Source organism: Haliotis cracherodii, unplaced genomic scaffold (genome assembly GCF_022045235.1).
Source record: "Haliotis cracherodii isolate W230 unplaced genomic scaffold, xgHalCrac1.p SCAF_11, whole genome shotgun sequence".
In the NCBI taxonomy this organism is placed as follows: domain Eukaryota; kingdom Metazoa; phylum Mollusca; class Gastropoda; order Lepetellida; family Haliotidae; genus Haliotis; species Haliotis cracherodii.
Genome location: NW_027266266.1, coordinates 26,682,425 through 26,754,513, shown reverse-complemented (window position 1 = coordinate 26,754,513; position 72,089 = coordinate 26,682,425). Strand labels below are relative to the sequence as shown.

Here is a 72,089-nt window from a genome sequence, read left to right as displayed (position 1 = left end):
CCAGCTATATGACGGCGGTCTGTAAATAAACGAGTCTGGATCAGACAGTCCAGTGATTAATATCATGAGCATCGACGCAGTTGGGATCGATGACATGCATCAACCAAGTTAGCGAGCCTGACCACCCGATCCCGTTAGTCGCCTCTTACGACAACCATAGTCGCCTTTTACGGCAAGCATGTGTTGCTGAAGACCTATTCTACCCCGGATACACAGGGTCCGCAGTATACAGTGTCTGAGTGGGGTATTCATGTTACACTGTCGCATGGTATCTCAGTGGGCTAGCACTATGAAATCGGCATTAGTCCGGACTAGTACAAGCAGCCACACACACACACACACACGTGCATGCACGTCGCTATATAAGTGCAATTATCTTGAACGCGACGTTAAACCCCACTTCACCTCACCTCCCAGCACGGGGACACTCTCCCAGACATGCGTGGAAGGTGCTAAATTTTGAGTTAAACAACATTCAACTGCTGCTCATTCGGTGCGTCATGGGGGTCAAAATGCAAATGCATCAAACGATAATCTGTTTTCAAAATATCACTGTTTCCATTTTTTACAAAACATAAACACAATAAATCTTCCTTAGTAATGTACGAAAATTTATGTTTCGAACAAAATGTTGTTTATTCCTACATTCATTTCTACATGGGCAACACTTTTTTACAAATCATATTGATAAAACCGTTACTCTGATACAAGGTGCCGCAAAACGTGTTGCGGAGATGCCTCACTCTGTCGTTCCAGGATCTGTTCAGCGTGGGTTCGAATCCCAGGTTCCCAGACTATGATCCTTGATATATCAGCACCATCATCTCGTGGGTTTCGTGAGTGTCGCAAACGTCTGCGACCTCCATCACTTCCGGTTGATCTCCCACGTCAAACCGACACGCTGGGATGCAGCAGACATACTGATCACAGCGCCATCAAACATATCTCCAGCACTGGAACACTGCCAATCTGTTTATTAATACTGCATTCCTCTTGCTATTATATTATAATAAATATGCAAAAATGAACATGATACATTTACATTTTGAACCCAAATACGTCAATGTGACAGTGAACAAACAGACTCGTGTTTGTGAACTTGTGATCTGTATCACTGTACGTAATAACCCCCAATAGTTGATAACACTGCCACGAGGGGAGTACTGTTCAACAACGTAACAACCGCAACCAACGAGGATGTCAGTACCTTGTCGTCACGGTCACCGTCATTATACACATTTGGGGCGAGGAGCCATGCGGTTAGTCCCTTATCCATGTTCCGGGCAGCCGACAGCGTTGACAATGCCATCACCCATATCTAGTGACCGTGATAACATTTAGTCATCCATTTTACGGGCGTGACTCTCTAATCTGTTCACGACTTCATACCCGTTTAGGGCTAGACGCAACCACAACAAAACATGGCGGGAGACTGGGTATGGGTCTAACGCTACACGACACAGTTGGTATGTGATTCACCCAAAACATCGCCATTGAATTGGATAAAGAAGGTAAAAACCAGATTTACCCATGTGCGCAGTGTCAAAAAGTGCGCTCATTGTACGTAATGAATGGTGATGACACTGCTTACTCGGTAACACCGCATCCCGTCGCGATGAGCATAATTAAGCCTAGATGCTTCATTGAGAGCTCCTGTGACGGAAGAAACGTTGACTTGATATGGGTGCGCGTCGCTCTTTGACTCCGTCAATATTTGTAGATGACGGTTTGTCGGTTGAGCGAACAGAGCAAAGGTTTAGGTCTGTACTTGATGAGACCTAAGTGACTGTTTGAAGTTTGTGCAAAATTGCGGAAAGTCAGTCCACGGAGGCACATAGTTGTTGGTTTTACGGCGTTTAGATTTCACCTTTTATGTTGGTTTTGGGATAGTGGCTGACGGCGTTTCTTAACACCCGGTTTAAGCAGTTTTTGTAATGAGTTTAAAATGGTCTCAAGATAATATTCTTCCATACCTGCCATAAAATTTAAGTAATTTTAAAATGTACTATTACTCATGAATATAATTTGCGTTGTTCTTTAAAGAAATGATTTTAAGTGCATTGCAAATAAAAGTTTTAGGAGGGAGAAAAATGGAATACTGAAAACTTGATTTCAATAAAATATGTTTATTTGTTGTTTAACGCCGCATTCAGAAATATTCCAGCTATATGACGGCGGTCTGTAAATAATCGAATCTGGACAATTCAGTGATTGAAATCATGAGCATCGATCTACGAAATTGGGATACGATAACATGCATCAACCAAGTCAGCAAGTCTGACCACCCGATCCAGTTAGACGCATTTTTCGACAAGCATGGGTTGCTGAAGACCGGATCTTCACGGGTACAATAAAATATGTGAATAATGTGAGCATGGAATAGTCGGTCAACATCGGATGTTACAAAGTCGGTTGTAACGAACAAGTGGGTTATAACGAGGAGGTGTTATCAGTTTGGCATTACTGGTGGTAGGTGTCAGAATGCTCTCCCGAGTAGATTCTGAGTAACGCCATGCTTGTCGTCAGAGAGAAAGACACTGAGGATCTGGTAGCTGTTTGTCATCTGGCTGCTGTCTCAATATCTCAATGTGGTGGAGCATTACTTGTACTGTCTACCACAACCAACCTGATTTGGGGGTTGAGTATATATGGATCACGTGATATTTGTGATATGCGAAGTTCCATAGTCGGGGAAAAGAGTTACTGCGTGTTACAGTTACTTACATGGGGAAATAGTTGGACGTCGGATACATAATAGTCGGATAGATAAACAAGACAAGCCGGATAGATAATATGGCAAATCGCATAGATAAAAGCACGACAAGTCTGAATGTTAGTTGAAAATATGGCACGTCGGATTGCCAGATGATAATATGGCAAGTCGGATAGATAATAATATGGCAAATCGCAAAGATAATAGCATGTCACGTCGGATGAATAATAATATCACAAGTCGTATTCTTAGATAATAATATCACAAGGTCGGATAGATAATAACATGACAAGTCGGGTAGATAATGTGGAAAGTTGGATAGATAATAATATAGCATTAATACCATGGCAAGTCGGATAGATAATATGGAAAGTTGGATAGACAATAATATAGCAATTTGGATATATAATACCATGGCAAGTCGGATAGATAATATGGAAAGTTGGATAGACAATAATATAGCAATTTGGATACATAATACCATGGCAAGTCGGATAGATAATATGGAAAGTTGGATAGACAATAATATAGCAATTTGGATACATAATACCATGGCAAGTCGGATAGTAGGGAATAATATGGCAAGTCGGATAGTAGAGAACAATATGGCAAGTCGGATAGTAGGGAATACCATGGCAAGTCGAAATGTATGATAATATGGCAAGTCGGACAGTTACATAACAATAAGACAATGGCCGGATAGATTCCTAAGCGTCAAGTTTATAGCTTTGATCAGGGCAACCGCATAACGTTGCACGGAGCAGCAGATCAACAACGCCCGGCCTGCAACACATGCACGTGCAGCACCACGCTAGGGCAGCGAGGTGTGCAGCAACGCCCGGTGAGTGCATGGGACCACTTTCAACTTCCGGGTCCATTTTCTCAGCGGACTGTACCGAGTACAAGTGTTTGTTCGTTACGGGGAGTACAGTTGGTTGATTAAAGAAGAGAGTTTCAGGTTAAAATAATTAATAAGTGGGCATATTCATTGTTTCGCGTGAGGATTCCGGGTAAGAATATAGACCACCAGCTACCTGTGCTTGTCGTGAGAGGCGACTAAATGGATCGGGTGGTCAGACTCGGTTCTGGTATAGCTTGGGACAACACTTCGAGCAATGGCATGTTTCTGGTTACTGGGGGAGGGGGAGGGGATTTTTTCTTCACATACAGCTTCAAAACCAGACATATGTTTTAAAACTATGAGCTTGATGTTTTAAGGAAAAAAACCTTGCAATAATGTAATTTTTGTGGCAGGCAATGACTTTTTTTTCAACAGAGGAATTTGGGGAAACAATTTTTTGTCGGTCCCTTAATATTGGTTCGAACCAACGACTAGCGAATCCTGGCACGGTTAAGGGACGCCACTCCCCCATATACACTTCAATGAAGTAATAACAGTGCACGACCGGCGTGACCGCGATGCCTAGAACAACATTGAATAAGGTTTGCAAAAACAAAGTCAGTGAAAAATGTCTTGACGATTTCCATCCTCCAGACAGATATGTCTACATGCTGCATCGTTAGACTCCTGGTCCGACACAGAGATGAGTTCCGACACCACAGGAACTGCTTTTTTGCACATGTAATTTAGGCCTGTAACTTTTAATCACATCTCATTCAGCCCGAGACGTGGGAGATAACAGATTGCTTACACTTAATAATGGAAAGTTACGCTCATACTGTTTGTTCAAAAACGTTTATTGTGCAGACCATTATGTGGAGGCCTCATGCCGGCAGTATCGCAGCGCACTGGCCACGTTTAGGAGTGGGTTGCCCCCACTGGGATAGAAACTGGGAGATATGAAAAAATACCGATCTAGTTAGTCCGATGTGTTTGAATGTCTTTAACGAATTGCTGATAAAAATAAATTGCCCCGGAAAATGGTTCATTTATTAAAAATGATATATGTCTTTAAGATATAAAAAATCAAATGGAGTCCAGAACAATGAACTTAATTCAGATCTGAAGCAATTAGACTTGTGTACTCATTCTAGACTTGAATTGGATTAATTTTTATAATTTATTTTCTAGAGTCTTGGAGGGAGACCATACTTTTAACTGTGTTTTATTGTTGTAGTCGAGGAGAGATGTAAATGTGCGTATTAATGTGAGTGTCATGTTAAAGTTACGACATTTAAAGCTCACCGTGCGATTTGCAGTAACGACTTGTAGTCGGAGAACCTTCAAGTTTGTTTGAAGCAAGTGTTCTCTGGTCGCATGCATCTACAAAATGACCGTCTCCTTCTCCAGTGACATCTACTTACGTCTTGTCCTCCACGGGAGGTAACTCTGGGTCTACCAGCGATATACGTTTTGACTGGTTGAAATTGATTGAAATTGGAAAAGTTCTGATCAATTTTAACAGTTGCAACATGCTAGACAAACATTTAAATACTTTGCTAAATTTTCCTTTTTAATAATATAAATGATCCCAGATAATTATTGCTTTTGCAACTGAAGAAATCAAGACGCGCCAAGCTATGGTAGACTTGCTTAGGATTTTCGGATATTTTTTGAGTCTGCATAAGAGACTGGAGTTTTGTCGAAACAGCTAAGTCTCATGCGACAAGTAGTTAGCACAACTCTCACGGAGGAACCCCCTTTGTAGCGTGGAATATTGTGTCAGCGTATCCCGACGGCGCGCGAGTCGCTGCTTGTCATCAAGTTTGTTGGTTTGTTGTTTCACGCCGCTCTCAGCAATAATCCAGCTATATGACGGCAGTCTGTAAATAATCCAGTGATTCATGTCATGAGCACCGATCTACGCAATTGGGATCGATGACATGCATCAACCAAGTCAGCGAGCCTGACCACCCGATCCCGTTGGTCGCCTCTTACGACAAGAATGGGTTTCTTTGTCATCAAGTACTATCGAGATTCGATGGTTCACAGGTGAAATGGAGTAAACTGTGGACGTGTTGGGGGCGCATAACGGAAGTGATCAATGGTGTTCACACTATCGACCCCTCGTCGCAAAGTTAGTAAGATAATGTTGTGTTACGCCGCTATTTGCAACTATAACTGTGACGGACATACAATTCACTCGTGACCATCCAATCTTCATTATATCTGCTTTGACGACATGAATGTGGTGCTAGAGACACACTTTTACCTTAGAGTCACTAAGAGACCGACCTTTTGATATTGTGGGGATGGTGCCTTGGATTTGGTTTTGAGATTAGATAGTTTCAGCTGCAACCACAAAACCAGATATTTATTTAATTAGAACCATGAGCCTGATATTTATTTTCAGAAAAAACAACATTTTTTTTAGCAGCCAATTTCTTTTTCAACGGTCTGAAGCATAATTACTTTTTTCAACAATAATACATTAACATACAGGAAACATCAAATGCTCGGTCTGTAAGAGGGGTCTGCACAAACACGCATTCCCAAGCCCCTTCACGTATTTGCAGCAGTATTACCGAGTCAGCCCCTGCGATGAAGTTTGGCAACCACGGCACAGGTTGGGCCTGATTCAGCTTGTCAACCCATAAACATCTTTATTGATTATCGTTAATCAGTAAGTCGTTATCAGTTTCAGTGGATGGAAGCAGGCATTTATATCTGTCGATCCTATGGGCGAAGACGAATAAACAAGATGGGTTTGGTTTGGGTTGTTGTTTTACGCCGCACTCAGCAATATTCCAGCTATATGACGGCGGTCTGTAAATAATCCAGTCTGGACCAGGTAATCCAGTGATTGATATCATGAGCATCGATCAACGCAATTGGGATCGATGACATGCATCAACCAAGTTATCGAGCCTGACCACCCGATCCCGTTAGTCGCCTCTTACGACAAGCATAGTCGCCTTTTACGGCAAGCATGGGTTGCTGAAGATCTTCAAAGGTCCGAATAAACAAGAGGGTGGGGCGTGGGGTGTAAATAAGTAGTTGTTAACCAATATGCTACCCCATCCTATGGTCATGCTATGTGTATGAAGAAGATGAGGACGATAAGGACACCAGTCATATCACGTTGGCCTGTACATAAACGAATATTGGCCACTCGAAGCAGTGGTTGACATTAGCAACACCCCACGACTTCGGAATGTGATGTCACGCTTTCAACCAAGACACCAACATGACCACCAGGTCAAATTTAGTAGTTTAACACAACACATACCACAACTCTACAACGTGCCAAATACCACATGTACCACCAATTTTTATACAAACATATTTCAAATAAAACTATATTCAACACAAATCATACACTAACGTGTTCAACAAAATTGCCAGCTAACAAAACCACCGCTACAACAGCTACTTGCATTGAGTTAGACGAAAGCTTGGTCTCATTAATATTGAAAAACAGACCTAGTGAGATGGGAGATTCAGAACTTGAGGAAAAACTAGACTTGCGTCTGCATTACAGACCTGGACGGAAGGGGAAATATCATGGTTCAGAGACAGTGAGACAGACTACCACAGCGTCTACGACAACAACTACCACGGCGTCTACAACCACTACCACAGCGACTGGTACAGTATCTACGACAACCATTACTGAAGCGACTAGTACAGTGTCTACGACAACCACTTCCACAGCGACTAGTACAGTGTCTACGGCAAACCACTACCACAGCGACTGGTACAGTGTCTACGACAAAAACTGCACAGCGAATAGTAGTGCCTACGACAACCACTATCACAGCGACTTGTACAGTGATTACGATCACTACCACAGAGACTAGAACACTGTCTACGACAACCACTGCCACAGCGATTAGTACAGTGTCTCCGACCACTACCACAGCGTCTACAACCACGACAACTACCAGCACACCATCTAAGACAGCTACTACCAAATACCAATGTCAGCACAACCGCCGCCCTCCCACCATCAAAACTGCCTCCTTAACATGTGCCCCCAGACACACCATCCAAGAACGCCAGAAGCCAACCCCCCTTCCCAATCCACTACCCCCTACACCAATAAAGATTAATATATATCAAGGTATCAAAATCTTTAATTCATCCAAGCTCTACAATCTACACCCCACCTTCAACCCAGCAACTCCCCGAGACCACACGGAATTTCATTACCCAATAGCATCATGGATCCACGTAACATTTCTCATTAATTTTATTCTCTCTCCTCGCATCTCGCCTCTAAAAATGCACAGCCTCTGCGCATAGTGTTGATCAAAGCCAAAGTCTACCATTAATACGATTTCATGAACCTCGGGTAAGATGGTTGCATGTCAGGAAGCCAAGAAGCTAGGAACGTGTTCCGTTTAAGAGCTTGTGGAACGTGTATGTTTGTAAAAGTTGAAAGATGTTTTATCTTTCTATAAAAGGTATGTTTAGAATAAAAGTAGAGGTTCAGTGCCGAGTCGAGGCGAATATCGTTACTTTATGATGTGGGTTGTTTGTTTAAGGTCTCTGCAGCTATAACTACTTTCCTGTGAAGAAAACCCGTTTTGATTATCTCCCTTTGATAGGCTGACACCTGGCGGACTGCAATGGAAACAAACAAGATGGCTTCCATGGAACGGATGTTTCATTTCAATGTCATTCCAACATGATGGAAATATGTGAAGTGTTTCAGATTGTAATCATTTCCATAAAGTCGCTCCGGCAAACATCACGCCCAGCTTGGTCAACAAAGCACCGCATCCTGGTCCAGTGAAATGACAAAAAAAACCACAAACGACATTTGCTCGATTTCTATCATTTGCCAAACAAATATTTATACTTATATAGACGCCCTTGTACCTGAATATCTAAGTGTAAAACTACTTCAGGCCCATCTGGTAATACACAATGTTTGAAGACGTTTGCAATTGCATTAACCGACTGTGTCCCTTGAGACGAGGATGCATTGTGACATACTGTTTTTCAGTATTGCCCCTTCACAATCGCTGATCGCCATGGTGAGTACTGTAAGGTGATTGTTTCACTAGGGACACCTGATACGTCATACTGCTGAAATACATCTATTTGGTTAGAGAAACGTTATCCATGACCTTGATATTGTGACATAGAGCTCTAGCCTGTGTTTTCATATCCCTTTCCGTGATTTGCGTCACTTAAAAGATTAATTTCATATAAGAATTCCCAATCCTTGCCACACATAAACAGCTAATGTAAAAAAACCACAAGACATTGGATCACTTGTCAAAAATGTTATCCGAACGAAAATCAAAACGCTCTAGCGGTTTACAACCTCGCGTCGCTAAAGTTATCCCCCCTTATCTCGTTTGAAATCACGGAGATGGAAGTCTCGCGTTGATTTACGTCTTGATTTAAGGAGCTCTGTTCCACCTCCTATCGATGACTTGACTCTGCAGTAGAGGGTCGTAACCTTTGAAACTAACAACCAATCAGATAATTACTGCGATCCCTAGAGGGCGCCCTCTTCAGGCCCAACTGCGCACGTCCGGACTAATTACGGAAGCCCGTTGGCGACATAACACACGATTCTTTTTGTTGGTCATCATTAGGGATGATGTCTGGCTAACGTAAATCATCAGACATACTCTGTGTTATTTATCACAGGCGGCTTCATGAAATAATCGTATTTGGTGTTACAAAATTATCCCTGCCTGTCGACAAAATCGAACAAAGGATAGGAACCATTGTAACGCGGGCTGCTGATAGGTTGATGCGGCGCGTACATATAATTGTATATCTGTTAGATTAGATTATCATCGATCTATTAAATTATATGGATGATGAACGCTGGTGTTGTGCAGTGATTAAAAAATGAAGCGGAAAATTATCTTCGTGCGTCATTGATGGAATATCAACAATTTCCACTGCAACGGTAGAGGTCCCTGGTCACAGCCTAGAACAATAGGATGTGCGTTGTTGGATTACAAACGTTTCCCGTAAAATGGCCGCCTGTTTTCTAGTATTACGTCTCTTATGGTTTCGCGTTCGTTAATCTCGTTGAATTGGGTGTAGTCATGTATATTGAGTTTCATCATATAATTTAAATGCGCACTCCACAGCACGCGGTTGCTTGATAATGTATCCGATCATTCGTAACAAGCAACTTTATGTTATATCCTAGGGTTTGTGATTATGAATATTCTTTTTGGTTACTTTTATGAAACAGCGTGCTCAGTCATCACTATAAAATATATTTCCCAAAATATTCACAATCCCTAATTTTTTTTGTTCAGGATACATTTCAACAATACTAAAAACTAACTTAATCCAAATAAACACTACCAGGGTGTTCTAGCTCGGGCTGACGAGGTAGCGTATGCCTCTCTGACTTGCAAACACAGATGTGTTCCTACTCTTTTCAAATCGGTTTTGTTAAAAAGAAAAGGAAAACATCTGTGACTTTAACGATATTTGAATCAACGAAGTAAAACCAAGCGGATTAAATATAGGATTAAATTCGCTGAGAACACAGATGTGTTAACAACCTGTTATTTTCGTGTATCACCGCTCACCTAAACTAGCTATAGTTGTGAATGTAACATTTTCGATATCAAGCTCATTCTAGTCATTCCGAATTTTGTGTCAGTGCATTACAATAGGCAGAATACGGCCAACCGGAATACAAAACAGCCGACAATGTTGTCATTACCATAAAGGTGTGAGGGGAATTTATTTAACCCAGACTGCTTTTCCCATTAAACGATAATACATCAAGTGTAAATCAACCATCACTGCCACCTAGTGGTATCAACGGTGAGAATAATAACGCTAAAACTGTTTTCGTGTCTTGTTTATGTACGAATTAATCATTTACAACCCGAAAAAGTATTATTTACAATTACAAACGGGTAAACAATGGAAGTCTGTGATCCCGTTTAACCGGAAATACCCTTTTTAGGCGATCCCTGCTAGGAATGTCTGTATATGATTAAAGGGTTACATTTTTCGTCATCTCGATAGTGGGCCGGTCGGGTAGCCTAGTGGTATTACTTTCCCTCGCCACGCCTATCTATCTATCTATCTATCTGTCTATCTATCTATCTATCTATCTATCCATCCATCTATCTATCTATCTATCTATCTATCTATCTATCTATCTATCTATCTATCTATCTATCTATCTATCTATCTATCTATCTATCTATCTATCTATCTATCTATCTATCTATCTATCTATCTATCTATCTATCTGAAGTCCTCTGTCACGTATCCATCTTCCCCGTATCTATCGGTCTCTACATCGCCCTCCTCCGCCGTTCCTCGTTCAGCTCAACCAACACCCTTCTCATCCAGCGTTAAGTTATCTAATCCTTATTCATCCAGCCTTTCATTATTAATATCATATCGTTCATGAACAAAACAGTTGCCAAAACAACACGTAGGAACCTAATTCATCCGCCTGTTGGTCCATCCGACAAGCTGTCCATCATATATCTACATGTAACCTGGACGAGCTTGTGAACTACAATTACATTACATCGATATGCTTCGCGTATTATTTTATTGCAGCTATATACTCATACCGAGATCAAATACATCAGTTTCACTAAGTGAAAGTACTTTCACATACTATTCACATACACTTTCATTTGAATATGTATTAAGTTCTCAGTCATACAATGAAACGATGACATTTGACACATCCCAATATGCTTTTCCATGAATAAAATTATCCGGAGCTGTGCGCTGCTATGCTTGAAAAAACGTGGCGGCTTGTGGCCGTCTACTGTGATGGTATTACACAGTGTAGTTGAATTAATATTTAATTGATTTTAACACCATGTACCGACGCCAGCAGATGGATCAGGCATACCCGTGGTACATACACTGCCGGACAAAGAGAGCATACGCTATGAACTTGGTTTACAACTGTCATCAACAACGTTACTGGGTTGAAGACAGTCGCCGAAACACTGAAAACATCAAGCCTTTGAATGACACTTGGAACTGATACACATAAAAGAGAGAATTGGACGTCAACTTCTTTATGATCAAGCTGACGTCCATAAATTCTCTTACTTCTCCTACTGGAAACGTCGGGTCCAAAACACAGCCAAGATATCCGTATTTACTACACCACCGAGAAGACCCGTGAAGATCCGGGGTAGAAGAGCTCTTCAGCATCCCATGCTTATCGTAAAAGGCGACTGTGCTTCTCGTAAAAGGCGACTAACGTGATCGGGTGGTCAGGCTCGCTGATTTGGTTGATGCAAGTCATCGATCCCAATTGCGTGGATCGATGATCATGATGTCAATCACTGGATTGTCTGGGCCAAACTCGATTATTTACAGACCGCCGTCATACAGCTGGAATATTGGTGAGTGCGGTAAAACAACAAACCAACCCAACACCACCATCGAAGAACCATTTGTTGTTTGTTTCAGATTCAGCCTCAATCACTTTCTTTGGCCCGGTAGTTTAGATGAGTCACCGTATGTGATCGGGGACTTATAAACCAACAGTACACAGACTCGGTATAAACTGCATATGTACAATCTCACTCACTCAGTGCGGCGATAGTATCAATGCTCTTCGTCGTAGGAAAAGGAGATTGTTATATTTGTGTCTGTTATATGTGTCACCAACGTGAGCGTGTACACCAACACGCACAACATCCCAACACCTCCCCTATGTCCCAATCCGCAAAAAAATCAATACAAAATCAATCAAAAATAGAAAATAAAACATTGAGGAGAATTATAAATAGTGCCCCGGCACTGTAGCTCACCTGGATATATCAACAGTATACAATGTCAACAAAGACAGACACTAAAAAGGTTGCTGTCAGCATTGATATTAAAAAAGGTGTGCGGAAATACTGAAAGATATAAACTAACACTAACATGTAATGCCCTGAACAAACTAGGATGTCATCATAAACAGAAAACACACATGTGAGTTCAGCACTCTCATGCTTGCAAGTGTTCTGGGAGAAGACGTTTACAGAGAAAAATACGCCTTTTGAGAGATTTAAGAACATGTTGTAAAGGGAAGTCAAAATTTATAATTTTGTACGAAAGAGAGCTTGTGTATTGAAACAATACCACTCATTAATATTTTGAACGAACATGATTTTTATGGCTTAAATAGCGTTTTCAGTATGGCTGTGGCAGATCAGATAAGAACACGTTGAACAACCTGGGGTATCATCATTGGTGGGAATAACCATGCGAAGTTCAGCTTCATTGGTCCAGTGGTTGCATAGGAGATGTCTTCGACGAATGGCAGACAAACATGATCACTTAACTTTAAGACAGGTGAGCTAAAACTCTTTTCAATTTCTTCTCTGTTGGATATCTTCGTAGATCTCCCACATAACATACCCGTGTTTCTGTGACAACCATTTCCTTAAAGAAAACATGTCACAATACAACAATACATACGACAATAGATCGCCTCCGTGGTCTAGTGGTAGAGCGTCCGCCCGGAGAGCGGAAGGTTCGATCCCCGGCCAGATGATCACAAAGACGTTAAAAGATGGTACTTGTTTTTACCCTGCCTGGCGTTCGGCAGGGGCTAAATCAGGCACTGGTCGGTCCGGAGTCAGTATACTGTGTCTGTGTGAGGTATTCATGTTAAACCGCGGCATGGTATCTAAGTGGGCTAGTACTATAAAATCGGCATTAGTCAAGACTAGTACAAGCACACGTGCATGCACGTCGCAAAATAAGTGCTAAAATAACCTTGCTAAACCCCATTTCACCTCACATAAGACAATATAACATGTACACACCTATCACAAGTGAAATGGGTCAGACATATATTCATCTTAATTTGCTGAAATTTAACCAAAGCATGTGTTTTCATGACATCAAATGGGGAGGTCGTCAAGAGGATGACGAACGTTGCTGGACGAAACAATTGACTTTGAGGATCGAAACATGATTGATAGAAATAAACCAACATACAAGCACAGGTGAGTGTGAATGGTCGACTATGCCTGTCTGCATTGTTCACACACACGGCACGTGAACACAGATGATGTTTCAAGCATCCGAAACATCGTAACACCAAGTTATACACTGGTCCATTTTCATCACAACCCATTTTGTAAATTCAGTTTCTGGACAATAATATCTTGTATACCACCCTTGTTGTCCGGAACATCGCGACTTCCTTTGCCTAATGTGAAATGACTTGGACTTCTGAATTTAATTTTCCGTTTTGCAAATGTTCCATTTGATATTAGTTATATAGAATCATGTATTCCGCTGATTTCAACATATTGTATTGTTAATAAATTTAAGTAGACAACCATTTCTTGTTTTTGTTTTGTATCATGCGCGTTTGTAACCCGGTCAAGAGGATTCATATATAACCGACCATTGTTTTTAACCATTAAAAAGCATTGCATCACCTTGACACCAATATTTAGTCATCTATTTAAATTGAATGAACACAATGATATTCTACATGCCACTCAATTGATTCTAAGCGTGCCCCGACATGTGAATGCTATCTGCTCACAAAGTCAGTCGATAAATATACGACACAGGTGATTACATAGATTACTGATTTTTACCACAATGAAATTAGTATGTACTGGCGCGATATACACGTTGAACATTGGAATATTCGCTCGGTATGTGGACGTGGAAGCAATTCTAACTATTTTCAGAGAACGACACAGAAAATGTATTCCCTATAATAATTTCTATTTATTTGTCGATCACAGACAGTGTTGGTAATGAAAATGTAAGATGGATACAAGTTAACACGTATTGTTTAATAATTAAAAATTAAAATATTGTTTACTCAGTTAATATTATTTAACTAACATAAATAAACCAACCCTCATCGGTGATTTAAATAAAAAAACATATAATAAAAGAACCTTAATTAAAATAAATAACAACACGCTTGCAGTGCTGAAACAAACCCCACGGTAACACTGAAACGAGCAGCATTGGTTGTTTGTGGTGGGGCATATTTCCCCGACAAGCTGATATTGAAGACCGTGTTCTTATATAAACTACTGATTCCACGTGAAGCGGCGGTCACTCACTCAATTATTGTCAGTGTTTCAAATTCGTTTCGATTAGTCTCTGTGATGTTGTACTTTCGTAATATACACGTTATAGTTTCAAGTAAATAAACATTGCAGTATAATAATTGAACAATGGCTATATATTTTGCATTTGTAAAGGACGTTAGGTTCTGATTATGCTTTGCAAGCTGCTAATGTGTAATTGCTCAAAATAGATTGTCCAAATTGTTTCTATTTTCAAGTTATTGATTATACAAAACATTGACAGTTTAAAGGCATTTACCTGGTATGAATAACAACAACCTAAATACGTTAATTGTCAATGCATTTGTCATGCATTTATTTGCGTTTTAAAATTCGCACTGTAATACAACGCCAAAAGAATAAGGGAAACGAACTTTTAAGGTAAACCAAAAAATTAGTTCTACAAATCAAGCTCAATAAAGGAAATCATTAATCCTGATTCATCTTGTCCTGGAAATAAGTTCGGGGGATTTCAAAAGAATACAATCATCACCATTTGTATAATTGTTATCAGAATTAAGACACAAGCGACATCAATAGTACTTGTACAATTTTATAATTAACTATTCATCCAAGCTTCCAGCCAGATGGCTCGGAGAAGGAGTGGGCAATGAATCAGCGACCATTGCGTGTATGCGTTGTTATTTATTATTGATTTAATATCACTTAAGTCTAGGGTAAGAAATCTCCGAGAGCGAACTTTCTCACCTTGGAGTAAAAAAGCTAAAATCGCCATTCCTCGGAAGAACGTGATGATTAATTTATAAAGCCTCAGATCCAGTAGACGAACTACTCTCATTTCATTGTCACAGCCCCCGTTTTAAGGTAGCGCACAACACGCCTTTGTAATCGAATATGGGATACGGTGGGGTAGTCACGTGACTACTTCACAATAGATTTGACCTGATCAAGCTCCACGGCTCCCTATGGATGGCGAGTCTCCTCTGGTTGATAATGCCGCTAAATTTGATGGGCGGGGAGAAGCGAGCTGTTTGTATACTGAATTGAGTGCGTGTCCCGAATCAGTCTTTTAACCATCGCTCGTCCATGTTGATTCTTAATTCTTTCAATAGATGCTGGGGCGCGGAGTACTTGAAAATAATTTCTGGAGTTTATCTTCAGCGGTTGTTATTGATAGAGTCAGTTGGAGGGGGAGGGGCTGTGGACTAGCTTGACATGGGGAACACACTCATGCCTTTAGGCGCATTATGCGAGAAGAACTGATACACGGCTGAAGGGCCCTTATCGCACAAGCTTGTTAAACACGCCCAGCTCATCTCGACGTATTTCAGTCGGCAGCGCTGTTCCGCCAATCACGAGCTTATGCGATAAGGTATAGCGGCGTAAAGACGCGATACCAGTGAAACCTCATCAACGACGAAGAGGCTACGACAATCCTTACTGTCGTTACACACTACATTGTCGGAAGTTTACGACATATGAAGAGCACAATCTAATATTCGCGAAATAGGACTGAAAACGACCCTCGGATTTGGGGTATCTCGAAACACACGCGTCTCCATGTTGACGCAGGTTAAGACACTGCTACCTTTGAATGAGGTTTAATTCGGTGTTAAAAGACAGGTTTCAAATATGGCATTCAACCCGTTTTTCCTCCATCGTTCCATGGATTATTCCGTGGGGTCCCTACTAGGCCAGCATCCCCTACTGCCGGGATTTTCCGCACTTCACCACCACGGGATATCTGCATCCATGGTTCCCAAACTGCAGCAATCGATGGGTAGATCACCCTTCATCCCTGGTGACTTTCTCCCCCACCCCCAACCGTTCCGTCCCCTCAGGGGTTTGGAACCCCAGGAACCTGAAGTTCAAGACGATCCCAAAGTTGAATTGGAGGGGAAGGAATTATGGGAAACTTTCCACAAACTGGGAACCGAAATGGTTATTACCAAATCTGGCAGGTGAGTGTCAAGGGCTATATTTTTTTCAGAATGTGCCTGATCGTCTGTCGTCTTTATGTTTCTATGAAATACTTGCTATGACATATCTGTATTTGATAAAAGAAAGAAATAGTACATTTTATATAATTATGCAAAATGGGCCACTATTTCGTTAAAATTGAAATAATATGTAAATTATTTCATATAACAAGTCAAACAAGCCTTTATCAGCGTTAGTATTACTTAAACACCGTCATTGTTTTCCTCACGCCAGTCAGTGTTTGCAATGTTTCATATTAATTTTCCACACGAACATCAGCGTCGAATGTTCATGTTAGCATATAATACTTACCAAGTGTAAATCTATTCATATTCATATTTATATTCTCGTGAGATACAAATATGAATACCACTAATGAATTTCTAACTCACAGAAATACCTATGATATAAAATTCTGTAGTAAACAGTAACATATATATGTTGGGTTTCAACTTTTGTGTCGATGTCCCCTTGTGTTATAAGAGAAACTAAACGATGAACACATACTTGTTGAAATGTAATGTCTATAGATAAATAATTGTTGAAATGTAATATCTATAGATAAAATTCCCTGATTTTGAAATTAGCACCGAGAAATTACTGGCGAATGTGGATAAAATTATTATTAATTTATAAAAACGGCGTGATTTTTGTAACCGAGTCATCAGCACGACATCGGGATTCAAGCTTTGCGAGAGAAATGTGAATTAATGTCTTTACTGATGGCGAGTTGTGACTTTATCGGTCCATCTATTTGAGTTCATGAGCCAAACACCAGATATTAGGGCTATGCTTTTGTAATATTAATAGCCTTATGATAGTGCCTGCAACGCACACAACAGCTGTTTTCGATGCCTACAGAAACATACGTGACAGTCATTGAAATAGGTGACACGTGCTACTGGTGTTCATTGAAAAGCTTGCGCCAAGACAGGAATGCTCCATTAGAATAACATCAGATTTTTAACTTGTGTCGTAGTTATCTTTTGCTAAGAATTTATTATAATAATATCCCCAATGGACTAAACCTAGCAGTATATTTGTCTCATTTTAAAAAGCGTTTCGCGCCTGAAATCATAACACTTGATTATTAATTAATGTTCTTTGATGAAAACAACAACGTGGTGTGAAGGTATAACTTGATATTATCATGCGACTGTTCTTCACAGAAAATGATTCTTTTGCTGCAGAAGTAGTTCCACGTAGAACCGATATTCACTCACTGAGAATAATCCTGATTCATAAAGAGATGTAATAATCTGGCTGAGATTTTGTTTCTGATCAGCTGCGTTAATATCGAAATTCTTGTGTCACTATTATTATTTACTATTTTACAGAATGATACAAGATAGCCAATTAATATATTAAGTGACAATTAACCTTTCAAATCAGCCGTGCCGTAATTGTGAATTATCAATTTCAATATTCAGACGCTGAAAACCCACATCCAATGAATTATTCGCGATCTGTAATATGTTATACCGATTTACGATGCTCGCGAAAGCCATAAAATAAAACTCAACATTATATTATATCAAAATTCAGGTAATGATATTTCTGTTATAAAAGCAATAACTATTGAAATTAACCTCAGATGATAGAGATATGTTCCACTGGGCTCTTGCTTGTCGTTAGGATATTAACTGAGCTCAATAAACACGAGGCGGTCTATTGGTGATATCGATATCATCTTTCATGAAATTTACATGAACATCGCTGAAATGGGCACTTTTCAAATTATGACATACGATCCGACGAATCGTAGTTTAATGTTGTACTCTTTGCAGTAAGCATGGTTGCTGAATGATAGGTAAAACCAGACTAAATCGCCAGCCCAGTTCCAACACAGAGATGCCTATTTCATTGGTGAGGGGTGATGCGAAAATTACAGTTTGAGTTAAAGTTGAAGTATAATTGAATAATAGTTGATATATATGTTTTAAAGTTTCTGGGATCTTAGAGAGCAATTTTCATTATATTTAAATTAAAACAGAATATAAACATTAATTTTATATATGATGCCGATTGCTTAATACGTTTTAGAATAAGGCTGATTATAAATGTTTCTAAATTAATTTATGTTATCAAATATAATTTGATTATATCTGCGATAAAAATTATTTACCGATGACCAAGGTATCAAAATTCGTATTTATTTTTCGGTCTTAATTTAACCTTTTCTCTCAATAGGTATTTCAGCAGTTGCACTCAGTAATAATTAAAACGCAGACGAAAACAAAGTAATAAATTCAAGAAATGTAAACAATAAACCCAATATCTTATGTAAAACATACTTAGACATTTCTGGAAAACAACAGTGGTCACAACCCTACATTTACGAGGACTCATACTTGATATGAACGTCAAACATTAAATGCCTATCAAACCCACTGGCACAAAAAAAGTATATTTCAGTCTGGTATAGGGTTTCCCGATGTAGTCAAAGGACGTCAGATGGACATTAAGCCGACTCTGATGGGTCCCTAACACAAACCGCCTAGACCCTTTCCCAGCCGCGAGATCGCATCTTTTGTCAATGTATTTATTCGCACGGTACAGTCGTCATTCAGAAATTGACAACCTTCAATGACATTGAGCCTGTCAAGGAAGACAGCGTGATAGGGGGGCGCGTTTACGGGCTACAGTTTCTCAGGCTTTCAAATATTTATGTCAACGTTGAATGGTCAACAAACAGAATATAATGTGATCTTTGGGTACGTGTGTTTCTGCTTTTTGCGATAATCGGCCATAAAAAAACGCCGACATGAAAAATGCACACGTGTATATTTCAAAAGAAGGGATGTGTATTTCACATACATTTGCGACGATAATACATGGAAGTAGATTCACTGAGCGAAATTGCAAACAATTTACGATTCTCTTATGTGCTTGCAGTATTGCAACTGACATAACAAAAAATATATTATTATGTTGGTAAACAGGTCAACTTATTTTTTTATTATTTATGTATAAATCCGCATAGGGATAATGGATTGTTTTAAATAATCATGGTATAAGAATGGATGCTAGAATGGTTATTGCTTGCTATGAATTTTCATTTAACCACATTCTACCAAAACTCTAGACTAAATTTGAACGATATATTCTTTTCTCTAATATTCCCGCCCGAAATATACATGTTTTCGTCGAAAATAATAAACAAACTATTGTTTATCTCCTCAGGTCCATATACATAGTAAGATATTTTCCTACTTTCGCGAAGACTACACAACAGCCTTTTGTTTAGTTCCAAATAAAGTCCCATCTCAAGGATAGCATCTTGGAATGGACGATATACAATAAGATGTACTTCCAGAATATCCGCTGATCGGAATGTACTTTGTATTTATATAAAAAATGCATGATACAGGGCACGATTATTCAAGATATAGAATCAAACAGAAAAAAATGTTACTTGCAGTTAATTTGAAAAAGTTAAAGAACGTAATCGTAAATAACTGGAGTCGGATTATATTTCACGAAAACAACGAAAAATCACACACAGAACAAGAAAAGAATACACAACGACTGATGTTCTACTAATCAAGGATGAAACACAAACTGCTTAAAATGTGACCTCACGTGTTTACATTTGCAAGGCATAGTGGTGTCATTTTCGCACAGTGGGTTGTCTATTTCAGTTGTCTATTTCAGTAACGCGGCTTTTAAAGCTACCTTTTCTCACGAATGTGATCCTATCGAAAAGCTTAAATTTTATTTCCAGAAATCTTTGCAAAATTTTAAGAAAATTGCGTAGAAAATGACAACCCTGTGAATTTATAGACACGTTACTGACATTATTTTGTTTGGCAATTTCGACAAGAAGTGATCTCATATGAAGATGCAGTATCAGTATCAATTTCTTTCTACATTAATAGTGAATTATTGAAGCAAATGATAATACACTGACAAACTGCCGATAAAGGGTTTGAGGTCTACTAATGAATACTATTTAGCACGTGACTTATATTTCATGATAATCGACACAAATGATGTGTATTGCAAATCAGGAGTTAATATCACAGCTGACAGGTGAATTGTAAACAATTGTGCGCGTGATGCTGTGAAAGACTATATGCGAGTTTTAGATTTTAATGTCAATTATGATAAAGCCATAACATCATCAAACGTCGTTTTGATGGCAGGGATAGTGTTGAATATCTTCTTAAGGCTCCAATGTGATCTTTACACTTGTTATCAAACAAATCTTTCCGTTTTCAAAAATTTATAGTGAAAAACAACATTTTTCTGTGAGTGCTCACAAATCACACACCAAGATGTATTTATTTCAGTACTCAATACATTTTTTATATATATTTTCTTTTGGATATTTTTTATCAGTTGAATCAAAAACACAACCACTAATTAGCAGACTCCCAGCCGGCTTTACACGATGTCTTATAAATTATGCAAAATGTTTCAGTGACTAAAGTGCCACAATTCCAATAAACATGCGGAATTAATGGGGCACCTGTTTATTGGTTGGTTGTGGGGCCTTCACAGGTGCGACTTTCTATAACACCATTTTCACAGTATGTAATTTTCAAACGATCTCAAAAGTTAAAATTTAGAGGTAACTTCCTTAAGTGTTTTGGTCTTATTGGAAGGAACTATGTGTCAGTGACGCCCGAAATATATGTGCTCTCTTATTAATATCCCTTTTAATAGTTTTCGTTCGTTTTAAGTAACCTTTTAACGCGCAAGATGAAAACTGATTCATTTCTGAATTACGACCAAGTTGTAAGCTTTGATATGTGAAAACGCCACGATCTATATAAACAGATCAAAGAGGGGCTGTGAAGAGGGAGAAACAAAACCAACAAAATCAATGTAGTTTAAAACAGGAAATGTTGAAAGGCGTCTCGTTTCACAAAACGAAATATGCGGATGACGTCTTCAGTCGTTAGCGCTGAGCCTAACCTTTGTGCTTGTATGATTACAACTTTGTAATCTGCATTGCCTTTCTTCGCTTGTTTCACGCAAAAACACCAACAACGTGAAACCCAGGTTTAATTATATTTTCAAGAACCGTGGATTATAAACTATCTTTCGTTTGTCCGCTAGCAATAGGCAATGATATTTTCGGGTCATAATATATTCAAAGCAATCGTGCTTCTGTTTGTCAAATGTCTTGTACTTAAAGCAGTCAACCCGCACACGCCAAACAACTTATATCCACTTTCTGAAAAGGTTAAGTCCCCTTTCTGAATTCGAAACTATTATTTTTAGTTCAGCCATATTGTTTTCAAATTATTGTATATAATCGCTTTAGATTTCATTGAATTGGATACATATTATTTCCTACATTTGTAAAAAGGTGGACTGGCAACAGCCAAACGTTGATATCTTAACTTTTATTCTATTTCTTTTATAACTATTTCATGGATCACAAGCAATATTTTCTTCAATGTTTCTGTCAACGAATATTCCAGTGATTATACATTGAATAGAACGCGAGCACATACGTAATCCAAAATATATTAATAAAACTTGTTACAATAACGTTGCTCGAGTGACTTCACTTGCGTTTGACATCTTGTCAAAAATGTTCCTATCTTTATCGTTGGTGAAGCTAGCTGCTGATTTTACCTGAACCCTACGTTGAAATACGTTTAGGAAAATCTTAAGTATCGAGGTTCAGGTACATAGCTTGTCGCATCAATCGAGGATGACTGATGTCCAAACAAACGCAATCACGGTTGATAATGGGTTCTCAATCATATACTAGGCTGTTGACAGGGCACGTGCCAGTCACTTTGTTAAGTCAAAGGTCAGAGGTTGTCAGGCTGCTGTGACACAACGCGTCTTCAAAGGTCAATACAATTGACGGAATTGTTATGGTGTGTTTCAATATTATGCCTGAATGTTTACGTACAAATTGCAAATTGATGTCAGCTGAAGACCATTAAATGAAAACATCAGCAGGACGATATGAAGATGAAAGACATTAATTTGTAACATTGTAATAGTGTGCTTGTAACATGACTTTTCGTTTCCATTGCTATCGTATTTTCAGAAAATGACAGACAATACTTATAATGTATTAATGGTATATTTATTTATATTTACAAAATATGAAAGTATGAAAGTTCATTTACATTTAACGTTTTGTGTAAGAGGATTGCATAGCTCACCTGAATAAGACCCATTTCAGCTTCTTGACAACCAAGACTACAAGTAGGAATAAAGTATGATCCAATCCAAAATGCAATGTCATTTAGAAAGTGGTCAAATGTAACAAATATCATATTTGAGATAACACTTTCTTAGTAAGTACAAATTCTAGTACCAGAACAAGTACCTAGATAATTAGGTGGTAGTCAGGGGATATGTTACAGCCGAGTTGGTAAATAATGTGCGGGCTCGATGCTTGCCCACGGACATCTTTTCTTGGCGTACCCGTAGTAACAGTAGGAAAACGGTGGGAAACCGCTTCCACATGCATAGAGGTGATCGGCCAATAGCAGTGCCTACCCTGACATCAACCCAACACGTTACAATGGCTACTTATGTATAGGTAAAGAAAGCCGCCTCTGCAGCCGTGTGCTGTGTGACAATACAGATGACTAAGGCAGAGATGGGATTAGCCAACGCATGACTAGACACTGCCCGAGTATTAGCAGTTGCAGCCATTGCAACACAACCATTTAATATGCAGCCATACAGTGCATCTTTCTATGCTCAGTCAGAGGGAATATTTGTACTCACGCTAAAGGTTACGCCAACTGCCAGAACCATGCACCAGATAATGGCACGCTCTGAATAAGCATGATTATAAACTAATATTTATACGGTCTTTGGCAAAAAGTTATTCGCTTGGAACTGGATATATGAAGAGGATAATTTCAAACAGCTAAGGGAGATAAATCATACAAGGGAGATAACTCTTACCAAATATCAGAATTTATTATTCATTTTGATAACAGTTACAGAATTCTATCAGTGTAGTCCTAGGCTGTAGTAAATTACAATTGTGATTTTTTCACGTTTCATGCTTGAAACAACCAACCGAAAAGTTTAAAATCTAACGCATTGTTCACATTGGTTTAATATACACACAGACGCAACGCCACATTGAAAACACACTGCATATTTTGATAGAGCAACGTTATTATTGATGGCGGGAATACCTTTGTGTTAGACGGAGATGGCTGAAGCAAACATGTCATGGTTAATGCATATGTGTCAACACAGGCAATGAAATACTGTCTTTTAAGAATAACATGCAATAAAAACTATTTTTGCGCAAACGTTTGTTTGAAATAGACTGTTGTTTCCGGGACACTGGTCATTGCTGTATGGTCGCTTTTAAAAAAATACCTACTTTATGTTCTTAAATAATAACATAAATTCTCAGCCAACATTATTCTCAGTCATCTTAATGAAATACTCAAGCTCCACGGAAGGGTGTTGGGCACACTTATACCCCGTATTATTGTATTATATCATTGTGTTCGTTAGATGTTATTGCTAGACCTACTAAAACACAATTGAGTTGAAACATGCTCTTTTATGCTGAAGAGAGGCTGTTTAAGTTAAAAACAAATAAGCCGTTACTCTATCGGTTTCAATATGCATTTATATTAAAAAAAACATTAATACTTCTCACCTTGATAATGACCGATTATTCGCCAAAAAATGAAATACTGTTGTTTTACAATGTTCCAGTTGACCTATTCTCGACAATTCTACAAAATCGTCAAACGTATTTCATCGCTAATATTTTGCTTTTTTTTAGCCATTTTAAATATATTTGTACGTGGACTGGGTCTCATTCATATTTGCTGAAAAGCGTCTGTTGAAAACTATAACAATAGCTGTTTGTATAGCGTGACCTAATAACTGTGTATCGTGTACATTGAAATACAAAAAAATATCATGATACAAATGTCAGTGGCCGTTTCTATAACACTGCGTGATGGGTCAAACTTGAAATAGTTATTGGTATTGTTAGAACCAAGAAATGTTTACATTTTATGAACATTGTGCGATAAACAGTTATGCTACAAGTCTGGAAGCGATCACAATGTCGATTATTATATTTCTACTTTGTATTTTTATATCAATACATTATGAACATTGCTGTCACCATGAACATACCTCTACTCTGTTGACAAGACTTTCTGATATCGTATGGGAATATATAAAAATAATCTCACAACAATCTATACACGACATTAAGGGGCCAGTGTATGCTTTGTTTCACATTGCGGCTGTAATCGATTACTGTGTATATGCTGGTATGACAATTGATGTCATTACTCGACCTGTCAATCACAAAAAAATGTCAATATCACCGACGGCAGGCTGTAAACAGTGGCTCGTGTGTGTAGACCATAGATTACTTGAAGACGCCACTGCTTCCTTAAAGATACAATGTGGATAAATGTATATACAGGTATATGTTGTGTGAATGGTTTAATTGCTAAATTAGTTTAACTGCGGTATATAGGTATGCCTGCAAGTACTGCATTAAATGGCTTATATGGTCTTAATAATAAATATGATAATGATAAACGAAATGACTTAGGAGATATGACGTATAAGAATATAAATTCTTCTACATCGACAACTATATTTGTCAGAATTATCATAACTATAATTGTCAGAATTATCATAACTATAATTATCCCAATTATTCCACGACCTTATGTTGTTGCCACTACTATCGTTTCCGCTACTACTATTACTTCTACTACTACTGCTGCGACTACTTCTGTTACTGCTGCCACTACTACATCTACTGCTACTGCTGTTGCTACTACTACTGCTGCTACTACAACTACTACTACTACTGCTGCTACTACACCACTACCGCTGCTTCTACTAAAACCACTATCGTTGCTGCTGCTGCTACATCAACTACTACTACTACTACTACTACTACTACTACTACTACTACTATTACGACTACTACTAAGACGAAGACGACGCAGGTGTTAATGTTTTGTCATAAAAGACCCATACTCTCGAAATTAAATTGCAACCAAGAGAGTGAGTGAGTTCAAATTTAACGTCGCATCGGCATTAAATCAGCCACATAGCGACGAGACTTACAACAGAGCTAACATCCGGAGTACACGGGTGCAATTCAAAGGTGTATAAACTCTACAAGATATATTCACTCAATCAGACCAACAACAAAAATTCAGTTCTTTTAATATGTTCTGACACCGACACCGAAATGTACACGAGAACAAATTTTAAGACGATTATGAGTTGAGTTAAGATATGACGTGAGGCAAATCACTTAAACGATTTTATCAGTCCTAACATAAACATAAGCCTGATCATGGGGACTTTATGTCTGTCTAATCTGATAACAATTAACAAATGATTAGGTAATTAATAACGACCATGATATGTTCGTGTCATGCACACCCGCAGGTGATGAAATGGGACAGGTGACATTGATCCGTGTACATTGCATGCGTTTATCATATAGATTACAGGGATCACCTGTCAGCGCCCTGACATGCACTGTCGTGACGGTTTAAAGACAGCCTGTAATGTATTGCTCCAGCGCCGGGAACACACACCAGTAGCACAATAGTACTTGCTTCATCTAGTTTATACAAACATGTTTACCAATATTAAGAAATTGGCTTCTGGTGCTCAAATCATTTGAACCGATATTCAAACATACCTACTCGGGATAAAAAATGAACTCATTTCCTGTTTAAACTATTTAAGCCAACCTCAATAAACCTAATTATAGTATTAACTTTCTTCAGTATATATGACATGTTCAATTCATACCTAATGGAACAAAGGACATGTCGTGCTTATATTATTTAAGCCGACATACTGCATTTACCTATAACTCAAGATATATACAGCCTACACCATTTACTAATTAATCATATGATGTTTTTTACTACAAACTTATACAAATATGCTTACCTTTAATCAGGTAATGAAGGTAACTGTCTTCAAGTAATCAAATGACTTCTACCTAACCAGTAAACTAAATAGACCCAAGATGGATTTCAACTTGAGTGTATCTTTTTAAATTCATCTCGTGTAAACAACCACTTCCAAGTGCCTGTCAAAGGCCTGATGAAATATATATTTATTCTAATTTCTCATATAAGTTGTGCAACTTCTATGAACCAATAAAGAGGTATTGCTAGAATTATATTACAGATGTGCGAATCTACACATGTAAAGGTGAATAGGTAATTTACTGATATTGTTTAATAATGTTTAATAATGTCTATAATGTCAGATTATAAACTGACAACAATATAGACCAAAACAAATCGCATTTTAAGATATAGGCATGAGCTATACACCTTCAATATTTGATATATATATAAATTTCTTTGGATATAAGACATGTTAATTTAAAAACTTATATATTTATCATTTATTTATGAAGGAACACGTGCACGCTATCTATGCCGTCAATACATGGTGTGTACACTGATTCATTTATGCGAAAGTGGACGTGCACATTTTTAAACATGCCATGTTATACTTCCGCTAACACTTACAACATTTGTGCGTGAGTGTGTATACATTGTTTACAATACCTTAACACAATATGTGTGTACTATTTGGGATTTTCAGCGGTTTAACAACACGATGTGATTATATATCTATTTCATCCAATGAACAAACACACCCATGAGGACCGCAAAAAAACCTGTACCAGCAAACATATCGTGTTTTCTTTCAATCACATCATATTCAAATAGAATATTTAAAAAAATAAATGTGTACATAAATCTGATTCATGGAAGTCATCTGTATATTTAAATGTCATCTATAGGCTTTCAATGTAGTTTTATTTATGTCTCTACTTTAATATGTCTTTAATATGTCTCGATGAAAATGATAGTAAATTGTAAATTAAACAAAAGTTATCACTTTTCGATTATGTGTTAGTATGTCAGATCAGTGTTGGCGATATCTCTAAGAGACATAATAAATGTCCCATCGTTTGCATATAGCATGTATCATAATATGAGAACATACACTCTGTATGCTGGTGTTATAGATACTGAGACACCAGCCCCATTAGACACAGCATAACGTGTAACATACTGATTGCCTGTATATTACCACACGATCTGGGGCGGTCGGGTAGCCTGGTGGTTAAAACGTCTGTACATCACGCCGAAGACCCGGGTTCGATTCCCGACATGGGTACAATGTGTGAAGCCCATTTCTGGTGTCCCCCGCCGTGATATTGCTGGAATATTGCTGAAAGCGGCGTAAAACCGTTCTCACCCCACTCCACCTAGACATCTTTCTTATTTACGTAAGGAAACAAAAGCTACAAAATTAATAAAAACACCACCATGGGAAGAGATAGTATTAATAACGTGTTGCATAATAATCTTGTTACCTCAGATCATATCTTAATTACTCAGCACAGAGATAAAGATTTTCTATCGTTCCATAACCTACACACTTCTTTTCTTGAAACACATCTTTTGCAGTGATATTTGTTCTGAAAATATAATTTGAACTACAAGAATGTGTGTGTACTTTTGAGGTCCATTGTACTTATAATTTACATATCTCCAGATTAGCTAGGGAAGTATTCAGATCTTCAATTAATTTATTAAAAAACAAAATGAAATTAAATTCTTAAATATTTCATTTTGTTCTAAAATACCGTATATATTTCACCCCAACCAAGTTTGTAGTTGTATATATCGTTTGTGTTGATTTTTGACAATAATAAGTTCCTACATGATTGATCGTTTGAATCATTTTGCTCGTGTAATACTTGTCAATAGCACATGTAATGTTCATTGCAAGTTGTCGATTACAGTCATGTGTTACATGTGGCACACACGAGGCTGTTCTAAGAATACATTGGGTAAAACGTCCCTTTCATTCATTAGACAATACTGGAAGTTATACGTTGCAGCAATCACACGTCACCCAGTAGTGTCTGTTTGGGGCGTGTAACCATACTCCATATCACATGTCAACCATTTGTGTCTGTTTGGGGCGTGTAACCATACTCCATATCACATGTCAATCAGTAGTGTCTGATTGGGGCGTGTAACCATACTCCATATCACATGTCACCCAGTAGTGTCTGTTTGGGGCGTGTAATCATAGTCCATATCACATGTCAACCAGTAGTGTCTGTTTGGGGCGTGTTACGATACTCCATATCACACGTCACCCAGTAGTGTCTGTTTGGGGCGTGTAACCATACTCCATATCACACGTCACCCAGTAGTGTCTGTTTGGGGCGTGTTACGATACTCCATATCACATGTCAATCAGTAGTGTCTGTTTGGGGCGTGTTACCATACTCCATATCACATGTCAACCAGTAGTGTCTGTTTGGGGCGTGTTACGATACTCCATATCACATGTCAATCAGTAGTGTCTGTTTGGGGCGTGTAACCATACTCCATATCACATGTCAACCAGTAGTGTCTGTTTGGGGCGTGTTACGATACTCCATATCACACGTCACCCAGTAGTGTCTGTTTGGGGCGTGTAACCATACTCCATATCACACGTCACCCAGTAGTGTCTGTTTGGGGCGTGTTACCATACTCCATATCACATGTCACCCAGTAGTGTCTGTTTGGGGCGTGTAACCATACTCCATGGCTAGTTTTCATAATGGAATACATTTTGAAGAATGCGCTTGATGACATCGTCGTTTGATTAGAAAACTAAAATAAATGTGTCGAGGATATATTCTGACCACGTTGTTTCTTCATACGAATGGCGTTTTGAATGGATCATGTGAGATGGATGTTCGCTAATCCCAAATGGATTAGTGGCACCACCATTCCCAAGGAATTTCCTGTCGCTTTTTATTCAAACAAGTGAACTTTGACGCATCTATCATGACTACGTGAATAGAGAGGGAACTGTCCATACCGCCGCTCTGTATATTGTACTGTATAAATTTTATAGCGGCTCCGGTAGAATTATCATTATACTTAGTATTAGTAGTATTAGTATTATGCTAATCATGATACATTACGCTCTCAGCTGGAGCGCCTATAATTGTTCCATGTAGAGTCATTAAGGCTTTACAATATGTTTAATAAAAGAAACACTGAACAATGCGAATGAGTGTTTAATCAGGGCGCTTTCTTCCAAACATCTACTGTGCTTATTTTAAAAGAGGTTTTAAGAACCAAACTTGTTTAGTTGTTCGACTATTGAATCAACTAAACATCGGCACCAGATGTTGTTAACTTAAGTATCTCGCAACACCCTCTCTGCCGCGGTGTATTTTACATGAAGTGTTGCAAGGGAGGATTTCAGATCTCTGCAATGCAGCGCTAGGGCAAAAGCAGCGTCTTGTTTCCATTTCTGAGATTTCAATTCAGACCAGGACCATTGTCCGAATTAGCCATGGTCAGAGATCATGCTCCGAGCCTGCGTCCGTTGTCTGTTTATTAATAAGCAGCGACGATGCATCGTTTCCGATAACAATCATCTTCCGTTTACCATTTAATATTTAATAAATAGTCAAACAAGCGAACTCATATCCGCCAATTTAGTCACGTGACCGTTCCTCTGTTACTAACTATTGTCGGTGTCATGCAATTCTCTTTAACGAGAAATTTCAATCATGTAATGTTATATTCAGTCATAAGTTTAAACTTTAAGAGTTTAAATCAATTAATCGTAAGAACTTATATCGCTTATAATCACAAAGCTATGGAGAGAAGTTAATTCCCGCGAAAGAAAACTACGTCATTTGACTCAAACAAATTGCCTATATTTACACCGTCGCCAAAGGGGTTCGTTCTGGCTCTGTACGTTGATATTATTAGGGTTAAGTTAAAAAAATGATTAAACATACAGAGTTGTTATTGACAAGCAAACCGAGCTTCGCGTTGCATTATGGGAACTGATTGGTCATATACAAGATAGCCATGGTAATGCACGAGACAACAGAGTGTTTGTGTCACAATCCTTGCAATATGTAATTCACAAACTATACAAGCACTCTGAACCACACGAAGAAGAATGTTTTACCCCACAGAAAAAATATAATATAAAAATATTTCAAAACCGTAATTATTTCTGAAACTAAACTAACTTCATGCATATTCTCTGGAGCACTTGACACGGCCACTCGAACCCCGAAACATGGTTCGAAACTGCAACATACAAATAAGATAAACAAAAGATATCTGGTAACATATTACAGCTGCTTCTGAACTAACGAAGAGATGTCCCATTTTCACAATTTTCTCGAACAAATAGTTGTTGTTGTTGTTTGTTGATTAACGCCGCACACAGCAAGATTCCAGCTATATGACGGCGGTCTGTAAATAATCAAGTCTGGACCAAACAATCCAGTGATTGATATCATGCGCATCGATCTACACAATGCGGATCAATGACATGCTTCAACCAAGTCAGGGAGCCTGACCACCCGATCCCGTTAGTCGCCTCTTACGACAAGCATAGTCGCCTTTTTCGGCACGCATGGGTTGCTGAAGACCTATTCTATCCCGGATATTTCCACGCAATTGGGATACGATGACATGCATCAACCCAGTCAGCCAGCCTGACCACCCGATGTCGTTAGTCGCCTTTTACGACAAGCATAGTCGCCTTTTACAACAAGCATGGGTTGCTGAAGACCTATTCTACCCCGGATATCGAACAAATAACCAATGTCGATCTAAACCAAAAATCGTCAAACCAATAAGGATGGAGAATGACATTTCATTATTGCACTACTACTACTACTACTATTACTACTACTACTACTACTACTACTTGGATCGACGCTCATGTTATTAATCACTGGATTGTCAGGTCCAGACTCGATTATTTACAGACCGCCGTTATATAGCTGGAATATTGCTGAGTGCGGCGTTAAACAACAAACCAAAAAAACAACTACTATTGCTATTTCTGCTGCTTCTACTACTACTGCTACTTCTGCTGCTACTATTTGAGTTATGGAATAAAATGACATCATAACTGCAGTTTCCTCCCCCCCCCCCCCCCCCCCCCCCCCCACACACACACACACACACCCACACCCCTCTTAGCCAGGTGACTGATGATCACTCAGCAACACGTCAATACAATTACATTTCCTGAGATTTCTTACTATTTCAACAAGAACACTTTCTTTTCCAAGCAGCCCCAGAATAACGTACTGTTACACACGTATTAGTCACGTACATCTTGACATGTGCTTAGCTTGCGGATTTCAGTTACAGACATTCATATTCAATTATCAAACGATTCCGTTACAATGTTTGACTGCAGTTAATCTGTTTCCTATATGTCGTCAGATTTGTCACAGTGAGCATCAGAAGACTACATAATTAAAACAGTAACTGTTGTATCATCTTCTGTTCAATAAGATGTCAACTTTACATCTTAAACCATTGATCGTCCCCGTAAAAAATTGACACGTCTAGCTTCCAAATAGAATATAGATCAATTTCGTCCGTGTTACTTAACACATCATTGTTCTTCTTGTTCATCACACCTATGCAAAAAATTCAAGAGGGCTTAAAATCATATCGTCGTAACATGATTTTGTTCATGAATATGATTAATAATTTTAAATTAAAAGCTTCATGCCGGATAGTGCCATGTGAAAGGCTACACGTTTCAGCTTCATTACCGATGGTGTTTTTGAAGCGAAACATTCTATTGAATATGGCCTTCACTTTCAACTCAATTTCGTTTAAAAGACAAACATTTTAAAAGTTATTCGTTCGTATTTGCACTGACTGGCCACGAGCACTGTGAAATTCTTTTGCATGTCAATTTCAAAGTGGCATTTCATGGCTGGATAGGTGCAGTGTCCGTTTTAACAATGTTGGTATGAAAAGAAAACAAGAAATGGTTAGAAGATACGGGAGAAAAATGAACACGGTGCGTCGTATTTCACACGAAGCCTGCGTCGGATGCAGCCAAGGACGTTCCTTTCCCTCAAGTCAACTTGTCAACTTCGAATGAAATGTAGTACGGCGTGAAATTGACATCGATTTCTTGTAAGACGAATTCGGATTGAATTTGATTACTTATTTTTATTCCACACAGGTGATCCAATAAAAAGCTAGCCTCCGGAGCTGCTTAAATGTCCCGTGATTGAATATGAAACTGTAACTAGGGTTTCAAAGATAATGGCATCAGTTGTTATCAGGTTTGTTTTTCACCGCAGGGGAAGAGAAAACAATTTATCCGTTCCTTTGTGATACTGTTTATGCACAGTGTCGTCGGAACTGCAATAACAGTTAATATCAAGCCGTTATGTCTTATTTGCATAACCCTTGAAGCAAAACAGAGAAAATTAATTTTCGGACTCTGATTCTTGACAATTACGTTGGATATTTTGTTAGGATTTTGGATTTGGGGAAACAAATAGACATATTTAATCAAGTACATGAAAAGATACATTTACTGAAATAAACAAATTTATTGAAATCACAAATATGTATATAAAAATGATCAATTATGATTCAGTCAATCACACGAATGAGGAATTGACTTATCATACAATAGATTCTCTGATCACACGGATGAGAAACGTTCGCTGATCATTTGGGCGAGATGGATTAATACAATCATATCAATGAGGCAATCATGAGTGAAAAAAACCCCGAATCAACAACTTGAGATGACATTTCCCATTGTTAGCAGCAAACGGCTTATACAGACGTTTGTAAGTTTGTTGTTTAACGCCGCACTCAGCAATATTCCAGTTATGTGACGGCGGTCTGTAAATAATCGCGTCTGGACTGGACAATCCAATGATTGACATCATGAACATCGATCTACGCAATTGGGATACGATGAAATGCATCAACCAAGTAAACGAGCCTGACTACCCGAACCCGTTAGTCACCTCTTACGACAAGCATAGTCGCCTTTCACGACAAGCATGGGTTGCTGTAGACCTATTCTACCCCGGATCTTCACGGGTCCGTGTGTAAGTAGGTGCGTTTGTAAGGAAGGCCACATCCCGCCGTGGGACAACTGGAATGGATTTCACCAATGTGGGTAATCGAAACCTGTTCTTCATTGTGACCAAATGCTTGTTTCATAAACTGCCCCACTGCCACACACGGCGATCGTAGAGGTACGATTGGCACAGTTGTCTAAGGCACCGCAGTTCGCAGAGTTACGCCCCTAAGTCGTGCCAGAAGCATAGAATAAATAGGTTCGAATCCAGATTCGTTTATAGGCGTGTCCTCTCTCTACCCGTGCTTGTGGGTATTTCTGTCAATGAATAGCCCCGAGATTAGAGTTCAGAGAATGAACACATCATATAGCAGAGCAGTTCCGATTACACATTGTATTTAGCATGTGACTTTTAACAGTAAACCAGGAAACACCCTTATCCCTATCCCCCGCAATGGAGCACATTAAAGTTTTGTTTGTTCATATAGCAGTGAATATAAACTATATTAAAAGAGTCATATAGAGCCATAGTGAAAGGCGCTTGGGTCGCTTTATGTCATCAGAAAAAAAATGACTAAATGTAAAATTCAAACACACAAAAGGGCCCTTCTTTGAAAGAAATAATTAAGTCTTGATGAGTATCTCTTAAAGCATGTTCCCATTGCAGGCATTATGCGCCAAGTAAAATAACATCGATCAAGGGCCGTAACTCAATCTTCACAAGTTTCGGATGCAAACTTCCATTCATGTAACTTCAGTAGTTTCTAAAAAACTTATCCCCATTTCACGCAGTATGCACAAAGTTGAAAAGCTCGGCACAAGGGCCATGACTCTGTAAAACGTTAATTTACGACACACTATTTCCAACTCATTTGAGATCATGACCAGAAACATCTATACGCAAAATTTGATTTCTCCAACTTATATAGTGTTTGAGAAACTTTTGTCCTCTTCAAAAGCGGACGAACGGAAGGACGGACATACGAAATCCGTTCCCACATCTCCCGCCCCACATCGGCGGTTGATGACCTGATCACCCTAACTGCCGTCAGCCAATGTTATATTGTAGAGCATACGACTGCCGTATTGTTAGAACTGCCGTTAGTCAATATTATATTGTAGAACATACGACTGCCGTATTGTTAGAACTGCCGTTAGTCAGTGTTATATTGTAGAACATACGACTGTTGTAGAGCTAGAACTGCCGTTAGTCAATGTTATGGTGTAGAACATACGACTGTTTTAGAGCTAGAACTGCCGTTGATCAATGTTATGGTGAAGAACATACGACTGTTGTAGAGCTAGAACTGCCGTTGATCAATGTTATGGTGTAGAACATACGACTGTTGTAGAGCTAGAACTGCCGTTAGTCAATGTTATGGTGTAGAACATACGACTGTTTTAGAGCTAGAACTGCCGTTGATCAATGTTATGGTGAAGAACATACGACAGCCGTAGAGCTAGAACTGCCGTTGATCAATGTTATGGTGTAGAACATACGACTGTTGTAGAGCTAGAACTGCCGTTGGTCAATGTTGTGGTGTAGAACATACGACCGTTGTAGAGCTAGAACTGCCGTTGATCAATGTTATGGTGGAGGACCTACGACCGCCGTAGAGCTAGAACTGCCGTTGATCAATGTTATGGTGGAGGACCTACGACTGACGTAGAGCTAGAACTGCCGTTGATCAATGTTATGGTGTAGAAAATACGACTGTTTTAGAGCTAGAACTGCCGTTGATCAATGTTATGGTGTAGAACATACGACCGCCGTAGAGCTAGAACTGCCGTTGATCAATGTTATGGTGTTGAACATACGACTGTTGTAGAGCTAGAACTGCCGTTGATCAATGTTATGGTGTAGAACATACGACAGACGTAGAGCTAGAACTGCCGTTGATCAATGGTATAGTGTAGAACATACGACCGCCGTAGAGCTAGAACTGCCGTTGATCAATGTTATGGTGTAGAACATACGACTGTTGTAGAGCTAGAACTGCCGTTGGTCAATGTTATGGTGTAGAACATACGACGGTCGCAGAGCTAGAACTGCCGTTGATCAATGTTATGGTGGAGGACCTACGACCGCCGTAGAGCTAGAACTGCCGTTGATCAATGTTATGGTGGAGGACCTACGACCGCCGTAGAGCTAGAACTGCCGTTGATCAATGTTATGGTGGAGGACCTACGACAGACGTAGAGCTAGAACTGCCGTTGATCAATGTTATGGTGAAGGACCCACGACAGACGTAGAGCTAGAACTGCCGTTGGTCAATGTTATGGCGGAGGACCTACGACTGTTTTAGAGCTAGAACTGCCGCTAGTCAATGTAATGGTGTTGGACCTACGACAGACGTAGAGCTAGAACTGCCGTTTGTCAATGTTATGGTGTAGAACACACGACTGTCGTAGAGCTAAAACTGCCGTTGGTCAATGTTATAGTGGAGGACCTACGTCAGACGTAGAGCTAGAACTGCCGTTGGTCAATGTTATGGTGAATATACATTGTATATTGTCGGTATGAAGAATATCAATCTCCCGATTTCACGTATTGTAATTTCGTTCCTGAACTGGAAAATATTGTTTGTCAATTTGTTTCATTTCATCCCAGGCTGAATCATCTTGGGCCCTCGGCCCTCGGAACACCCCATACTGGCATGAAACGTGACGCTGCAAATCGTCAAATACTTATCACTGAAAAACACACAAACATGAGCTACGCCTCCTTTTACCTTTCAACAAAATCAACAAGGCTTGAATATCTCTGTAGCTTTTATCAGTTCCAGGCAATCGTCGTGTTTTGTCCAACTGAGAAATTCATACGACCCTCTCCCATAAATAACACATATTGTAGTGACGGAAATAGCCGTTAAAGCTTGGTGTAAAACTTCACAGGGTGAAAACGTTACCAGTCTTATTGATAAGTCTGATATACATTGTAAGCCACCGTTAATAGTTAATAAAAAGTGCAAACAAATGTTGATGTTGTTCGATACTAACAAGTTATTCGATCTTTTATGGGGATTTCAACGTTCAATAACTGTTTTTAATTATTAGTTTAGGTCAGTCAGATAGCGTTCTGACATTTAGTTACGTGAAAGCCAGATGAGAAATATACTATTTTGGGTTCTTAAAAAAGCTATTTCATTTGTTGCCGCCAAGAAAATGGCGCTACGTTCGTATGATTTATGATAACAATTTGCCATCATATGGACAAACTACGTAAATGAACTGCTTTTTGGGGGGAATAATAGTTTTTATTGTTGTGAATCAGTAATGGAAAATGCCAAAACATATGACCTTCATCACAAACATTCCATTACATGAATCTAAATACAAAATAATTTTGTAAACAGGTTCACTGTTTCAAATGTAACATGGTCAATTCATTTCTTCTTGTTAATCTCCATGGACGACGAGGGCGTTGGCGTAGCCTTGTGTCGAGCGTTGGTGCTCCTCTATGTACAGATGTCTCTTCTCGGTGATATTCTGAAGAAAAGCTCAAAACGACGCAAGACAATACTCAGTTCTTTTGCATGACTATTTCCTACGGGACCAGATGCTTTCCTTCAGAACAATTTTTTATCGCTCACGGCCTACGGACGCATCTGCCTGTTCAGCTTAGAGGGAGAGACCACGCTTTGAGAATATCGCAATCCACAAACTGTAGAGAACGGCTTGGACTCTTCTAACTATATGACGCCGCATACTCCAACTATATGACGGAGGTCTGTAAACTATCGAGTCTGGACCAGACAATTCAGTGATTAACATTATACGCATCGATAGACGCAATTGGTATACGATAACATGCATCAACCAGGTCAGCGGGTCTGACCACCCGATCCCGTCAGTAGGAATTACGGTAGTCGTGGCACTAAAATCGCTCTGTGGAACTTTCCATGGCCCGATTCCTTAATACGATCGTAGCACTATAATACGATGTCGTACGTCAATGTAAGGGAGTTACGATCGTCTTAGCGCTACGGTCTATTTCTAGAATGAGGCCAGTGTCGTGAAGACGAAGCAATCCTTTTTCTTCTCCCAGACACCTTTCCCTTCGCCCCACCCAAACCCCTTGACGCCGGATTTCGGAATATCAAACAATCACCTCCTTACCCTCACCTTGTTCCACAGTCACCCCCAGCTCTTTGAATGTCTCTCGCGTATCCTTGTATCTGAGGGTACTAATGGAAAATGGCGACCCAATCCGACCCTACGCACCTCAACTCTATGCTCCGTTTGAAGTTGGCTCCGGAGTTATCCAAACTCCTCTCCAACGTGTCCCCGACCCAGACAAAAAGGGTATCCTTCCTCCGTAGCTATCGTACCACGTTCCGGCTATTTACACTTCCGAGCCATTAAAATCCGGACAGGCGGTTCTTAGTGACCCGGATTGCCCTCCGGGCTGGTTGATGAGGGGTTTATAGATCGTTGCTGCAGTGTTGACAAGCGATTGCCACAAGAGACGAAATATTGACTAGACAGCCTATGTACAAGTCTACAGAAGAGTGGCGAGTAAGGTATGCGTATAGCTACGTCTCACCGATTAAGCCCTCACGAAGCCCTCGCGGTCTCTATCAGCACAAATAGGCCATCAAATTCCCATAAAGATATTTACGTGGTAATAGCGACTCTACTGTTGAAAGCCAGGGAGTTTAAGGCAAAGATAACGCACTGTTATCGTATGGCTATGCTGCGTGAGTCTGTTATGATTAATACTGGTTTTGTATACGATATAATATCCTCGAGAACGCAAATGAAACGGGATTAGCGTAGTCTGATATACATCATGTCTGCACTAGTTATGTGTGAATGGATGGATGGACATATTATTCGTAACGAATTGGTTACAACCCAACATAATTTAAAACCAGATTCTGCCATGCTAACGGAGGAAGATGGCCATTTTCTCTTGTAAGTTCGACAAATGATGGGATTATTCATTTCACGATGGCGATAGTAAAATTACTTCAACCGTGTATGGAGAATTTGGGCCTGGCTCTTATACTTGCATAGGACGGAAATCACCTTGTGAAAATAGCGTACAATAAAAAGTGAGGTATCTTACCTAAATTATGTGTTATTGAATGTTTTGTGGGAATTCGTGAATTGAGTATGTACTCTATGTTTGTTTGTTGTTTAACGTTCCCACAGAAATATTGCAGTTCTATGACGGTCTGTAAATAATCGAGCCTGGACCAGACACTCCAGTGATTGATATCATGAGCATCGATCCATGCATTTGGGATACGAAGACATGTGTCAACCAAGTCAGCGAGCCTGACCACCCGTTAGTCGCCTCTTACGAGGTCTCCTTTTACGGCAATGGCTGGTGATGGCTGTTATGTGCGAAGGTCTCATCTGTGTTGCTGTAGTGACTTTTCTCGGAGGCGATTAGTGATTGTAGATCTTGACACCATGTTGACTGTATGCCATATATTAATACGGTTTGCCATGGCTGGCCGCTGTCGTATATGGCTGTGCACAGTTGAACACGGTTGTAGAGCGTACACGAGGGACGTGTTTCTTCACCCCTCTAAGCAATATTCAGCCTTCTGACTGCAGCGAGGGACTACAGCTAAAATAGGGTCTGCTCACGGCACAAAGACAAAGCTATGACCGCTAAACATATAACTTCTTTACCCAAGCAGGAATTCCAACTGGTCTCTTCGACGCTTTAACCACTTTCTCTACTCCCTCTACTTCGTGTTATGCATGATGCTTGCAGTCGTTGCACTGATGACCACCCAAGATATACATGCAGATGTTTAAAAAAAATGTATTCACTTATTATATGCATGTATATTCTGGCTAGCCGACCTTTTACATGTGATCTGATACTATTCTTTCGATTTCCTTGCATATAAGAGTTCGGTTGCCCTCGTGAGTAAAGAGTTCGCTAATTTACACAGGTCAAATCACTACGTAGGTAAACTGAAGCTCTCTCACTGCCACCATATAGCATTGCATAATTTTGTTTGTTTGTTTCTTTTTATAGTTTAACGCCGCACTATATTAAGTCTTTGGCTTGTAATTCTGGAAAATCTTTACTTTTGTTATAATTATGTTATTCAAATATTTTCTTATATATATATTGAACAAGGTGTAAATCCTGAATAAAGGCTATTTAACCCTAAAAACGTTAATTACCCATAGTGACCCCAATATTCATAATTCAAAATTTAAATACCAGTTCAATGGCATCAGAAACAAAATACACTTGATCGATAATAAAAGTACCTAAAGACATCGAAAATGTTTCTCTCTCAAATGAAACAAGCAGTGTCGGATGAATGTTAGTCGACATTTAGTAAACAAGGACAAATTGACCAAAACATTCAACCCGAGGTACACACGCAGCTGGTATTTTCTAGCGATCTCTCATGTATCTTCGTGCGGATTTCAGTGACATACAGTCGAAATGCTTTCAAGTTGAAACAGCTGATATATGTTCACGTTTCAGTAAACTAATATTATAGTATGCAATAGAGGTGTGTTAAAATAAACATATAAGAAATGCAATGCAAAGTCTGTCTCTTTTGGTAATTACTACCACTACTACTTATACCAAAAGTTGTTCAAACATGGTACTTGTTGTTACCCTGTCTGACCCTCGGCATTGAGGGGCTAAAACAAAGACCGGTCGGCTCGGAGTCAGAATACTGTGCCTGGCATCTCAGTTGTCTAGCGCTATAAAATCGGCATTAGTCCTGACTAGTACAAGCAGCCACAATAATCTTGAACGCGACGTTGAACCCCATTTCACCCCACCTACTACTACTTCTACTACTACTACTACTACTACTACTACTACTACTACTACTACTACTACTTCTATTATGTTATAGTTATGGCACAACGATAAGATCATAGCTGAATAGAGATAATTAAGATCAATAATAATACCAGGAAACAATCAAGAAGAAATTTTATCTATGAAATATAGCAATATTGAAAAATAACCTATGAATGAAATGTAATAAATGATATGATACAGCTACACTCAGATAATACTATTATAATTTGAAATTCTACCGCTTCCTTTTTCGTGTCAAAGCAAAGCAGTTCTCTTGTTACTTACATCAATTTTGTGTAAAACTTCCACAGTTAACACAGATAGTGCTGTGATTAACGACAGTTTTTAGTTTTTACTGACGTAGACGCATTTTTTTTGTAAAGTTTTGTGAAGTCATAACTGTAAGAATAGACATAGTATTGCCTTTTCTCTCTAACAGGTGAATGATTACTCAATTATCATAACGTTACACGAGGATATTGGCATTGTATTTGTAACTTTCCTCAAATTTTACAAAATAAAGTATTACACAATCCTTTAGATTAAATTTCGTTTGGCAAAACTTCATGAAATTGTTTTTAGACTTGGAAAATGTGACATGAAATTGAAGAATCTTCAACGAAGGATGTGACAAACACGAGTTGGGTCTTTTTACAAAGGCCTAGAAATCAGATCTTGTTTAAGGTGATCTTGGTTGAATTGGTAAACTGACAACCGATATCATTTAGGAAATTAAAAAACCCAGCTGGATTACATTTATTTATGACAAGAAACGATCTAACAAAATATTCACATTGAACAGCTTTGTTCGAAATACCAAAGCTGAAGCGTTAGTTTCACCCAAGATGGGATACAGCGGCACATGATCCCAGTATCTTCTACACAGACGTAATACTTCCATGGTCATGTGGGCTTATTGGAAAAGGATTCCGAGAAGTATTTTTTTTAACGAAGATTTCATCACAGGAAAGTGTCGTGGTTTGTACGGTACATGTGTTGTTTCTAGCGGAAGTGGGCACCTTGGCTTAGCTCCAACGCGAGAACGCTATAGAGCATATGGTCTTATCAAGCATTGATAGAAGCGATACTTATGTATATAACGTGATAGCGTTTCTTAACATGATGAAATCAGTGTGTTGAGAGAGTTCATGTCTATCCTATTTGTTTGGGGGAAATGAGCGTTAGTTTGACGCCGTTCAACACGAGAGTCTCATGAACCACGTTTTATATCTCCATCGGTGTAGATTTCCTTGTAGTTTAAACATAACAGTTGGTATCATTTTCCCATGCGTGTGCATCTACAATCCTTGATTCAATCACGTCATACGTAAGACAAGATAGACACAATTTTTATGGATAACAACTTCTTTAATACTGTAATGCCTATCAAACAAGTTACGTCATACGTAAGGTTTGGGAATCACTGATTTAAAAATGAGCTCTAAAAATACGTAAACGTTACAACTTATCGTCAACAAGATATAGTATTACACTTGAAAAGAGCTCAAAGTTTCCGTAACCCGTCAAGATCAGGGGTCGAATAGGTCTTCAGCAACCCATGCGTGCCCGTAAAAGGTGACTGCTTGTCGTAAAAGGCGACTAACGGGATCGGGTGGTCAGGCTCGCTGTCTTGGTTGATGCATGTCTTCGTATCCCAATTGCGTGGATCGATGCTCATGATGTCAGTCACTGGATTGTCTGGTCCAGACTCGATTATTTACATATCGCCGTCATATAGCTGGATTATTGCTGAGTGCGGCGTTAAACAACATGAAACAAACAAAGATAGTTTCCTTAAGATTCCTAATATATTTCCAATGTTTCAATTATACATTTATTTACATGCGGAGCAGGACCCTTTTCGCGAACACCTGGTGCCATCACTGATTTTCACTGATACATTCGTATACATTATTATTACTGCTTTGCCTACGCCCTGGAATCAGTGTGAGCAGGCATTCGAAACCTATTCCCGTGCTACTTGCCAAATAAACTTAAGATAAGACTGACTGAGTATGGGTTTACGCCGCTTTTAACAATATTCCAGTAATATCACGACGGGGAACACCAGAAATGGGCTTCACACATTGTACCCATGTCGGGAATCGAACCCGGGTCTTCGGCGTGACGAGCGAACGCTTTAACCACTAGGCTACCCGACCGCCCCCTTAAGATAAGAACTTGCTTATGGGTTCTGTGCTAATTTCAGCAAAACATATTCTGCAACATCTCGACATCACGATTGTTCAAATGTAGACAATCGAACCCACGTTTTGCGAGCGGAGAGCGAACGCTTGAACCACCAGCCTAACCCACATCCCCACAAAGTAGTTTGTTTCCTTAAGCAACTGACGTTCTAGACAGTACATAATTCCATCATCAATTACTATCCTTTGGTATCATGTACAGCTGTTCAGGTAGCCTAGTGGTTAAAGTGTTCGGTAACTACACCAGAGACACGAGTTCAAACCACTCACCACTCACTTAAACTAAGTTCAAAAGCAGCTTGCGCTTGTGTTGTGTTCTCACATCGTAGGTTCGTATTATTTGTAAAAATCGGAATTTAAAATAAGATTTTTTCGTTTGTCATTCAACATTTTTTTCTTCTAGATTGCACCACAGGTATTGAACGGTATATGTTGTATTTGATTAGTATATTTAAACACTTTGGAACTAACCCAGTAAGCGAATATATCTTGAGCATAACTGACATCTTGAGATACTTTGGAAGACAGAAAAAATAATCCAAATCAACGTTCCGATTTATAGATGAACCAGTTTCTATATAACACTAAAACATACAGAATCAGTGGTAACCTCCATCTTTCTAATTCTAAATCTAAATACCAAACTTTAGTTCGGCCGCGTCAGAAATAAAATAAACATAGTTCGATTGTAACGTACCATAATACCCCGAATATATTCTTTCTCAAATGAAGCTAACATAATGACAGTGCTGTAATGTCAGAATAATGTTACTTGTGTTTTTTAGTAAAATACGACATATCGACAACCGAGATGAAAGGATTTGATGGATACTTGTTAATGAAAAAGGTTATATCATATTATAGATAAAGTATCAACATCTTGTCTAATTATGCAAACGCTGCTGTCTTTAGGGCCATTTGGAACACAGAGGAAGCTAAACGAGAAACAAATAGCAATTTTGAAAACATAAAACTGTCCGCCACAGGTAAAGTGCGAGGCGTTATTTAAGATCACAGTGAATATAATGCCGGCTATATGAGAAACATGAGTATTAATGAACCATTTCGTTTTCGCACATACATTTCAGTACAAAAACACGATTCCCTGTATGTAATCAACACATTAAGCGAGAAATTCATTGCACCTATTTCGGTGCTGAAGTAAGACGTTAAAATGTAATCGAGTTTTATTAGGAACGTTGTTCTTTTTATTTCTAATTTCTAAGGGAAAACGGTTTATATTTCAACTAACGCATGAGGCCGAATAGGATTGTCATTAATGTTAATCTACTTAAAAAAGCATATTTAATTGATCTCGGTGTACATTAAGTTTACTTTATCACACAATTCTATTTGATGATCAGTTTATTTTTTAACCTTCAGGCGAATATTCCCAGCCTACAAAACCAAAGTGTCGGGGCTCGACAAGAAATCCAAGTATATCCTCTTAATGGACATCGTTGCCGTCGACGACTGCCGCTACAAATTCCACAACGGCAAATGGATGGTGGCCGGGAAAGCTGACCCCGAGATGCCCAAGAGGATGTACATCCACCCCGACTCCCCCAGCACCGGGGAACAGTGGATGCAGAAGGTCGTCTCCTTCCACAAGCTGAAGCTCACAAACAACATTTCCGATAAACACGGATTTGTGAGTACTTTCGTAAGTTGGAGTCACAAATTTCACTTTTTTGACAATAGTATATGCATAGTATATTGAAGTCCATCCTGGACGCTTTTCGAAGGCTCTGTGACAACGTCTTGAAAGTTAACGTTTCAGAACGCCGTAGTCGCAGCGTTAAACGCCATAAAAAAACCTATTTCTAATATTAAAACAAAAGATACCAGCTTGCCCTTGAGTTTTCTTCGGAAAATGATCTGTGTTTGTGTCCTACAGTCTAACGTGGTCTGGCGATGATCGTTCCTCTTTCTTCGTAACGTCCGCTGCACCGTTGAGTCTCTACACTGTTGTAGGCATCGCTGTGCCTTCTTTCTGTATATGCAAGACGCTGTGACGATGTTGCATATGAAGAGCGATAACCAGGATAAATCAAACTAAACGACCGTTTAAACATTCACGTTACTTAAATGAACGTAATCACTACTTGCCTGTAATACTTTGAGGAAAAATTAACTTTTTGAAAATAAATCATATTTCTCCTATTCAAACACAACAATTATATTGGGGTACTAAATACTGAGTATCTTGTCCCGAGGTCTGATCCATGAACTTTCGTTCAAACTAGCTCATGACACTCTAAATAGCTCCAAATAAAAAAAATGCAATCTCTTTAAAAAATATTCAAACATGGCATCTGTCCCTATTTGGAAACCAGCAAGCAAAACCAGTCCAGCTGATCTACCCTCGGTGCCATTGTTTCTGCTTTTTACTTATTTTTAAAATTCCTTTAGATTGATTTTAGTGCAGGCCATCTGTTTTCATACATTGGACACGATTTTTATGGAAAGGCGAGATTAAACACGTGGTAGAAACGTAATCATTTTCTTTTCTAAAGGTTTCTTTTAGCTTCGAACCAATAAGGGCGCGAGTCCCAGTCTGGCTCAACCGTTGATAAATTCACTCTGTAGATTTTCCTGCGGTTCTGTCATTGTTTTCATTCGGCCCCACTTCGGCTATTTTCGTATGTCATCGGAGCATGACCAACCTACTGTTCAGATCGTGCATTTGAATTACTTCAGCGTCCCAAGCCTTTCACAGAAAATTTTAATTCGTTTGGAATCAATTGAAACATGGCCGTATGATGAGTTCACTTGGTTTAAGTTTAAGCATTAATGATAGTGTTACGGGGATTGACTTCTGTCGACGAAACTTTCCTGGCGCCTGGTAATAACAGGTACTTGAACGTGTTTTTAATTATGATAATTAGTATTGCTATATAGCTACTTTCTAGGCATTGCTGAATTCACTTTATACTTTGCGGAGATTCAAAATCGTCATAGCTCTTAAACATTATTTGCTGTTGCTGCATGAGAGGGCAGACGCATTGATGTGTCGTCAAATTGAATGGGTATTAACGTATACCATATAAGGCGTTTTCTGCAGTTGATGGTTGCACGTGTGCAATGTGTATACGTGTGGTAATTATGAAATGAAACATGTCACCACACACAAAAGAATAAAAAGACTATTGGGAAGTCTAAATTGTTTAAGTATTATAATTATTGCGAACATACTGACTGAACAAATTGTTTAATTGACGTCAGTGTAGGTGTGTTATAGGCGCGGCAAAGAACTTCCAGATATTGGAATGTTGGTTTATAGGAAGTTTATGAATTGTTGGTATGCTCATGCCAGCGTGTCTCATCTGAGAAAACGCGGCAATCATCTGAAAGAAACGTATGCGCGTGACTACTAAACCAATCATTGGCTTTTGTCGCGGTTCACATCCTTTGATCAATAAATTCTTTGACTGCAGTTTCGGATACAACACAGAATGTGTATGCGTACATGTCTGTGCGTGTGTGCGCGCACGCGTCAGTGTGTTTGTTGTTGGGGAGGGGGTAGTCGGTATGGCCATCGAATTAACTCACATACTATAACTATTGCAACTACCTACAGACACTAGTACCACTTGTTATTACTGCTACTACTACTACTACTTCTACTACTACTACTACTACTACTACTACTACTACTACTACTACAACTACTACTACTACTACTGCTATTGTTGCTACTACAGACACTAGTACCATTGTTACTACGTCTGCTGCTACTTCTACTACTACTACTACAACTACTACTACTACTACTGCTGCTGCTACTTCTACTACTACTGCTACTGCTGCTACTACTACTACTACTACTACTACTACTACTACTGTTGCTGCCGCCGCCGCCGCCCCCAGAAAAACAAACTGAAGAGCTATGTGGTCTTTGAAATGTACATGGAACTAACCCTCAACATAAGGCACACCCAATCACATGTCAATCATTCCGACTGCAACAAGCACGTTGTTTTGTTATCACCTGACGTCACTCTACACCCCCGACTGATGGCATTTAACACTGAAATTGGTAGCCAAGTTCTTAAATAGTTATCAGCGCGCAACTTCTATATAATTTCCGGCCTTGTGACCTGCAAAAACTATTGTGTGAAAATATTGTAGCAATGAAACATTTACCTCAACACATTCACCGATAGTACGAAATCTGCACAGCAATATCCCACAGATTTACGTTCTATTGTGAAAATACGATAAATATATCGAGCTCCGTAGATTTTAGATTTCGGCGGAGAAATGGTTTTAAGAAATGATTCGATTCTAAAGGAAAGTTTTTTTAATGGATAAAACCCCTTTAATACCGTTACATTATATCTGTGATAAACAGCATTACGTTAACGTCCCAGACTATGTTTCTGCAACTGCAACCCGTAGAACTCATTGTTCTCTACATTGTTTGAACAAACAGTCAAATGACAAATAATATTCTAGAGTCAGAAGAAAAATGGGAATTGTCCCCATAAATAAACATCAATATCAATGCCATGATGAAAATGTGTTTACAATTATGAATTAATTTGTCGAAGTCGCTCATTTATAAGGCTTGTTTGTAATGAATATGTTTGGCGTTGATATGCTGCAAGGCAAACAAGATCCTGAGTTGTCCGACATAATTAATGATTCTGAATGGCGCTAATTTTTCACCAGAGAGTAAATCGAATATGCTAATGAGGCACGTCGTATTCCTTCGTACCATGGTGAAGCGATTTACATGTATAACACCGACAACATGTAATGAATTACCGGCGTTTGTATTTGATTATGTCGACCTTTATTCCTGCTCAAACAAAGGTAATTATTATTGCACAATAAAATTTTCACGATAACAAATGTTTTATGCAACAAATCGTTAAATTGGGAAGACAAATCGCGTCCAATGCGAGACGGCGTCTTTCTGCCTCTACACCACTCTGTGAACAGTGTACCGATCGGTTACAAACATTAATGATATTCAAATTTTAAATATTCATTAGATTCACTCCTTTGAACTCTGTATGATTCGAAATGCATTGCATAAACATTAGTAACGGTTTGTACATTAATATGGGCATACACAATATCATGTTAGTACTTCGTACACGCATCCCCAGCACTGAACATGATATACACTGTGGTGACTTATGTAGGATATGTAATATTTTATAGGTTATCATTTTAAAATTGAAATCCAAAGGCCAAAATAATAACAAAGTAAATATGTTTGTTTATGACAATCAGTAGCAGTTATCACCTTGGCTTTTAATATCAGCTGGAAACAATCTAATTGTGTTGTTTAATCAGATCTCGGGTAGAGATATACCTTGTTTTCGTGTCAGAATTTGATGTATGTCGGATGCAATAAGGCTAAAGGTGTTGCATCAGACTGGATCCAAAAATATATTTGATTCAGTTTCATATTACACTGTTGAAATTCCACTCTGGGTCCTTCCTTGACCTCAGGGGATAATAGTTAGGAGATTCATTAAAAAAATCAATATGTACCATATTTTACCTCTATTTTCTGCGTCTTTGAACAATGCGTAGGCTCTCACACGCGCAACGCAGTTAAACCGACACAAATTACACACAATGTCATAGTTAAACATGCATCAACGTAAAGATTTTCATGAAGGATGGAAACGTGGTGTGTCATACCCCAATGTGTGCTTCTGTTCCTCGGTGTAAAAGTGCCGCGAGTAGGAATTTTAATTCTGCAATTAAAATACGACACCATTTTCTTGGCGTAATTTCGTTTGATATGTCTATTATGAAATGCTAGATCTCTTAAAGGCCTTGTCTATTCATTGCTAGATCTCGGTGAATTAATTCTCTATCGAGAATATAAAGACTGGGGCTTTGATAGTGCAGGAAAATACCATTTGGGTTATCCTTGGATGAGAAGAGTGTTGTAGTTGTTTTTTGGGGGGATAAAGGTTGGAAGTTGTCACAAGTTACTCATTCGTTGTCCAGTTCATTTAATGTAAACTGGAAAGATCAACAACCTGTAAAGATGGAGATGAGGATGAGGATGTGGATGTGGATGTGGATGAGAACTGAACCTGAACAGGTATTTGACAAAGTGTATCATCCAAACAATAAAACCTAGTGAATCTCAAATTCATAAATTATAGCTCGCTCAACATGAAACGAGAAAGCTTTCAAAATCGTTTTTCGTTGTTATTCTTTTTAAATGCCAAGGGCATAATATTTGATATCAGTTCAAATCTAATGAAGTTCCAATTCTAAGCGGACAAAGATCCACTTCACGATCACAAAGTGTCATTAAATCAAACATGATATCCAAAAAGGATTATGAAAACTGAAAATTCGCGAGTACTGATTAAACCGAGTGCTTATTGGAATCAGTTGCATCTCCTACCCTGAAGCTACTCAAGTATTAACGTTAGGTCTCAGTAAATATATCTTTGATCTCGGCCACAATGGATTTAATTCCGGACGTAACGTGTTTTATAACTTAAAATGTATCTTTATAAATAACTTGCACAGATATGGACAAAAATGCAAAATGATAATAATATTGTAATAACTGAAAATTCTCAATTCAAAATAGCTAGATTTCGTTCAGCATGACAGTGCATAACTTCAGAAAGCTTAACAGAACCTGACATTCAGTCTTCATCATGAGCATCAATCCACATAAATGGGATACGCTGAGTTCAAAGTGGTCCGTTTAACACATTGGGTAATTGTATTGCGAGCATAAATAGCATGTTAATATAAAATGGTATAATGTAAACTGCTGATAATTTTCTCCTTTAAAAGTTGTATTATACGAATTCATAGAAAAACGGTTACGATTACGTGTACACGCCACAAAATAAACTCAGTGCTATTTCGTCCCTCAGTGAGTAAATATTCGTTTACTACGCAGTCTGCAATATTCAAATTATATCACGGTAAGAAATCGAATTTGGAACAATTTAGAAGAGTGATGGATAACAACCGACCTTCGCCGTCAAAGTACGAGCACACAGATGAGCCCGGTAACAACTTACAAGCCACCCGATCCTCATTTTAATCTAACACCTTTGTTAACAAGTGGTCAAATTGAAGCCCATATACACGACTGTATAACGCCAGGGTGTTGAATATCAATTGATATATCATCCATCTGCATCATTAGCCATATTAGCAATGCGGTAAGGCATTCTGCCGTGAAGTTACATTATCTGTTTCATATTAACAAACTGGTATTTCACCATTTTGTCCATTAACCGTGAAATTGAGTGAAAATATAAATAGTCCACACACGTGTTTATCATGACAAGTAATCATCAGATGTTACACATATACGGAAGGTTTGATAGCGCACAGACTGGATGTATGACTTTCCTCGTGCAGCAATAATTTGTATTGGATTACGACGCTTCTGTCACGTACACCGAGTACGGCAGTGCAACATAGCATGATTCTTTTAGTGCACCGTAACATACCTGTTTGTTGTTTACTGATGCACAGTGCAATATTCCAGCTGCATGACGGCACAATTAACATGCATATAACTTTACAGTCCTCTTAATTAATTACTTGTGTATTTTTATGAAGTACGCAATGGTATACTTTTGTGGGCAATGTTAAAGTATGAAGGAGTAGGGATCAGAAAAGAAGGATGGTGCGCGGTAGGGATAGTGGTGGGATGAGACAGGGCTACCTTTCTTTCCTATTTGAATTTACCTAGACTCTGGCCAAAGCCTTGCTTATGAAATAAACTGCATTTTAAAGAATGTGAGTGAGACAATGTTGTGTGAGTGAATCAATGTTGTGTGAGTGAGACAATGTTGTGTGAGTGAATGAAGGTTGTTCCGCAATCAGGATAATACAGCTTTACATATATCGGTAGATGATCGCGTCTGGACCAGGCAAACCATTGGTTGATAGCATGAACACAGACCAACGCCGTCGTGTAGACACCCAGTCAGCCACACAGTGACCACACAATCCCCTTCAGTCAGCTGTTGGGACAAGCATAGGGAACTGGGGACGTATTATGCACGGGGCACCCACAAAACCGTCAGCAGATCAGGATTAACTGATCAACACAATGAAGTAATAATCAACTTATACTTACCGCCAACAGAAACATATGACGTATGTACGTTAAGAACGGATGTTTCCAATGTGTACCACTTCATGACAAAATCTGTCAAGTGTTACCACAGAGTGTCGTTATTCTTATCACGACATGCTGCACGTGATTTCCATACTTTACATGCTAATCCTGCTCGTGCCAAATGGTGCATCTCGAGTCAAGGATCGATGACGTCACATGTGATGCGTTCATGAGCGTCGGTTCACCTAGTATGTTTGTTTGTGCGTCGAACCAATCTAATATCTCTTGAATATGAGTAATTCTTCATATATTTACCAAAATGTGTGGCACTCTCGTTTCTTTTGTCGGTGAGTATAAATACAGTAGTTTATATTGGTTCTGGAATCACTATAAGCTGTTACTGGGATTGGTAAGATTGGTTAAACAACTTCTGTGTGGTATAGATCGACGTCAGATTGGAGATAAACATCACGGGTTTTCATATTTGCGGGTGTTATTGAGTATTTGATGCCCTGAAATTTCAAATGTTGAAATTTCTGCACGGTACCGAATGCTTTATATTACCTACAAAACATAGTATTTCTGGACATTGAAAATCAAAATTGTACTCAAAAGTCTGTGAGACATACACGACGTCATTCTTGAACGTTATGACGTTATGATACAATGGATGACGTCACAGTATAAATTGATATGAAATATTAATTGTATAAATATTAATTAAACGCAATATATAATGGATGCAGTAGTCATATCGTGGTGCTGAATGCCATGTTTTTCAAACTTGGAACATTGACAGCATCCGCGGCTCCACAAGACTTCCGGGAATGGAATCGAAATTGTATCGAGACGTTTTTCGACCAATCATATCATGGCACAGATTCGTTTAATGATTTCGTTATGTTTCCGACGTTTCAGTCTCCAATAAGATTCAGAAATACTACCGCATTATCTTTATTGTAAAGCCCAGTTTTTTAGATTCTCCGGAAACTGTCTCACTCGCATTCGGGTGGTCATTTTTAATATCGTTTTAATTTAAAGTTGTTCTGTTGTTTGAATCCTGCCAGCTCCATTGAGCTACATCAGGAATATTTGTGTGAGAGCGATGCGCATTGCACTCTATTGCACTGTGTCAATCAATACGACGATGCGAATTAAGTAAATGTTCATACGAAGACAAGACATAACCCAAGTCCTGGTTCACCCAGCTGCAGCAACTATGTACAGATATAATTCACATCAAAATATATAGGGTTGTTGAGTTCATGCACGGGAGAGATGTTCAACCAATGTGTTGTGTCCATGTGTTCAATGATTTGACAAGCGCCACAGCCTGCATGGCACAACCAGGGGACTAGAGTCGCCGTCGTGTTGCTGTACCAAACGAAGCACCACGTCAACGTGCCCCCCTCCCGTTGTGTATCTCAAGGAGGAAGCGACAACAACCCCACATATCACCAGATCAAGTTTCAAAACAGTATTTGAACTGACTTTATAAAGAAATATGGGGTCACCTTCAACATTATCAAACACTCGTTCACTTTAAACTTCAAGTCAAGGAAAGAGAGTTTTTTTTAGTTTTTCGTTTCTACAAAAATCCCATCCCAATCACATATTTTTTGCCTTGAGTATAGATGCATTCTGATGGGATTCATATTTGTCATTTTGGATAATTAATTTATTTATTGTATAAACTTACAATGTTTTTGTAGTAAAAGTAAACAATGAGGCTTTCCGCCGCTAAACTCATAGGAGTGTATGTATATTAATATAATCAACATGAACTTTATGGTTAAAACCTCATGTTTCATTTTTCTACCCTCGAATTACTCTTCTCATATATTTTATGCAGAATTCATGATTGTATTAGGGAGCAGCTTAAATCCCCCGGCTAAAATGTGTTTTTTTTTCGAGTTTTGTTATTCGCTGACATATTATGTCGTTTGACCGTGTGTAAATATCGAAAAAAGGCAATACTATTTCATGTACGCATGATGGAATACATAAACTTGTATAAACCAAAATTGACTCATTTTTACTTTTCGAACTGTCTCAAGTGTGAATGATCAAACATATATACAAGGTAATATTTGGTCGTTAGTTGTGTGAATTACAACAACCCATCACAGAGACAAATGACAATATCCTCCCAAGCTATTCCCATAGACCACGGGACAGGCAGCTGTGTTAAAAGAAACTGAATTTCGGTTTAATTCTGCTGGATATCTATGACCGATACAAACTATTCATATTTTCACATACATGCCGAATTAACATTGGTATAACTGTTTCATCATTCGCTTCATTCTGCTGGATATCTATGACCGATACAAACTATTCATATTTTCACATACATGCCGAATTAACATTGGTATAACTGTTTCATCATTCGCTTTCATTCTGCTGGATATGTATGACCGATACAAACTATTCATGTTTTCACATACATGCCGAATTAACATTGGTATAACTGTTTCATCATTCGCTTTCATTCTGCTGGATATGTATGACCGATACAAACTATTCATGTTTTCACATACATGCCGAATTAACATTGGTATAACTGTCTCATCATTCGCTTTCATTCTGCTGGATATGTATGACCGATACAAACTATTCATGTTTTCACATACATGCCGAATTAACATTGGTATAACTGTTTCATCATTCGCTTTCATTCTGCTGGATATCTATGACCGATACAAACTATTCATATTTTCACATACATGCCGAATTAACATTGGTATAACTGTTTCATCATTCGGTTTCCAAACCAGGCAAGGTGACAGAAACCCTATATTAATAAAACTTTAATCCACCCCCCTTCCTCATACACCAAGTGACCGCTGGCGCACGGCATTAAGGGGCTAAACGAAGTACTGGTCGGCTCGGAGTCAGTATAGTGTGTCTGAGTGGAGTATTCATGTTAAACTGCGGTATGGTATCTCAGTGGACTAGCACTATAAATCGGCATCAGCCCGGACTAGTACAAGCAGCAACACTCGTGCATGCACATTGCATTGTAAGTCACTTCACCTCATGCACCAAGTATATATCTGTGTAAACAAGAAATCCCACCTGCGATAAAGTATGTGAACATCATTAAAGATATATCATTTTCTTATGAATCCGCGCGATGTCTTCAATGACATTAACACGTTTCGTGTATTTATTCTAAACATTCTTTGCGTAAAAGGTTTGGATTAATAGCCTTGTCCGTTAGTCACATAATGTCGCATGCATTCTCCTCTTATTAACAGACCAGCGTTATTCCTCAACTTGTCGCTGTCCGCGAAATTGATGCGTTTTTCGTGTCGACATACGTTCACATATCTACCTGTTGGTTCATCTGAAGGAACGCATTTACTTCTCCAGTCGTGTGAGGGGTCCCTTGTCCCGTTTCAAGAAATTTACCACCTTTGCGTGAAATATCCCTTTGTGAGAGTCCAATCGGATTTAACAGCTGATGAAATTGACAAAGCCGATATGTCAACGCTGATGTCACTATTTGTATATTGATGACGATGAATATGTTAATTGTGTTGACTATGCGGAGGTTGCCTGTTTGAAAGATGTGTTACCTTAAGTATAGTTCTATCACTGACTGCTTGTTCGTGTTAACGGATTTTGCTTTACTAGTATAAACACTGAGAGGCTACGCGAAATAGCGAACACCGATTAAATATTTTTGTCTGAAAAGTGAACGTGGGTAGAATAAAAAATAATTATATTGTGTGCGTGAACATATTCTCAAATTTAGAAGGATGTTCAATCGTTTTATGGAAATGGTTATCGGAACAATTAAATCCGATAAAATTCTCAAGAGGTCAGTGGTACTATCAAAACATATTAAGTATTAAAACTCGAAATTTATCATAAATTTCCTTAAAATATTATGTTGTTTACAATTTACGCTACTGAGCCTTTCACATTTGCAAAATAAACATCACCATCGCCAACACTTTTGATATTAAGACCAAAATGAAACAAATCAGGTTCATTAAATAAGTGATGTTGAAACATTAAAAAGAATAGCTGCATTTGTCATAATGCATTTGTCTAAATGTTCATGTATGTCATTCTCATGAAAATATAAATAAGGTATACAATATCAAAGTCGTTTATGTTCATAGCCTCTCTCGTTACAAATAGCGACATGTAAATATGTATATCTATATTAATCTCAGCTTCAACCTTTGTATAAACAAGAAACAGCTGACCGCTCTTGAAATGTACATACCATCGACATTTACATGGATATATCAACGAGATGACAACCGATTAAGATGACTGTTACGAGTCATGTGACATCGGTCAGATACAACACGTTGGTCATCCTCGCATGTGAAGGAGGCGCGGGTGTCATTAGCCTTAAGATTGATAGCGCATTGGGATACAAAATTGATGGCCCAAAGATCTCGCGGATGTCTGTCGCTTGCATCTATGTTATGCAATGCAATCTATTACTAAAATTTGTTTCATCTATATCGTCCGTGTGCAGGTGAGGTGTTAATCATTAGGATCTTACTAGAGGTGAAGATATCAATTCTTATTGATTTGTAATGTATAATTTTGAACACGTTGTTTTTTCGTATTTATGTATATATTGGTTGACAGAAAAGTAACACTTTTGAATTTTACGTCCATATGATTGTAAACAGTTCAACTAAAGCTATGTCCTTTACCAACAAAGGCGATCAATTGTATGGCAGACAAAAAACCATGAAATTTATATAATCTCTATTACTTTGTACAAAGTTATTAATGCGACACATACTGTTCTTGATGATTAAAAATTTGTCCCTTTATTTACATGCAAATATTAAATTTAATGCTTATAATCATATTGGAAATCAAATTGAAACCAGCCTGTTTTAGATACGTATCAGTTTGTTAGTTTTGCATTGCCAATTAAATCCACAGCTGTTGGTTTTGCTTATATTAATACAATGAAATTCGTTCCATACCCACGAGAAGAGTATCCAAATGAACTTTTACAGTATCCGCTCTTTTCAGATGATTATGTTTAGAAGAAGCTAGAAATTGTTGAAATATTTTTGCAAAGGCAATAAAGAAAAATGTGTGCCTTTTTGTAATTATAAATAATTTTATTATAACAATATCAATAGCTAGTCTCCCATTAATATAGAACTAGTTTCTTACAACACAATTTATTACCTACGCTATATCCACTCTTACGCCTTGTCCATGCTTTCTTATTGGTATGCTTATTGCAAATTGTTTTCGTGTCTGTAAATAATCGACAATATGTGAATGAAATTATGAAATATGTATTGTCAAACTTAAATTTCAATATTAGCAATGTGTTTCGGCACTTACTCCAAGACCATAATTTGTTCATAAGAAATAAGATATTTTATCAGAATTAATCTAAAGATATTAAGCATGCAAGGATTCTTTTCGCATTCAAAATTAGACATGTATTTGTGTTTATATTGCTGATATCCTTAACAAAAATAAAGCAATGTCGCTTTCAAGAAAGTTCAAATTAAAATATATTCGACGCTTGAAATGACAGAAAGTTTTCTGTATGTTGTTTTTGAAAAAAAACATGTTTATAATTATTTTCCTTATTTTTTCAGACCATTCTAAACTCGATGCACAAGTATCAGCCACGTTTTCATCTAGTGCGTACGGATGACATTCTGAAACTCCCATACAGTGCGTTTCGGACTTATGTCTTTAAAGAAACGGAGTTTATAGCTGTCACAGCTTATCAAAACGAAAAGGTAAACAAACCTCAAATATTGAAGAAAGATAAAAATAATAAAAATGTAATAACCTTTATCATATGCGAGCAACCAGCAAAATATTGTTATTTTTGAATTTAATATATGTTTTGTTTCTACCTTCTTTCTTGGTCCATAAATGCGTTATATTTGTGTTTGTTTTGTATTTATATTTGTATTTAGTATTTGTATTTATATTTGAGTTAATAAAACATTCGTTAATTTCATCAAAACAATTTCAAGGGTTTCGCGCGAGAGCACACTTGCGTTGTTTTATTCTTGTGAATATGCCATGAAGTACATAGCTGACAGTTTAAAACTACAACAAATAATTTGTTTGAATGTTATATCTAGAAATGTACATCTGCCAACTCTATAGTTAACTTACTATAGCGTAACGCTTCAGTTACTTCATAATTTCATGGTAGCTCCCACGAATATAAAGCTTTATTACCTCCCCCCCCCCCCCCCCACTCCTATAGTTTCAACAATTTCGTTCAATGTAGCAAAGTGTATTAAATGGTTGCACTTCTCCTTTGTAGATTACTCAACTTAAGATCGACCACAACCCCTTCGCTAAAGGATTTCGTGACACAGGTGGAGGGAAACGAGAGAAAAAGTAATTATACTCTGAAATAATCTCTTTTGAATATTTCATTGGTATTTATACCACAAAGTACGCTTTTGAAATATACCATTAGGTTATACAAACTGCAAGTTCTCATTGTTCTCATGTCAAATAGACACTTAATTCCTACCCTTTCTGATGTAGTTGCACCAAAGGTCTCGGGAATTTAAAAAGTTTTGTCTTTTCGAGTCAGTGAACAAAACAGTGTTCTTGAATTTCTCTACAAATGCCTAGGAGTATGTGATTTCAGGCAGGATAACCATTCCCAACACAACTTCGGTATTAAGGGTTCGTCGGCACAGAATTAATGTCTTCCTTCGATTGTTAAGGCATTCATTGATTGGTTGTCTGTAGTAAATGCGGATGCCATGGCTAAAGGCCAAGGCGGTGACTACTGTGTCGTTAATTGGCCATTGTCAATGTCGACTTTTTTTGCACGGCGTTTCATAACATCTCAAAGGCCGTTATGTTTCGTTCAAATTTGTTTTAACGCAGTGACCTATATTATTGTGAAAAGCGTAAACGCTTTTTGGGATACTGTATAAATGTAAACTGCTGGGGAAAAAACGTACTGTTGAAAATAGGAATTGATAAAAAAATTACAAACATTATCAAAACGATACTTCGCTGAAAACAGTCGCCGACACCTTGCAAACGTGGGGTCCAAAACACCCGCGTCAAATACATTACAATCGAATAGCTATCATAGTTTCATTTTTTTAGCTACCATCGAACTTGGGCGTATAGGTTTTTTGCCTGTCTGTTTTGTTGTGCTTGTGCCTTGTACTGAGAGGGTCTCAGCTTAAAATGGTAGATACAGACGATCTAGAATCGAACACAATTAGCCGTATATATCGCGAAGGCCCGTTAATCCAGACGGTGTGGTTTCCATTGTGTGGGTTATCGACCTTCTGGATTCAGGAATCATTGTAACTGCACAACATCCTATGGCAATAAATAGACGTTCCTATCGGTGATCGTCCGGTAATCTGCGTTTCCTGATTAACGAGGTTCGGAATAAAAGGGTTGACCGTACTTCCTGATGTCTTAACCACGTAAAGCATAGTTTGATTTCTTATCAAACATTTGAAGCACATGCCCTGCCCACGCTTACAGCATCCAATCAGTTCCCACTATAAGTATAAGAATGAGTTTGGTTTAACGCCGCGATTGGACAGTAGCTCAGTTACATCACAGCTTGTCAGCTTTTTGTAAAGGAAAATACAAATTGACGCAGGTCCTAGACGCTTACAAATTTGTAACACCCACGAACAAGGGTTTGATGCTGATAAGCAGTGCGAAATAAAATTGAATCTTGTCAGGGAGAAAAAATAAAACAAGCATCATTGTTTATAACATAGCCATACGAATATAAGTCTCACGACCGACTTGGTCAACCTTTTTCTGTAAAAGTAAAACACTAAAAACGGTATGTCATATGAACGATTTCTGCCCACATACATATATATCCATTAACAGATCGTTTTAGCTTTCACTGAGCAAAACAAGGTTAATGTTTTCTTGCACTGATACATAATTCTAATTTACATTTTTATTTTTAAAAATTAAAACTTTATAAATTGTTTTAATTCCTAGACGGCTAATGATTGAATCCAGTGCCACCAGTACGACACAGCGGGCGCCCGACAGTACGAGTCTGCCACTTGAAGGGGGACCTCACGACATGGAGGGGGACAGGGATGAAGAGATATGTGTCGTCGAGGCAGATGACGAAGAAAGAGATGGAGAAGAGGATCACTCTAGCAAACCGACAGGTACCCTATATACACCCTAGTACCCTATCGACGTCTACGGGCGGTGGGGTAGCCTAGTGGTTAAAGCGTTTGCTCGTTACACATTTGTTGTTATTTACACATCTACTTATAAACAACCCTGAAAGGAAATTCGCCCTATATTTCAATAAGTATTTAAAAATACCCTCTAAAATGAAATCAGGTTTCAGTCTCAAACAGCTCCCCTGCAATATTGACATAGCACATGCACTTGTTGAGAGGCCCTGGTGTACATCATATCTGGCCATGAGATTCCTTCCCTCCCCCTCTAATGTACACTTACATCAGTAATAGGAGTATAAAAAACCCCATAATCTTTGCGTATTTACTGGGATATAACGTAATTTTGGAAATCATAATTTAAATTAAAAAAACAAACAATTGCTTCAAATAATATATATTAAATAAAAGCACATATATTGGACATTTTCATTTTCTTTGGTTGCAGAGACCGCCTGATAAAGCTCAGAACAAAAAGAGTATGACTTGAAACACTAACACCTCCCCCAGCTTGTAGTCTCAGATATATAAATAACGTATTTAGATAAATTAGATACATGAAATATTTTTCTATCAGTTTCTTATGTTTTTCTTCAGATTTATCGACAAAGATGAGGGAAACGCTTGATAAGGAGATCGATGAAGAGGAGGATGCCCCGAGTGATGATGACCTTGGCCTTCACTCCAGCAGTGACGACCTCGGGAACAGCTTCGCCAACATCAGCGGATCAGTGTGCAGCAGGGAGACTAAGAGGGATGTGTTTGAATGTGATAAGCTGTGTAAGTCCGAAATTGAAAAAGACACAAGTGAAAGCAGCTCGTCTGCGCATGATCAGAAGTATGTTGCGCATATCCGGAAACATGACCATGGCCGGAAGTCGGACGATCACGACAGGAATTTGGACAATCTTAGCCGGAAGTGTGACGATCTCGGCCGCAGTTGTAACGATCGCGATCGAAAGTTCGACAGCGATTCGACATCTTGTCAAAGTGTCTCCCCCCACTCAACGTCCTCGGGGTCGAAGGAAGGCACGTCCCCAACCTCAGCTCCAACACTGTCCTTTCCTGTTAGTGCAATGCTCTCATCTAGCCCCAGTTCTACCTCATTAATGAGTAGTGGTCACCTACCAATGCAGTATTTAACCGCCAATGGTCAAATGGACCTTGGTCATTTGGCAACAGCGCAACTTCACTCAGCTATGAACCCAGCGGCTACCAGCCTCTTCAGCAGTCAACTTGCCTTGTTGAATCCTCACTTCTTCCAACATGGATACGGTGCGTTAGCCATGCAGCGGGACGGACTTACAGGCTGTCCTCCAAATTTCGGACAATTTTTGTTTTCAAGGTCAGGGGGGACACGTTTCACTCCTTATGTAATACCTTCATCAAGAACATCTCCTTCTCGACAGTGTGTGTCCCCAAGAGAACTCTCTGACTCACCTGCGCATGAGCAGCATCGACCTAGGTCACGTGATCTTTTAAACCACAGCAGACGACAAACAGACCTTCCGGTTCGCCGAATGTCCCCTGCCGAGAGTTCCGGGCAAGGATGTGAAATAAGGCGAATTGAAAAAATGTTAACAGGTCTTCAAAAGAACAATGGCTCGAAATCTTCGTCAGTTCAAACGAGCGGTTTAAACTGATGGGGGTCTTCTATTCATCATTCCGCGATCTCGGTATACTTCTAGTCATTTTAAGCTGAAATGTGTGCTTACTTTTCATGTGAGGAATGTGTCATTAACTGTAGACATAGACAATAGAATCTCAGAGTCGGATCATATTCATTGCTATTCAGATGTATATTTCAAAATGAAATGTACACGCCCCCTCCTGATATGCTGTGTCCCAACAGACCAGACACTATATGAAAGGCGGTTATGTCGATTTCACAATGAAATGTACATGCATGTCGTGAGATCTACATCATTTGTTGCAGTATGTGTCCTTACAGACCGAAAACCGACAAGAAACGACGCTTTGTCAATTTCACAATGAAATGTACATGCACGTTCGTGAAGTAACAATTCTGTATCCTGGGAACGGACAAGGAACGTCCTTCTATCTAACAATTCTAACATCCCAATAAAAGGAAATACACACCGGTATGTATTGTATTATAGATGGCACCTCCCTTGCTTCGTCTTCTTGCCAAAACGCGTCACTGTCAGTGTCATTAACAATGTAATTAACGATATCGACATGTTGTCTGTAGCAATGGTAACATATTGTAATTCTGTACTTGTATGTATATTTATGTATAGTCTGTATTGAGGGAAATAAAATGCACCTCAGAAAATGACTACAAATAATGTATTATTAATCTGCTACATCACACTTGAACCTCCACATACCAACCTCCTTTGGAAACACACATAAACCTCTTTATACCTACCCACTTTTTGAAACACACATGAGCTTCTATATACCAACCACCTTCGGAAACACACTTGAACCTCTAAACCGCCTACCTTTGGTAACACACATGAACCTCCATATACCAACCATCTTTGGAAACACACATGAGACTCTATATACAAACCTTTGGAGACACACTTCAACCTTTATATGCCAACCATCTTTGGAAACACACACGAGCCTCTATACATCACCCTTTGGCATCTTCCCGAGGCAAGGGAGTTAACTGACTATAAAAGTCCAGTTTCCACCCTTGCCGAACTTTGTTGGAATTCCTGGGCTCAACCGTAGCGCCACCAGTGGTTATTACGAGTTATGTGCCTTCTAAGCCTCTCCTATGGACGAATCAGATTCCACGAGTTGGTGGTGCGCGATTTTGATTGGACTAGCCCAGCCAAAATGTAACTCCATAATACCAGCTAGTTCGGCAAGGGTGGAAACTGGACTTTTATAGTCAGTTAACTCCCTTGCCTCGGGAAGATGCCCTTTGGAAACACACATGAACCTCTCTATACCAACCTCCTTTGGAAATACACTTCAACCTTTATACGCCAACCTCTTTTGGAAAAACACTTGTACCTCGCTATAACAACCCTTTTTGGAAACACACTTGAACCTCGATATACCAACCACCTTTGGAATCACACCGAGACGTTTCAATTCATACCAAATTAAACAGAATTTCCGGGAATGAAATGGTGTAGCCAGGTAGCCCTGTTGCTTTGGTCATTCCAGTACTATTATTCATCATGGCGTACATAGCGAGACCATTTCCCCGCTTTATTTCTGACAGAATGTGAAGATTTGTCGAAGCTAGTCTTCCTCTCACAAGGAATTCCACGACTATCGCATTCAGTGAGTAGCTGAATTGTGATTCTAATACCGCAATCAGAAATATTCCAGCTATATAAAAGCAATTTATAAACATTCGAGCCTGGAACAGGCAAACCAGAGGTTGACAGCATGATGACACACACGCCGTTGGGGACGACCACTCCCAATCTGCAATGTCACACATTGTAAACGCCTGATCCTTATTTGTCGAAGTTTATAACAAGAATGGTGTACTGGGCACCTTCTTTGCGCCGGAATATCATTTTGTATTATTTGTTTGAACTATGCTTTTCTATTCAAATAGCTTATACTATTTTGAACAGTACGTTTCGTTACATACAGAAGAAACAGAGAACCTAACGACTTATGGAAATGTGAGAATGAGTCACCTCCATGACAGAATGGGTGGGGCATGTCGGTGGGGAGGAGTATATGGGGTTGGGGATTGCATTTACTCGTATGTAATGAGGATAGGGAGTGTTTCGAAGGGACAATATATTGTATTTACTGGTATGCAATGAGGATAGGGAGAGCTATGAACGAACAATATATTGCATTTACTAGTATGCATTATGGATAGGGAGCGCTATGAAGGGACAATTTATTGCATTTGCTAGTATGCAATGAGGATAGGGAGAGCTTTAAGGGACGATTTAGTGCATTTGCTAGTATGCAGTGTGGATAGGGAGAGCTTTAAGGGACAATTTATTGCATTGACTCGTATGCAATGTGGATAGGGGGCGCTTTGTAGGGACAATATGTTGCATTTACTCGTATGCAATGTGGATAGGGAGAGCTTTAAGGGACAATATGTTGCATTTACTCGTATGCAGTGTGGATAGGGAAAGCTGTGTAGGGACAATGTATTGCATTGACTCGTAAGCAATGTGGATAGGGAGAGCTTTGTATGGACAATATATTGCATTTACTCGTATGCAGTGTGGATAGGGAGAGCTTTGTATGGACAATATATTGCATTTACTCGTATACAGTGTGGATAAGGAGCGCTTTGTATGGACAATATATTGCATTTACTCGTATACAGTGTGGATAGGGAGAGCTTTGTAGGGACAATATATTGCATTTACTCGTATGCAGTGTGGATAGGGAGAGCTTTGTATGGACAATATATTGCATTTACTCGTATACAGTGTGGTTAGGGAGAGCTTTGTAGGGACAATTTATTGCATTTGCTAGTATGCAGTGTGGATAGGGAGAGATTTGAAGGAACAATATATTGAAATCATAAGGATGCAAGAACCTCTTTTAATTGCACTTTTGATAACATTAGTGTGGAACGGAAACCAACAATTACAAGACGCATCGAAGCACATTGCAGCTAAACAAACCGAAAAATAACAAAAACAATTCGTCACACTTGACAGTCCAAGCCGGTCCCTATCAGCATTAATCTACCTTTTCCAAGCTGCCTACTAAGGCAGGCTGAACGTTAAAGTAATTGTCTCGGTGACCAGGACGAACATGTGAAGCACAGGCCAGACACGGAGACTGATCAGAGCTTCCTGCTCCCGAAGAAACAGCCGTTTGGGGACAATGTTCACTCCGTCGCTATCTCTGATGGATCGGCCATCAGAACGGATGACATTCAGCGTATTCACCAACTACTACACCAGACTGACCCAGGGGATGTACTTGCTCTGGGGGTCAGCGAGACAGGTTATACAGGTAGTGAAGAGTTTGTAAAAAATGAAAAGAAACTAACCCGAACAGACTTTATCCAAACGTTATTGGGCTGAAACACTGAATACTTCAGGTCCAAGTACAACTGTGATACCCATCTCAAATACACCACCATCGTATAACCATCACTTGGATGATTCATTTTAGCTTCCATCAAACATGGGTGTATACTGTCCTCTACCCGGCATGTGGATTCGGTGGTCAGGCTGCTAGAATTGTGCTCGATGAAGTAGTGTGTTGCTCATGATGTAAGTCACTGCAGATGGTTTGCTTCCATGCCGCGCCATGTGATTCCGGGGCACAATACACCCCTAGTGCCACATGCTTGTCGTAAGTGCCTCACGATGGGATTCCGGGACACAATACGCCCGTTGTGCCACATGCTTGTCGTAAGAGCCTCACGATGGGATTCTGGGTCACAATACACCCCTAGTGCCACATGCTTGTCGTAAGTGCCTCACGATGGGATTCCGGGACACAATACACGCCTAGTGCCACATGCTTGTCGTAAGTGCCTCACGATGGGATTCCGGGACACAATACGCCCCTAGCGCCACATGCTTGTCGTAAGTGCCTCACGTTGGGATTCCGGGGCACAATACACCCCTAGTGCCACATGCTTGTCGTAAGTGCCTCACGATGGGATTCTGGGTCACAATACACTCCTTGTGCCACATACTTGTCATAAGTGCCTCACGATGGGATTCCGGGGCACAATACACGCCTAGTGCCACATGCTTGTCATAAGTGCCTCACGATGGGATTCTGGGTCACAATACACTCCTTGTGCTACATACTTGTCATAAGTGCCTCACGATGGGATTCCGGGGCACAATACACTCCTTGTGCCACGTGCTTGTTTAGAGCCGGCTAAGGGAGATCGGATATTTATAATGTGTAAACAGACTGATAGTGTGTGATCGTACCTCGACGGTGTCGATGTTTGCTCATGCTAGCAACCATTTTGTTACCAAATCACGAATATTTACAAGCCATCGTGATAAAGATGGAATATTGCTCACTGCGCCGTAAACATTCTCATCACAAATCCAGAATAGAAACCACGATAACCTATATTTGTTGGTAATTTTCAAGCCATTGTGGGAAGCTGTAATATTGTTGACAGCGGTGTAAAAAAACATGCTATCATTCTCAGCACAGCATCAGAAAGGAAATCATTATAACAAGCAATTTGTTTTGAAGCTATCTACTTTACTCATTCCTGTTGCGGTTCACAAGAATCGAACTCCTGATATATCGAATACACAGACTTCCTTACAATCGACGTAAATGAGCATGGCCGAAACTTACCTGTTAAAATCAAGTCCATCCGCACTACAATAAGAGCAAAATTGCCCATCTCCTGTATCAAATGTCTTCCTTTGAATACAAAATACGAAGATTGGACCTGACAAGCACAGTTACTGTTCATGATGACGCTGAAGAGGTCAGCGATGGACAACTGACCTCTGACCAGGCCCGTCACTCTAGGAGCTTGTACATGTGTGTAAGCTATTGTATTTTGAGGCTGATCTGATCATGTCATTTGTCCAGACTTCAATGGCCATGATGACCAATGCCCACTTCGTGTCCGAAATGATGGAAGGATTCGTGTGTGGACACAATGGTCATGTCGAAAGTGTCTCTTCTCTGTCTGGGTGTTACGAAGAAAGAGGAAGGTCCGAAAGAGTATTGTTTGTTTGCTTATCATCAGCAGTATTCCAGCTATATGACGACGGCCCAAAACAATGATTGATAGTATTGGCAACACACGACGCCGTTCTAGTATTATGACACGCAATCACCCAGTTTGACCTTATGACAAGCACTAGAGCACCGAGCACATGTTATCACCTGGGCCCCAACGTGGTTTCCAATATATATGATATATCTCATTGAATATTACATTCAGAGGCTATCTTGATCAAAAGGAGTTTGGTCGTAGTGAATACTGAATCACGTGTTACATGGGCTACAAGAGGGTCTCTGGGTAAAAAAGGAGTTTGACAGTAGTAGATAAGGGATTCAGCGTTATCTGGACTATAAGAGACTCTTTTGGTCGAAAAGAGGGTGATCGTAGAGGATATAATCATGATTCGGGGTTACCTTGACTACAAGAAACTCTCTTGACCGAAAAGAGGTTGGTCGTAGAGGATATGAGATTCAGTGTTACCTGGACTAGAAGAGACTCTCTTGACAAAAAGAGGTTGGTCGTAGAGGATATGAGATTCAGTGTTACCTGGACTAGAAGAGACTCTCTTGACCGAAAAGAGGTTGATCGTAGAGGTAGGTGCGTGTGTGTGTGTGTGTGTGTGTGTGTGTGTGCGTGTGTGTCTGCTTGTACTAGTCCGGACTGATGCCGATTTATAGTGCCAGCTCATTGAGATACCATGCCGCAGTTTAACATGAATACCCCACTCAGACACAGTATGCTGACACCTAACCGACCAGTCCTTGATTTAGCCCCTTAATGCCGAGCGCTAGGCAGGGTAACAATAAGAACCATCGTATAATGTCTTTTGTTGTGACGAGGCCGGGGTCCAAACCCCCAGCCTTCTGCTCTCCGGGCACACGCGCTGCCAGGTTTGGGTCTGGGCGTGTTGAACTTACACCACCACCATTGATCAATTTAGTTTCGTATTTTAATATCCGAGGTTCTATGAATGTTGTTTTGTGCCACGTTCTGCAATATTCCAGCTGTATGACGTCTATAAATAATACAGTCTGAACTGGCGGTTGATACCGACGATCATTCCGTCAGGATAAACATTGTGATAATCCAATTCTCATTTCTCATTCTCATCTTTTAACGTCTTTTGGTATGACGCGGTCGGGGATCGAACCCCGGACCTTCCGCTCTCCGAGCGGACGCTCTACCACTAGGCCATGGAGGCGGTCTGATCGTAGAGGATATGAGATTCAGTGTTACCTGGACCATAAGAGACTCTCTTGATTAAAAAGAGAATGATCGTAGAGGATATGCGATTCAATATTACCTGGACTATAAGAGGCTCTCTTGATCGAAAATTGCTCTGGTTGATCCTAGAAGATATGAAATTCAGTGTTACATCGACTCTCCTGATCAAAAAGAGGTTAATCGTAGAGTATATGAGATTCAGTGTTACCTTGACTATAAGATATTCTCTTGATCGAAAAGAGGTTGATCGAAGTGGATATGAGATTCAGTGTTACTTGGACTATAAGAGTCTCTCTTGATAAAAAGAGAGGTTGGTCGTAGTAGATATAGGAGTCAGTGTTGCCTGGGCTATAAGAGGCTCTCGTGATAAAAAGAGAGGTTGGTCGAGGCACATATAGGATTCACTGTTAACTGGTCTATAAGAGGCTCTCGTGATAAAAAGAGAGGATTGCCGTAGCGGATATAGGATTCACTGTTACCTGGTCTTTTAGAGGCTCTCGTGATAAAAAGAGTGGTTGGTCGTAGCAGATATAGGATTCACTGTTACCTGGTCTTTTAGAGGCTCTCGTGATAAAAAGAGAGGATGGCCGTAGCGGATATAGGATTCACTGTTACCTGGTCTTTTAGAGGCTCTCGTTATAAAAAGAGTGGTTGGTCGTAGCAGATATAGGATTCAATGTTACCTGGTCTTTTAGAGGCTCTCGTGATAAAAAGAGAGGATGGCCGTAGCGGATATAGGATTCAATGTTATCCGGTATATAAGAGGCTCTCTTATCAGAAAGAGGTTGATGGCATTACACATAGGAGGACTCCCTGCCATTGACCTATTTTATATCCCCAACGGGCTTTGATATTAGCAGCTTTCAGACAAATGATGTACTTAAAATTAATGTGGCATATGTGTGCACATTTTTCATTTTCACAATAAAACCTCTTGGATTGCATTAACAAAGCAGCTCTGGTGTATCCCGACTGAAGTATACGTTTGACAATCACAATTTGAGTCAATGGATACATCGGTCAATGTAAGGAGTTTTCATCCCTGTCTCTACTCTACAGCGCAGCGATATAGCAAAGGATTAGGCTGACCATTGATCACGAAACTGACCACCACATGTACTCGACATACTCTCGCGAGAGGTCAGACGAGTGCAAACAGTAATGGCGAAGAGTTGTCAAAAATGGCGCCGGTAAAGTTTATCTGGCTTAAAAAATGTCAAAAGTGTCCCAAATGGCGGTGACACGGTGTGTTGTACATATAACGGTTTACACCCTTTTTGCAAATTTTGTGTTTATTATCATCCAACTATATACATCATGTGTCAAGCCAAGCGCCCAGCACCGACTGCCCGTGTAGCTGGAGCCAGTGAACACGCCCTGTGAGCTCATCAGACAGTTTTGTTCCTGTGGGTGTGAACGAAAATATTTTTATTACAAGGAAACATTTGCATAAACATTGGATATCTTCTTTTGACTGTCGGGTACACACCCAAAAAGTCAAAAGTATTAAAATTGTTAACGCTTAAAGTTAATGTTCACGTTACATTTACGAGGCACATGCAATTCGTATTTGCGAGGGTCGAGTGGATTATTTCTGCTAATAACCAATACATCCAATGCTGTCATGTCATTGTTTGTCAACTTGAAGAGAGACGACACTTATAAAATACGTATTTTTCACAACATACGTTGTCACTTATTTTGTATAAGGCAAATAAGCAAATAATGTCAGTAATGATGTAATCACGAATTAACAAAAAACAGGCAGAGAGGGAAACGTGCAGACATGCAGAAGTGCCACAAGTTAAACATATATTGAAAAAAAATAAAATTTTGGTGATGGTTTGGGGTGCATGCATTGAAGGGAAATTGGCGCAATAGGATAAAAACAACCTTTTATTATGTTTGAGTTAACCATCACTTAATATTCTAGCAAACAAATCTGGTGTCTGTAAGGTCGTATCATATCTGAAGGACTGTGTGTTTGTGTGTGTGTGTGTGCGTGTGTGAGAGAGAGAGAGAGAGGGAGCGTGTGTGTGTGTGTGTGTATGTGGTGATGATAGGCAGTGGTGGTGGTGTTGGCGTTGGGGAGGAAGATGCGGTCTATTGTTGCGACCCATCTCAACAGTTAGAGGTAGGCTTCCACAGCGTCATCTGGAGAGATATGACAAACAGTTTGGGGACATGGTACAGCGTAGGTGCAGTTCTTAAATTTAAAAAAGTCAGTAGCATTTGTTTGTTTGTTGTTCAACGTCGTACTCAGCAATATTCCAACTATATGACGGCGGTCTGTAAATAATCGAATCTGGTCCAGACAATCCAGTGATTTGCATCATGAGCATCGATCCAAGTTTTCGATGACATGCATCAGCAAAGTAACTTATTAATACCGAACTGTAGACTTGTTCATAAAATAATAAAACCGTCCTTGTTTGTGTGTTTACATTCTGCGATTCAATTGTTTGTGAACTTAAATAAAAATACGTTTCATTTTCCAAATAATAACGAGTGTTTTATTTCTATCATTACCTTAAACTATATATATTCAAGTTGATGGACACTGCATAAATGGCTGTAGATTTGTGATTGAATGGAAAGATGTGCAGTCATAATCATAACATCTTCGCCAATCATATCACGTAATTTATTAATCAAACTATCATGCTGCGGGAAACTGCATATTTCTCACTGAGAAATTTTCGAAACGTTAATTTAAATCAATCGCTCTCCCATGTGGGGAGAACACCCCGCAATACAGGACACGTCTACACAACCCAGATACAGGACACGTCCACACAACACGGATACGGCATGTATGATTACGCAATACAGGAAACGTATACAGGACACGTCCACACAACACGGATACGGCATGTATGATTACGCAATACAGGACACGTCTACAGGACACGTCTACAGGACACGTCTACACAACCCAGATACAGGAGACGTCCACACAACACGGATACGGCATGTATGATTACGCAATACAGGACACGTCTACAGGACACGTCCACACAACACGGATACGGCATGTATGATTACGCAATACAGGACACGTCTACAGGACACGTCTACACAACCCGGATACAGGACACGTCCACACAACACGGATACGGCATGTATGATTACGCAATACAGGACACGTCTACAGGACACGTCTACAGGACACATCCACACAACACGGATACGGCATGTATGATTACGCAATACAATCGTCTGGCCATAGAAGAGTTTTCACAATACCGTCGAACCTCGTTATCTCGAATTTACCGATGTCGCGAACCTATTCTCAGGTCCGACTGCATCGCAATATCTCTATCATTCCTCGTTATCTCGCATGACCGGATATCTCGAAGTTACAACACGGTCCCTTCAGGTTCGAGATATCGGGGTTTCGACTGTATTTCTCATAAAAAATACTGACAATGTTAGATTCGGTTTCAAACCTCCACTCGTATTCTCTGATCATTGTGACTTAATTTCTTGTGAAGGCGTTTAAAAGCCCGAAGCGCGATATTGAAAGAAAACATTATCATGTTGTCAAAATCAACATGGCACGCGATATTCAGTTATCTCCCATCTCGAATATTCAAAACTTTATGACAGAAAAACAACAACACCAAACAAGATGTGTTCTATCAATTTACTAAGCTATCTCACTTTTCATTTAGGTTTCGCAAATTAGACTGCATTGTCCTGGGGCGAAATATCTGCATTTCGGAATTTTACGCAGAGAGCTCTCGCGATCTTATAGTTTTCATTGCTGAGTTTTAATTTAAAAATGCCAATTTATTGCTACCAAATAAACAAACTGAATACATAGGCGTATGGTAAATGATTAAAGATTCCAAAAAAAGAAACTAATGTAAGATAATAAAATTTCCCCCTACGGTTATGGCACACGTTTTCTATTTCAAATGTCACATTCTTTATTCAATCTCACAGTACACAAGCTTTTTCATATCTGAGAATACACAGATTCAGTTACGTCAGACACTATATCATGTCACTTTCAACATGCTGAGTAAGTGAGTGAGAGGGTGGGTGGGTGGCCGGCCGAGTGAACGATTTAACGATTGAAGATGCAGTTGATTTCTCTCCACTGGGATCCTTGGTATGCCAGCACCATACCTCTACTTGTGGGTCTGTTTATCCAAGATGATAAAGGTCTTTTCGCGAACAGCCGGTGTCATGACTGATTTTCAGTTTTGCTATTGACTCCAAATCAAATGGAACGACAATGAATATTTGACTTTGGGAACCACATTGAGGTGATAAGCTGTTTTGAACTGGGCCCCGTTCCACAAAGCCATCTTCGCACTAAGATGATCATAACTCCCATACTTTAACATAGGCTTTCGACAGTGGAACGAGGCTAGGTTACTAAAGTAACTGTAACCATAAGTAAATCCAGATTTGACAACCCGTAACATCAATACTGGCAAACAAATAGACAATGACAACCACAAACACCTATGCTCAACACTAACGCAAAGATTTCGAGTCATATAATTCGAACCAAACCCAAACCACAGTGTACCGAACAGAAAGGACATAAGGACAACATGGTCACTTTAACTATAATCAGACATCAACAATTGTGTGTCTTATGTAAACTAGAGACTAACACTGAACATATATAGATGACCAGGTGAAACATACCGCCAGGAAATCACCTCAGGAAATATTACAATATGGCTGCAACGCATTAACAAAGACGGAAATAAGCTACAACCCTGTCTTACCTCCAGCTCAAATACCAAAAACATCACAAAAAAAGGAATCTTCACCATAATCTAGCCTCATTCACCCCCTATTGTTGTTGCCCGCATTGGAAAAGCCAAATGATCACCAGGTTCTAGGACAATTATATCTCATTGATTGGGGAAAGGTTCAGTGCGCCCCCTGACGGGGAACAGCTTGAAACGGGAGATGCCAAGGTGGGCTACTTGCTCCCTAGCTTTCCCTTTGTTGTCCCTTATGAACATCCCCACTTGAACACAGCGGGACCGTGTGCAGGACACGATTTGCCGCAATTATCGCCGTGCTCGTGAGCCGTGCGCAGCCCAGTGTGGTCATTTCCGGTGCACTTAGATTGAGGCTCTGTTGGATGGCATGTGAAATGTGAAAAGTAAATTGTCTTAAATTCTGAAAATGGAAATACCGAAATTGACATTTAGTGTCTTGTAGGAATATATCGGGCGTTAATGAAACTGTCTTCTTGAGATAGAAACAGCGTGTGCCTTTGTCACGTTATAGTAGCTGTGGTCATGTTATAAACAGCTTGGTTGTTTGCTTGGAGTGCAACGCGATACAATATTTACTTGTTAAAACTGTTTGTTTTGCGAGATACGTTTTATCAAGGTGTGCTGAGGAGAAGCATTTCCAATGCGGCGTGTAGCCACGTGTTACTTCAGGCCGTCAAGTATGACTAGATGACTATATTTAAACCTGAAAATCTGTCGACTCGCTTCTATGCAATTTTGGTTGTCTTCAGGAGTATTTTCGTAAATGGTT

At 39.3% G+C, this 72,089-nt stretch overlaps 1 protein-coding gene across 2 annotated transcripts; it reads left to right on the top strand.

Annotated features, from left to right (window-relative positions):
• Window positions 1–16,002: 16,002 nt before the first annotated feature.
• LOC139456377 (T-box transcription factor TBX2-B-like) lies at window positions 16,003–60,908 on the top strand. Of its 2 annotated transcripts, none has more exons than XM_071238038.1 (6): window positions 16,003–16,551; window positions 43,838–44,117; window positions 56,135–56,281; window positions 56,824–56,900; window positions 58,527–58,684; window positions 59,300–60,908. In XM_071238038.1, exons 1-6 carry the CDS (start codon window positions 16,223–16,225, stop codon window positions 60,343–60,345), a joined length of 2,037 nt encoding a protein of 678 aa, XP_071094139.1. In that variant the 5' UTR covers window positions 16,003–16,222; the 3' UTR covers window positions 60,346–60,908. The 2 variants fall into 2 exon arrangements, with proteins under 2 accessions (XP_071094139.1, XP_071094138.1); XM_071238037.1 differs by having other exon boundaries at window positions 58,506–58,684.
• The last annotated feature ends 11,181 nt before the right edge of the window (window positions 60,909–72,089 follow it).

Bases quoted from the DNA above. Each gene is read 5' to 3' on its own strand.
- LOC139456377 (XM_071238037.1), top strand. From the start codon at position 16,223: ATGGCATTCAACCCGTTTTTCCTCCATCGTTCCATGGATTATTCCGTG. The intron at 16,552-43,837 runs GTGAGTGTCAAG...TTTAACCTTCAG, and splicing joins GTTATTACCAAATCTGGCAG to GCGAATATTCCCAGCCTACA. The intron at 56,282-56,823 runs GTAAACAAACCT...TCTCCTTTGTAG, and splicing joins CAGCTTATCAAAACGAAAAG to ATTACTCAACTTAAGATCGA.